The 72,089-nt window shown below is 44.5% G+C and overlaps 1 protein-coding gene across 7 annotated transcripts; it reads left to right on the top strand.

Annotated features, from left to right (window-relative positions):
* Positions 1-11,384: 11,384 nt before the first annotated feature.
* On the top strand, positions 11,385-45,101 carry LOC147623550 (pentatricopeptide repeat-containing protein At5g27110-like). Of its 7 annotated transcripts, none has more exons than XM_086820094.1 (4): positions 11,385-14,290; positions 14,669-14,777; positions 43,735-43,831; positions 43,916-45,101. In XM_086820094.1, exon 1 carries the CDS (start codon positions 11,513-11,515, stop codon positions 14,114-14,116), a length of 2,604 nt encoding a protein of 867 aa, XP_086676220.1. In that variant the 5' UTR covers positions 11,385-11,512; the 3' UTR covers positions 14,117-14,290; positions 14,669-14,777; positions 43,735-43,831; positions 43,916-45,101. The 7 variants fall into 7 exon arrangements, with proteins under 7 accessions (XP_086676220.1, XP_086676219.1, XP_086676214.1 ...); XM_086820093.1 differs by having other exon boundaries at positions 43,744-43,831; positions 43,927-45,101; XM_086820088.1 differs by lacking the exons at positions 43,735-43,831; positions 43,916-45,101 and adding exons at positions 15,007-15,466; positions 43,345-43,691.
* Positions 45,102-72,089: the final 26,988 nt, after the last annotated feature.

Genomic DNA, 72,089 nt, shown 5'->3' on the forward strand with positions numbered 1-72,089 from the left:
CTCTCTCTCTCTCTCTCTCTCTCTCTCTCTCTCTCTCTCTCTCTCTCATTGTTGCGATCAAATTTTCTTCTGTCTCTCTCTCTCTTAGCACTGCACTTGTCTGTCTTACCTAGGAGAACATACAAGTGAAGAAGCAAGCCTACAAGGGATGATTGAGGATATTTATGTCTTGTTGTGTGTGGTCTCATTACGTTTGAGCTTACAACATTAGATTTTGCTCTATCTAGAACTGATGCCTGATTGTCTCTCTACGCATTTCTTTCTCACTAAATCCATTTTCTCTTTTGCATGAGGGTGTTTTTTTTGTAAAAGAGGATCTTTCATGATGATGTTTGTCAGAGAGGACGTCAAGAGGGGAGGAGTATGCGAGTTGGAGGAGGTGCCTGGCTGCCGTATGGGAGGTGAGAGAAGGGCTACGAGGAAGGGGGGCCCAAAAAAACACAACAAAACCCAAAAAAAAGTTTGCAAAAGCTCCTCTCTCTCTCTCTCTCTCTCTCTCTCTCTCTCTCTCTTGATTGCAATCAAGAGAGAGAGAGAGAGAGAGAAGAAAATTTGATTGCAATCAAATTTTCTTCTCTCGCTCTCTTAGCACTACACATGCCTATCTTGCCTAGGAGAACACACGAGTGAAGAAGCACGCCTACAAGGGAAGATTAAGGATAGTCATGTCTTGCTATGTGTGGTCTCTCTACATTTGAGCTTACAACATTAGATTTTGCTCTATCTAGCACTAATGCTTGATTGTCTCTCTGTGCATTTCTTTCTCCCAGAATCCATTTTCTCTTTTGCATGAGGGTGCATTTTTTTGTAAGAGGGGCTCTTTCATGATGATCTTTGTCAGAGAGGACGTCAAGAGGGGAGGGGTGTGCGAGTTGGAGGAGGTTCATGGCTGTCGTATAAGGGAGGTGAGAGAAGGGCTGCGAGGAAGGGGGCCTCATGATTATGTGACACCATGTGTCAGGAGGGATCTATGGCTAGAAGGAGGTGTTGCAGATCGGCCTTGAATCTACACCGTCGGATCTGAAGTGAACTCGGGGTGAACTAAGGGTGAACTACGATGGAATTTATCCGACAAAAAAGTGAACTAGGGATTGCACAAACTTTTAGGAACATTGAATCTACACCGTCGGATCTGAAGTGAACTCGGGGTGAACTAAGGGTGAACTAAGGGTGAACTACGATGGAATTTATCTGACAAAAAAGTGAACTAGGGATTGCACAAACTTTTAGGAATATTTCAAGGGAATAATTGATTTGAGAGGAGATTTTTTAGAGGAGCCTTAAATTTTGTAACTAACATAGGGTCTTTATAAAAGGTTTGGGACATGCCTATGTTTCACACAATCAAGAGACACTAAGGTATGCACTTGGTCCCATGATAAACATTATAATAAACTTAGGGTAAACTACGTGACTAAGAGACTACAGGTAAACTAAGAGATTTATGGCAATCCATGCTTTTTAAGTAAACTAAGGGTAATCTAAGAGTAAACTAGGAGGTACCTGGCTATAAAGTAAACTAGGGGTAAACACAAAGTAATCTAGGATTCCATACTCCTTCAATATTCCCATACTCTTATTAGGGTCCTTACTTATCATATAGGTAGATTTATTCTTAGCTACATTTTGGAAAGGTTTTTTGTGTTCATGTCCTTGCCTTGCTTTCTCATCACCTCTAGTAATGTTCCTCTTGTTTGATGTTTTTTTTAATACAAGGGATAGAGTGCCTTGACAACTACATAAGTCACTTTGTGCAATCATAGGTTAATTCAAATGATGGTTCGAGCATCTATGAAACAAGTGACCATGAAAATGATGACTCAAGCTCCTATGAAACAAGCGACCCTAAAAGAGATGAAGATCACCCTCAAGTCGCCATTACGAGGTTAGAACAGCTAAGCAAACAAAGAATCTTCTCTCCACTTAATCCACATTAGTACTTTTCTCCCACATTCTACTCTTTCGATCAACAAAGTTACGACTTGATGAAGGTGTGGATCCAAAATAGCAGCTCAATAACCTTGGAGGCTTTGAAGTTGTGTGACTAGAGGCATGCTTGATTTAAAGAGATGGAGGAAAATGAAAGACAACCTGTGCCTAGAGAAAAATGAAGATGGTTCTTATTATCTTTGCTTAAGTTCACCACCACCAAAATTAAAGATCCCCTATATAGAGAAGTGGGAAAGCATTGTGCAAGAATGTCACACAATGGGAGATGGAACATGTCATCTAGGGATAAATGATACTCTTCAAATATTAAGTCCACATGGTGTGCAGACATTAAAAGGCAAGGAATTCCTATTGCATATGTGAAGGACCTTCTCAAAATGTTTGTGAATATGTAAGATGGACCAAAATTCAAAAAGTATCTCAACCACTTCCCAAAAACAACAGTACTCTACTTCTTAAGCAAGAAAGGAGTGTATATCACATGTGGATCAATATTTGATCGAGATTATGATTGAGCACAAAGTAAGGCTAGATATGGTTTGCTCCATTAAGAACCATGGCCAATGCTCTAAAGTCATTGATTATGCATGCCATAGAGGTAGGGAACCACATAGGAGAGGAACCCAAAAGAGACTTAGGAGGTCGAAGAGATGTGGTTGCCCGTTCAAGGTAAGAGTACAATATTTTAATGACACAAAAAATTCTTCCATTTCATTGCATCCTCTTCATGAAGGGCATATCCCTGGCACACGTGAGAATCTGTGTCATTTACCGGTACACCCAAATGTCATTGAGTGTGTTGGTTGTTGTTTGGCTGATTTGATTAGTCAAGTGCCATCTTTGTATATCAGTCTTTTTGGTAATATTTCAATGCCGATTCATCTTTTGGTAATTGTATTCATCTCTTGTGACTATATTTATGTTTTGTCTTCTACTCTTTTATGTGTATTTGTTCGGCATTACACTGGTGTATGCTGTGTGCATAATAAAAGAAAACTCCCCCTTCGTTTCTTCAAAAGTTTTTTTTAAAAAAAGCTTTGTAAAGATTTTAATTAAAGTTTTTTTAAAAAAATCATCATTTCATGATTTTATTCTTTTTTAAATTCCTTGAAACCTTTGGCCTTTTGGGTCTTTTTTTTTACCATTCAAATTATGGGAGTTACTTGTCTCCTCAGTTTTCATAACCCTTGGTTGTGTGCATTTCGAGGTGATCGTTTGAGTTTCGATTTTTTTTTACCATGCGTGTTCTCGTGCGCTCGAGGTACAATCAAAATTTTAAAAAATTTATCAAAAATTAGACAGTTTTTTTTCCAATTTTTGGAATATCCGGGTTTGTCGTCTAGCATGTGGCGTGACCGTTCAAGGGCCAGTGACCATTCATCAATTTCCTGTAAAAATCTATTTTTAACCCAAAAATTTAGAAATTCCATTAAAATTAAAGATTTTAATTGGATTTGAGAATTATTGAGCGGAATTAAAAAATTTTGTGATCAATGGTTCTCGGGGTAATTTTTTTAATAATTACCAAACTTAGAAAAATTTCTAAAAATTATTTTAGAAATCCTAAAAATTTATATTTTTTGTATACCAATTGTATTTTGGTGAATTTTACTGCTAATTTTTTTGGAAATTTTAGATTTGGAGTGCCATAAGATAAGATTTGGTGCAATTCAAAATTAGTAGATTTTTAGGTCCTAAAAAAATGGAAAAAATCATGATAATTCTTTTTTCTCGAGAATTTAGTATTTTCGAGGGTTATTTAGTGCTGAAGAACGTTTTCACATGCTTATTCGCATATAATTAATGCGAGTGTGCCTCATTTTAGTAGTTATTTCCTTTTAGATTAATTCTAGATGGCGTTTTCATGATTTTTTACTGTTGTTTAGCCACCAAAATGCTAATTAAAGCATTTTTTCTTATGTGCAGTCAGTTCTAGTGAATTAATTTGCTATATCATTTTGGTTAAGGGTGGTCAAGTAAAGTTGGTTCAAGTGAATCTGATTTTTTTGGAGAACCTTATTACCACAGCTCACATTGATTTCTCGATCAATGATAATGTCGATGAGATGTGTGATCATCCCGACTTAGGAAGAGAATATCTAAAATTCCAAATTGAAGAAGAGGAGGTTGTTGGAAAGAAAGAATTTATGAAAGTGACAGAGCGTCGAGAAGCATCTATTGCCAAATACTATGACAAGATGGAGTCACTGAAGGTGTAGATCTTAACTCTGTAAAAGGCTCTTTTGGCAGTGCCTTCTGCTCCTACCAAAGCAGTTGCTCTGTCTCGTCATTGGCACCAAAGGTGTACAATGGTGAGAAAAAGGAGAAGACTCAAGAATGTGTAGATGCCTAGCTCAATAGGTGGACTACATACTTTACCTTTCATCCATTTACTGATGCGCAAAAGCTGTAAGATGGCGCAGAGGTTATTGAAAGGGAAGGCATTAACTTGGTGGAAGGATGTCAAAGAAGATTCCATTTCTACCACTTGGCAGAATTTCAAAAAAGTTTTCAAAAAAGAGTTCATCCAATTAGAGGATGAATTCAAGATAGTTGCCAAGCTTGTTAAAAATAGCATGGAAAATTAGTCATTTGATAATTATGTACAAAAGTTTACACAATTGGCTGCCAAAGCCAAGTCAGATGATTATACCTTATGTGGATTTTCATCAATGATCTAGGTCGTGACTATCAATACAAGCTTAAAAAATGCAAAGTCAAAACGGCTAAGGATGCTATTCAGGCAGCTCAGGTTTTTCATAAGACAATGGTTGGCACCAACTCTTCTAAACCATCTTCTAATGAAAAGAAATCCACATTCACTTTTTCGAAGAGTGGACAAAAAAGAAAGATGGTTTTTTCACCAAAACAAAAAAATTCTGACAACGCCCAACAAGAGGCCGAAATTTGTGAGTAGGGACAATCTCACATGTTTCAAATGCAAAGGAAAGGGACACACAAAGAAATTATGTCCTTTGAATGGAGCTACAACACATTTGGCACCTGGGCAAAAGGCGGCATCGAAAAGTTTATACCAAAGAAATCTGTGAACATCACAGAACTTCAAGGTAAATTTTCTGAAGTCAATATTACGCATCTTGAAGGAAGCCAATGTCCAGATTGTACTTTCAGTAAAGATGTTTCTGGTCCAAACGAATTATTTTGTATTTATGGAGCAATAAATGGACATCTGGTTCATATATTTTTTATCCCGGTAGTACTCACAAATTTATTGACAACATCGTGGTACAAAGGATGAAGATGGAAACCACTGAGAATGATCACATGGATAAGGTCAGGATGGCTAGAGGACAAGTCCAATTTTAGGACAAGAAGGTGTCAAAGTTGCCGCGTTGTACTCCGAAAGACTTGATTTTCATGTCAAGAGCTTGAGTCATGTAGACATCATTTTAGGGATGGAATGGTTTCATTAAAAAAATAAAGATTTTTCTATTGATTGGGTCAAACATTTGATGTCTTTCCATCACAATGGAAACCTTGTTACTCTTAAGGGAAACGTTGTCGTACCCAAGGAAACTTTCATTAATGAGCTTGAGTTACTAGATGTTTGGGAATGTAAAGTGTTAAATTCCAATTAAGAGTGAATTTTAGGATGTATTTCCTAATGGGCTGCCTCACAGATTACCTCTTAAATGATAGGTGGACCATAAAATTGAGCTAGTACTGAGTGTAGTATCCCTTCGTATCGGCTTAGCCAGACTAAGGAAGAGGAGGTAGCCAAGCAACTAGTTGAATACTTGAGGATGGGTCAGATTAGACCAAGTAAGTCTCCTTGGGATGCACCAGTTCTCCCTGATTAAGAAAAAAGATGAAGGTACTTGGTGGATGTGTATTGATTACAAACCTCTTAATAACAAGGAAACAAATACCCATTACCTAGATCAGACGATCTTATTGATAGGTTGCAAGGAGCGAAGTATTTCACAAAGCTTGATTTGTGAACCAATTATCAGATCCGTATTACAGAGGAAGATGTTCCTAAAATTGCTTTTAGGACAAGTTACAACCATTATGAATTTTTAGTGTTACCCTTTGATCTTACTAATGCACCAACTTTCCAATAGATGATGAATGATTTATTTCGAGATCTATTAGGAAAATGCATGGTGGTTTTCTTAAATGACTTTTTGATATAAAACTTTGGCTGAGCATGAGGACCATCTTAAAGAGGTTCTAGGAAAGCTCAGGAAAGAGAAACTGTATTGTAAATTATCTAAGTGTGATTTCTTCAAGAAGGAATTGTTATACTTGAGTCATAACATCTCTCGAGATGGCTTAAGTATAGATTTGGATCAAATCCAAAAGGTTTTCGAATGGCCACTTGTGCGTACGGTCAAGCAGTTAAGATCTTAAGTTTCGTAGTGTTTCTTTGAAAATCTGTGAATGATTATTCAAAGTTGACAGTGCCTTTTACCAACCTTCTTAAGGGTAAAAATAAGAAGTCTAATTCTTCGATTGAGTGGAATGAGAAGCTACAAGAAACTTTCGATACTTTGAAAAATAAAGTTCAAGATGCTCCTGTGTTAGCCTTGCTAGATCCTAGCAGGCCTTACATCGTTGTTTGAGACTGATGCTAGTGATTTTTTGGTAGGCGCAACTTTGTTCCAGGATGGGAAGCCGATGCACATACTAGGTACCCAGTTCAGGATAAAGAGTTGTATGCGATCATTTATGCTTTAAAGGCATGGAGATAGTATCTCTACAGGTCTTAGTTTATGGTCTTGACAGATCACCAATCTTTGCAGTACATTTGAGATCAACTGGACTTAAAGGGTAGAAAGGCCAAATGGGCTGAGTTGATGCAACACTTTGATTTCATGATTGAATACAGGAAAGGTAGCTTGAATCATATTGCTGATGTGTTGAGTCAAATTGGTGAGGTTAATGAACTTAGCTTCACGAAAATTACTTCGAACTTGTATGATTAACTCAGGGAAAAATGCAATACATATATTTTGTTTGGAAAGTATTGGAATTTGGCATAATCATGGTCCAACTCTGAGGTAGATCAAAACCTAGTGCATCAAGGAAAAGCCAACCAACTTTTTATTCGGAATGGTCTCTTATTCCGAAATAATAAGGTTTGAATGCCTGATGTGCCGGAAATTAGACTCGGGATCCTCTTTGAGTGCCATGATGCACCATTGGCAGGACATCCTAGCATACAACAAACCTTGGCTTTGGTTAGAAGGACATTTTATTAGCAAAAAATGAAGGATTTTATTCAGAGTTATGTGGTCCGATGTCATCAATGTCAGATAAACAAGGCTGAACACCTTAAATCTGCTGGGTTATTGCATCCTTTGGATATTCCGTCTCGAAAGTGGGAAAGTATTTCCATGGATTTCATTATGGGACTTCCACGTACTAGCAGAGGTCACGATGCCATTTGGGTAGTCATGAATAGATTGACAAATATGGCTCGGTTTTTACCCACAAAGACAACAGTCAAAGTGTCGGAATTGGCTTACCAATTTGTCGAGCAGCTATTTAGACTATATGGTCTACCTTCTAATATTGTGAACGATCGAGAATCTAAGTTCACAGCTCATTTTTGGCAGGAAGTTTTCAAGAAATTGGAGACTACTTTGAGTATGAGTTTCTCTGATCACCCGCAGTTTGATGGGCAAATAGAGCATGTGAATCAGATTTTAGAGGATCTGTTTCATGCGTATATCTCTAGAAAGCCATCAATTTGGGAAAAGTATCTTCCAATGATAGAATTTACCTATAGCAGTTCTAAGCATACAGCTACTGGGTTATAGTCCGTTCATGCTTATGTATGGGTATCAACCCAGGGCACCTGTTGATGTCGGTCTTAAGGACATTAAGCTTGATGCATCGAGGGATTTCTTGTGTATATGCAGGAAACATTGACCCAAGCTTAGGATTCTATCAGGAGTGCTCAGGTAAAGCACGGTTTTATGATGATAGGGGATACTCATCTCGATCTTTTGAGCCAGGAGCATTGGTTTATTTGAAAGTTCTTAAAGATTCTTAGACTTTGTCAACAGGAAAGTGCTCAAAATTATCTCCTAGATATTGTGATTTTGAGTTATATGTCGGATTGACATGGTTGCGTATGAGCTAAAACTACCTCCACATGTCAGAGTTCATCTAGTCTTTCATGCTAGCAGACTGAAAGAGAAGTTGGGAGGTGAGAATAACATAGTTACTCCTCAAGAACTCGTTGAGGTCGAGGATTTATCCTATGATCCACATGAATATGAAAAGGTGCTTGAATTTAGGGAAAGCAAACTTCGTAATGGCTTAATCCCTAAGGTTAAAATTAAGTGGAAAGATAGGGAAATCGAGGATTCGACTTGGGAGTCAATTGAGAACGTTCAGCGCAGGTTTCCTTCTTTTCATTTGCAAGAGTGCACTGTTTTGAGAGAAGGGAAGTATGTTATGTGCACATTATATTATGTGCTTATACTAGGAGGCTAACCCACCCTAGGCATGTGAGTATAGGAGCATGGGAACATGCTCTAATGGGGAAAGGGTTAGACCTAATCTTGGGTTGAGGTTAGGGTTAGGCAACCAAGAGTTACACATGGAGATGGAGAGTCAAGAGTCACTTGAGAGCTCTCCTATATAATAGGGGCATGGGGCACTCTCAAGGGATTTTCTCTTGTGTAGAGCATAGTATCTACTCTCTTGCCATTTCATGCTAGAGCTATGTGTTGCTAGATTGAAGACATACTTCTTGGTGGTATGGGACACCAAGGTTAGGTATGTGGTTCTTCATTATGTTGATGTGTGCACCCTTGGGCTTGGGGGTGGTCGGGTGGATGAGTATATGCCTCGTTTATGTGTGTTTGTGCATAGTGATTAGCTAGAGAAATCTATGGGGTTTTAACAATGCTACTACCAATCTTACAATCCTCAAGCAGTAAATGATAAAGATAAACCATTCATTGTTATTATTCAAGATAAGTGGATGCTAGACATGGCAATGCGTTTTTCTATATGCATAATTCATGGGCTATTGATAGTACTTTCAAGACAAATGTATTTGGTCTTCCATTATATGCCACAGTCTTGCTAAACCAACATGGTATAGGTCTACCCATCTAGCTTATGCTGTACACTAATGATCTAGGCTCAGAACATGAAAGTATTGCCCTAAAGATAACCCTAAAGGCAGTTTTCTCTAGAATGAAAAATGTTCAACCTATAGCCCTTGTTATTGATAAATCCCAAACAGAGCTTCTAGCTTTTGATGAGGTGGTCAAAGATGACCCTTATTGTTGGAAGTACGATGGCTTGGGACTTCGCCAACAAGTATTCTGTCATATTATTATTTGTTGGTTTCATGCAAAGAAACATGGGTAGAGAACTTTTGCTCAAAGGTATGGCATGGTTTGAATATGTGTGACCTTTCTTTTTGTTTCAGAAGTATCATTTGATTCGAATATATGCGACCTTTCTTTTTGTTTCATAAGTATCATTTGATTCAAAAACCTTACATATGGAGGTTCCAAAGGAGTTGCAAGATCATCTCTACTCTTCAATGACGAGGCTTATGTACAGTGTCATTGAATTTGATTTTGAGCAAAACTATTAAAGGGCTTCTACAATACTATACTATGCTCCGTACAAGAATGCCCAAAGATATGTGACAAATGGGTGGTGTGGGCAAGATTGTCCTTGGCACAAGAGATGGCCCAAGTACGGTCGTCTATTCAGTCATGGAAACATGGTCACAACAAACTTGGTTGAGAGATTATGGTAATACTCTATTGGATGCACAAATCAATAGGTCTATCCTAAATCTTCTACACGCTATTATGGGTGATTCTACAAGTGGCACTCGCATGGGTGAGACTTTGTTGGAGTTTTTTAAGTAAAAACAAGGAATAGGTAATTAAATTTTTCAACGTGTCAATTATTTTGGGTTGATTCCTTCTTATAACATGTGATATTTCATGACATGAAGACCTTTCATTTCAACATGCAAATAGAAAAAAAGGAGTATTGTTAATGCAAAACTCACCTAACTCTTAGATCTCTTCCCATAAGCACCATCAATGAGATGCTTTATGTATGCCATGATATAGTAGCCATAATCGATGGCATTCGGTTGGTATGGTACCTAGAGAATCAACATTATATCCAAAATGAAAATGTGAGCTTACAAGACACCTAACAATATTGAATTTTCCTTTGACATACCTCCGGGATCTCCAATGGATCTAATGTCTTTCTTGGCCTCTCCATAAACTTTTTTAGATGGGTGTTTGAGCAATTTTGTGATATGACTTGAAGTGCTCTAAAGTAAAAGTGATGTAAAACATTAGAAAAACATACGATGTATTTTGCATATGCAAACTCTCAAGCACAAGTGCTTGTCTTATTGGTGCACAAGGAAGGTGATGTCGAGGGTCAGATCTAGATAATGAATTGAAGTACATAACGTCATGATCTTCCCATGGTAAATGTACAAGTTTTTTCATGTGCTACTGTAAGAGGGCGACAATCATGGTGGTGATGTACAAGTAGAGGTACGCTGAATCTGGGCATACATGCAAGGAGATTTTGCTTTGTTGACTCTACTTACTTGCTTACACCCTGTGGGCTACGTGCGCTGGTTTACTCGCTGTTGTGTCACATAGTAAGGGGGGCATATACTTATTTAGGCTTTAATGTTTGACATTACTTTATGCCACGTCAATGGCATAAATTAATGCAAAACAAATCGCCTGAATATGTGCGAAAACGATCTTTTCTCATTAATCAATAACAAGACAAGAAGCTCCTTAGCATTTATAATGTTTGACAAAATCTTCCATAAAAAGTATTAGCCTATGCGTCTCTGGAATCTCCTAGTAAGGGTAGACATGGAGACATCGTAGGGTGACGCGTGAGACAAACGAGCATCCATTGTTCCATTTGTTTGCCCTTCACCTTCGTGAAGTGAAGAGTTCGAAGGAAATGCACTGTAGCAGCCATGGCACCCCTAAAGAGGCCATGACCGCTTTGCATAGTTCTGTTTACTAGGAGGAGTCTGATACAGATTTCTTCGGAATTGCCTTGTCTGTTTGAGCTTTAGCGCTCCCTATCCTCCTCCTTTTGTGAGTAGTGTTCTTGAGATAGAACGAGGGAGAGAGGAAGAGAGAGAGAAAGCGAGAGCTGAGGGGAGCACGCAAGGAAAGATTGAGGAGCGCTGGAGGGAGGGCGTAGGGAAGGACAGCGAGAGAGTTGGGGAAGGGTGCTGGTGAGAGAGCTGGGGGAGGACGGAGCTGGGAGAGCTGGGCGCTTATTGCGTATTTTAGCCTTAGTTTTGCATTAATTGATGCCACGTCACTGGAATTAATGCACACTTAATGAAAGGTTGTGAATATATTATGCACACTGAATTAAATAAGGATGATCTATCTTTGTGAATATATTATGCACACTGAATTAAATAAGGATGATCTATCTTTGCACAGGTATAGTAATGCTGTCTGTAGGGGGCATCAACTGTTTATTCTAAGAGTCTAGCGGAGCACCAACAGCATCATCAGCATCAGTATCAGCATTTGTCGAATGGTCTGGTATGCACAAAGGCAAGGTGCAGGGGTCCCTGCGGCCCCTGCCTTGTGCTTGCCGATCATTGGCACCGGTCAAAACCTTGCAGCAGAAAAGCAATCTCATGGAACAGTTTGTATGCAAAAATGCGCGCCTGTTTGCCTCCTTTGCAGAAAACCAGCGATCACTCAAAAGGGACTTCTCCCTCGCAGGACACCCTCGTGGGAAGAACAGAAACACAGAAGATCATGCCCACTTGAAGGAAACCCTAGATCGGCTTGATCATCCGGGCTTCGAGGTGGACATCAGTACGTACACTTCACTCTTGCGTTACTGCAGAAAGACAGAAGCTTTGCTAGATGGCAAGCGTGTCCATAACCATATCATCAAAAGAGGACTGCAGCAAGACTTGTATCTTGGGAGCCTCCTTGTCCTAATGTACAGTGACTGTGGAGCTCTAGACCATGCCCATGATGTATTTAACAGCTTGCTTGTGCGTGATGAGTTTGCCTTTACCCTCATCATGCGCGCCTTCGCCCGACATGACTCCGCCCACCATGCATTACAAACTTTTGAACAGATGCATCAGGAAGGGGTTGTTCCCAATAAGCGTATCTTCATCAGCATCTTCTGTGCATGTACCAACCAGCTGGCTTTATCGGAAGGCAAACGGATGCATGCCCGCTTTCTAGGCACTACATTCTGTTCTGACATTGCCACCAACACGGCTTTAATCAATATGTACAACAAGTGTAGCAGTGCAGATTATGCAAGATGGATATTTGACAGCATGACTGAGCTGGATGCCGTAGCATGGAATGTCATGATAGCATCTTGTTTCCAGAACAGCCAAGGTAGGGATGCTCTCCAGCTGTTTCACCATATGCAACAACAAGGAGTCATGCCTAGCAAGGTCACCATCATACACATTCTCGACGTATGTGGCAGCGAGATGGCCTTGGCAGGAGGCACGCAGCTGCATGGCAGTATCATAGGCAGCGAGGTCGAGTTGGACATGATGGTTCAAACCGCTCTCATCAACATGTATGGCAAATGTGCTAGTGTGGAGTATGCAGGAAGGGTATTCAACAGAATGACACGCAGGGATGAGGTTGTATGGAGCGCTATGATTGCAGCTTATGCTCAGAATGCTCAGGTGCGGAGCGCTATTCAACTGTTTGAACAAATGCTGCAAGAAGGAATGGTGTCAAACAAGTACATACTTTCGAGTATTCTCTCTGGATGTGCCATTCAACTGGTGCTGGCAGAGGGCAAGCAGATGCATGCTCGCATATCCTGCAGCGGCTTTGCATTGGATGTTGCTGTGGGAAATGCCCTTGTCAATCTATATGGAAAGATTGGCTGTGTGGAGGATGCTTGGAAGACCTTTTACAAAATGTTTGAGCATGACATTGTCTCCTGGAATGCCATGATTGCAGCTTGTGCTGAGCACGGGCAGGTGGAAGGTGCTCTTCAAATTTTTTACCAAATGCAGCAGGAAGGTGTTATGACTGATAGGGCCACCTTTGTGAATGTTTTGTCGGCATGTGCAAATCAAGCAGCCTTAAGGGAAGGAAAGATGATTCATGCTTACATTGCAGGTACCGATGTCAAAGCAGATCTCCATATAGATAATGCACTCTTGAACATGTATGGCAAGTGTGGCAGCTTGGATTCTATGCATGCCATTTTTGAGGAAATGCCAGCAGTGAAGAACTCGGTGTCTTGGAATACTGTAATTGGCGTGTATGCACAGCATGGGAAAGACAAGGATGCTCTCCGACTTTTTGAAGAGATGCAAGGGGAAGGGATAGCTCCAGACAGGCTAACCTTCACGAGTGTCCTTTGTGTGTGTGCTAGCCAGGGTGCCCTGTCTGAAGGCAAGCGGCTGCATGAACTTTTTAAGAGCAGGGGATTTCAACCAGATCAGGTTGTGGGAAGTGCTCTCATAAGCTTATATGGTAAGTGTGGCAGTTTGACAGAGGCGAGGAGGGTATTTGACAGCATGCCTGAGCACGATGTGGTTATTTGGAATGCATTGATAACAGCCTTTTCCCAGAATGGTCAAGGCGAGGAAGCTCTGGAGCTCTTCAATCTCATGCGACAGCAAAGGATAAAGCCAACCGGTGTCACTTTTATCAGTGTTCTCTCTGCATGTAGCCATGTGGGTCTAGTGGATGAGGCTTGCCACCATTTCGATACGATGAAAAAGTGGTATGGCATCACCCCTGTTGTCGATCATTACAACTGTATGATCGACCTCCTTGGGAGAGCAGGGCGCTTGGAAGAGTCAGAGGAGATGCTCAATACCATGTTAGTCGAACCGACTGTGACTTCATTGATGACCTTGCTTGGAGCCTGCAGGAACCTACTTGATTTTGTGCGAGGGCAACGTATTGCAGAGAAGGTGTTTAAAATAGATCCTGGAAATCCATCACCTTATGTGATGCTTTCAAATATTTATGCCACAGTCGGGAGGGGGGATGATGCAATAAATGTGATGAGGATGATGAGGGAAAAGCATGTAAAGTCAGAGCCTGATGACAGCTTAGATGCATCGGTTGACGGGGCAATGCATGAAGATTTTTCTGGCTACCAATTGCATTCTGAAGAGGATGCATGTGTAGCATAGTGGCAAATCAATTGGAAGAGACACAGGTCCTGTTTTAGCAACAAAATTGGCTCCTTCATGTGCTTTACTTACACAGTGAAGGCAGACTTTGCTTTTGGTGTGACAACAATTTGGACTTCTGATTGTTCACGCATGGCTGTGTTCCAACTGTATTGATGTCCTATCAAAAATCAGGTAGGTTCAAGATTTTATTTCCTAATGAAGCTACACTTTTTCCCATTAAAACTAGAATCTTTTTCTAGTAAAGTGAAAAATATAAGGAAGACTTAGATTAAAGCCCTCATGTGGATGTAATGACTGAAGAGAAGGTGAGGGGCACTGGTCACTTTCAGAGGGAGAGTACATCTGAGCGGGAGAGAGGAGCCACACGGGGGGTTGATAGTGCCAAAAGTTTCCACCTTTGCCGCTAGACAAGAAGGGGCCAGGGATTTAAGTGGGAAGAAAAGTGCATCGCCTATCTGGCATGGCCCAGGAGCTGCCTTCAATGTGCTCCTTTTCTTGTTTGTATTGGATTCAGAAGCATAAGCATTGATCAACTTTATTGTATTGCAGAGTTCGGTCCCCTTAAAGCATTCGTCAAAGGAGGCATACTCATGGAGCATTTATCAAGTTGCAAGCGTATCTCAGAGGGATGCCTATGAAGCATTAAGTTATTGATCAGGTTTGGCTCCAGTCTTCAATTGGCTAACTATCATTTCATTTCATGTATTTTTGCACTATTGCCACAAGCATGCACTTCCATTGATCAGGTTTGGCTCCAGTCTTCAATTGGCTAACTATCATTTCATTTCATGTATTTTTGCACTATTGCCACAAGCATGCACTTCCACCTTTGTAACTGTAGCTTGGTAGGTGTGGTAGCCAACTTTGCTTTCTGTGGTTTTTAACAGTGGGACACATAGCAGGGGCAGCAGGATGCCCAAGGCAGGTTGTAGCTACATTGTGGCGCATGTGTGGATTTGCAGAGCCCAGGCTGGGCAGCCTCCATCAGGGATGGGCTGCCCATGGGCGCCGGATAGAGCAGCTGGGCACCGGACAGCAGCTGGTGGATGTTGGACGGCAGCAGCTGGGTGCTAAACAACAGACAATGGTGCCGGACCGGCGTAAACAGGTTGGACTGGTTGGGTTCGCAGTAGGTGGGGCATGTTGGCAGTAACTTGGGAAGTTAACTAACCAGCTGACTAGCAGATTTTGGTTTTGGAGGGGGGGTGGGGTTGCCCTTTAAATAGGCCCTTCTCCTCCCTCTTCTAGTCAAGCAGTTCAACAAGAGCTCTCAAGTGTGCATTACAAGGCAGGTAGCAGCAAAGTCAGTCAGCGTTTGGGAAAAGCATCTGCATTTCACCAACTTGGGTATTTTTCTGCAATTTCTTAGGTTTACAGTTTTAGTAATAAACAATCTTTTGTAAGTTGTAGCGTTTACTCACACAGTAATATAGATATTAGCAGGAGGTTATTGGATTTGCCCTTCTTTTTAGACTTATCACCTTCTTTCTTTGTATCCTTACCTAAGGATTGCACCTACTTTTAGGGCTGGGCCATGTGCCTATATAAAGGACCCTCATTGCCATGGGCCATGGGCCATCTCTCTCTCTCTCTCTCTCTCTCTCAACTCTAAACTTTCAAGCCACTCTCTCTCCCATAGGCCATCTCTCAAGCCTCTCTCTCTCTCTCTCAAGAGTCAAGACTCAAGCCTCAAGGACTCAAGCCTCACTCTCTCATTTTCTCAAGCCTCTCTCTCTCTCTCTCTCTCTCTCTCTCTCTCTCTCTATTGTATCCCCTCACTATATTCCACTCACCTCCATAGCGTACCCTCCCCTCACTATATTCCAATTCCAGTTTCATTTTCTAGGTGCCAGTAGTATCATCTTTATTTTTCTTTTTTTGGGTTTTTTTATCCAGACATTGTATCAGATCCACCATGATGTAACTTTTGGTCTCATAGGTCATTATGGCCTTTTGAAGACGTTAATATAACATTTCATTTCATTTCATTTCTCTCTCTCTCTCTCTCTCTCTCTCTCAAGCCTATCCATCTCTTAAATCTTCTAACTTCTCTCTCTCTATTACAATGACGAGGGAGAAGAATGAAGCCTTCAATGTGCATGCTATCCATGTAGAGAAAGCCGATGGAAAGTCCAAGTCATATAGGTGGACTTGTAAGTATTGTGGCAAACAATACACAAGTGGAGTTACTAGGCTTCTCCAACATCTTGGAAAGCTGGGGGGGGGGGGGGGGGCAAGTTGCGCCATGCAAGGAAGTCCCCCTTGCTATATCTGATGAGATCTTCAACAAGATCAAGGGTGGATTGGGTGCTCACCATGATAGTGGTAGAAGCTCAAGGACGGATGATGAGGTCATTTCCTTGCCCTCCCCCGCCGCCTCCATCGGTGCGGCTTCCGCCGGTGCCGCCTACGTCTCCTCAAAGAGACCAAGGCTTGAGTCTCCCATGAGGCAAGCCACTCTAGCCCAAGCCACCGGGGGGTTCTCTTCTTCTCTATCACATCTCCGAGAACGGCAACGGCTAGCGGATATGGAGATTGCACGCATCATTATTGAGTGCAATCTCTCATTCCATGTGCTCAAGGTAGATCAATGGAAGTCAATGGTGAAAGCCATTGCAAATGTGGGCCTGTGTGAAGGATGGACCGGCATCTCCTATCATGACATGCGCACGAAGTGGCTTGTGGATGAGAGAGAGAGAATCGATAGATCTCTCAATCTGGTGCGGGTGGCATGGTCCAAGTATGGGTGTAGCATCCTCTCCGACGGATGGAGTGACCGGAAGAAGAGAGGCATCATCAACATACTTGTCTTTTGCCCTCTTGGTACATACTTTGTGCGGGGCGTGGATTCTGGAAAGGCGGGGAGGAAAACATTGGGTGCATTCATATTTCGCCATATTAAGCAAGCCATCATGGAGGTAAGTTTCAAATTGCACTCAAGTCTTTAAAGTTTAAAGTTTAGGCTTTAGTATATATGATATGTGGCTATGTCATGACTAAGTCTCATACGGCATATGCTCATTGCATCCATTCATGTGCATTGTGACATGTAGGTTGGATCGGAGAACGTGGTGCAAGTCATCACCGATAACGCTTCAAATTGCTGTCAGATGGAAAAATTGCTCGAGGAAGACTATCCCTCCATAGTATGGACGCCTTGTGCCTCCCATTGCATTGACTTGCTCATGGAGGATATGGGCAAGTTAGTGTGGATGAAGGAAGTAATGACCGAAGCTATCTCTATTGTCACCTTCTTACCACAAAGGTGAAGGTGCTTGCCATGTTCCGTGAACATAGCAAGTTGGAATTGAAGAAGCCTTCATCTACACGCTTTGCCTACATGTGGCTCCTCTTGGAGCGCCTACACGATGTGAAATCCTTCCTTTGCCAAACAGTGGTCTCCACAATGTGGAATGAGTGGGATGAGTGAGAATCGGCAGAGGCCAAAGCCATGCAACGGCTTTGCCTAAAGGAGGAGTTTTGGCAGTCGGTCCGCATTGCGGTCATGCCCTTCTATAGGGTATTGTGGATGACGGACATGGAGGGAGCCACCATGGGCCTTCTCGTTCACTTCATGAGAGAGGCCATAGCAGAGTTGCGTGCTTCTCCTTCCATTGATGAGGAGAAGCGTGATGGTATGTTGGCCATTGTGGAGAAGAGATGGAAGTGGATGCGAAGACCTATCCATGGTCTTGCTGCATTATTGCATCCGGCTTACAAATCACCCGCCCTTCTCACCAACGTGTAGCTACTTGAAGCCCGAGATGCTTACTTGCCCAAAGCATTGCCGGAGGATCGCCATGGGAAGTTCCTTGAGGAGCTCATAAGCTACAATGACCAAAGGGGAGGAGCCGCGTTTGCATCTACTACCTGTTGCCGCCAACAGGGCCTGTCTGTACAGTCGTACACAGGGATAGTACAAGCCACACGTGTGAAGTGGAACCAGCCAGCATTGAGGGCAGATTTGGACCAGATTTTGAGGACAATTTTGACGGCTGTTTTTGAACTATCTTTGCACAGATCTTGGGAGATCTTTGTGGATTGTGGACTTGTCGAAGTACTGTGGCAGGCCGTACAGTGGTACAGTGGCGAGGCGGGACTCCTCTCTCTTTTTGGCTCAGGATGTACAATGGTACAACAGTTGGGCCAAATCAGGGACTGTTTTTGGAGAAACAAGATTGTGCTTTGATTCCTGTGCAAGGGTTTGTTGAGGAAGATTGTGGAAAGATTTGGTGTTGTTCACACCCGCACCTTGGTATTTTGTAAAGCTTCTCAATCAATAAAGTTGTTCCTACGGGGGTTGGCTGTTTCGGCTCAGTGTTGAGTTTCTTTTAGCATAGTTTATGGTCATTTCCGCTGCATTTGCACATCTTTGTTTGGCATCTGAAGTGTCTGTCCATCGATCCGAGCCCCCGTCCGGTTTCAGAAGGGCCCAAATGTTTGAAGATTTCATCAAGGATCGAGCCACCGAAGCCGAAGGAGTTGAAGCTACTAAAGCTTATCTTCGTGCTAAAGAAGTCACCATTGCAGAAGGATCTAGAGCTACCCGGTCTTTTCCTCGTGGAGGAGACAGGGAGGCTATCCCTAGGCCTGCCCTCTCGGATGTTGCATCTTCGGGTCAAGTAAGAGAAAGGAAGGCAAATGAGTCTTCAACAAGCGGCAAAGTGAACTTCAAGCTGGGAGAGAGGACCATCAAGTTCGATGCTTTTTACGGAAAGCGGGACACTCAAAAAGCCTTATCTTTTGTCAAGCAATTCGATCCCGCTTTTGGAGGCAAGGACTTCTCCGAAAAGTCCAAGTTTCGTATGGTTCGTATGCATTTGAAGGATGCCGCCTTGAATTGGTGGCTAAAAGTGTTACAAGAAGGGACTGAGCCAAGGACATGGTGTCATGACCTTGTGAATTTGTGCAGTATAAGTGTGAGCATGGTGGTCGGTGAGCAAGATATATGTTTAAGGTTCATACTTGGGGCAAAGGTTTTATTTAAACAACCCCATGTGTGGAGGGGACAAGGTATTTAAACAACCCCATGTGTGGAGGGGACAAGGAGACGAAGGGTTAAAAACCTTTTAAAATAAAAGAATACTCTTTTTAAAGAGAATCATGGCTTTTTTTTAAAAGAGCCCATGCAATTCTAGGGGGAGCGGGCTTTTTCGTGGAAAAGAGGATCTGTTCAGTTGGGCGCACAGGGCTGCAGCATACGGTGTTTTTCTCTCTCATGCTTTTGTGAAGGGCGGGGCAGCAGACAGGCGTATAGCTGTTTTCTCTCCTTGGGCACATAGTCGGCTGCACGTGGGAGCTCTCTCTCTCTCTCTTTGGCTGAAGTCGGTTGCACTGCAAAGAAGCGTGGACTGGACAGAACTCCCTTTGCTTTTTGGCTATTGGCTGGCTGCAAGCACAAGGACTGAACTGCTCTCTCTCTCTCTCTCTCTCTCTCTCTCTCCTCGATGCATGCAGGCGGGCAGTTTGCTGGTGGTCACAGAAGTGCACAACTGACAGGTTTCTCTCTCTTTCTTTCTCTAGGGGAAAGCAACACAAGGACAGTAAGTTTCTCTCTCTCTTTGCGAGCAAGTGGGTCTGCAGGAAGTGCCTAACCGAGTCTCTCTTTTCACTGGCTCGTGACTGTTTCGGAGTTGTTTCTCTAGCCCTTTGTGAGAGGAAGGGTTTGGCAGTTTTGGAGGGTGGAAACAGGGCAAGTTTTTCGACTGATTTGGAAGAGTTTACGGACTGTTTCATGGCTGAGTTTTTGGCTATGTGCATGGGCCAGGTAGATGCGTTTTCAAGGCCTCATGGATGCAATATCTTGGCTGATTAGAGGTGAATAATAGTGTGGTGTTTTTGGGGCACAAGGCTGTGTGTAACCTCTATGCTAAGAGGTCTAGAGGATTGGCAAATTGGACATGCAAACATACAAGCCATGAATGGCCATGATGTACTCATTTAAATTCTCCCATTGAATTTGAATAAAGAAATACCGAAAGGGACGTCAAGCTTTGAGGCCAACAGGTGTCGCTGTTCTTTTTGTGTAGGAGCACTCTAGCTCCCATACATTTGTCTTTATTGCTAGACTACAACTGTGTTTGGGTGACTGCTAGTCTACCGCACTTTGGTTTCTACTAGAGGCCGGTTTCAAGGTTCCGTTGCCGGGACCATCACCAACTTTTTTAAGGGGGTGAGCTCGTCGTTGTCTCGAGGAAAGTCGTTGCTGAAAATTTCAGCAAGATGTCAGACTGTGAGGATGACTATGACTATGATGATGAGGAAGAGCAGGAGACCACTCCTGAGAGGACCGAATCTGAGGATGTACTTACAGGAGAGCAGGTTGCAGAAGATGCACGTTATGAGGATGTAACGTAGCCAGAAGATATGCCAAGTAAAGAGGAAGATGATGCCCAATTCAAAGCCCATTTGGCAGGGGCAGTGGATGTGCTTATGAAACTCACACAAAGTGAGAAGTTTGCTGAATTTATGAGAGCCCCTTTTGAGCCTAAGAAGAAGAAGAAGAAGAAGGTGCGTTCTAGGAACCCACCTCAGGGCAATAGTGGTGCCTTCCCACACGATCCTGCTTTTGGACAGTTTTCTAACATGCAGAACACTTATGGTGCAAACTTAGAGAGTTCCTTTTCGGACAGCCACCTATTCCGCAGCAATCTATGCATCCAGGCTATTTTGGCGGTGGTTCCGTGTTCCAATCTATGGGGGTTACCTTTAGGGAGGCATGGGAATGCAAGGGGAATTTTGGAGCTAATTTTCAGCCTGGTATGCAAGGCAAACATGTATGGTGGTATGCAGCAGCCCAGAATGCAAGGGAATATGTATGGGGACATGTAGCCCAGATGCAAGGAAACATGTATGGGGACATGCAGCCCGGTATGCATAGTGGTATGTTTGGAAACATGGGAGGATCAGCAGGATTGCATGGTATACAAGGTGTGGGAACTGGCAATGTTGACCCTAGTATGTTTTTCAGTCTGCATACTTTCCCTTCATGACCATGTTCTGCAAAACCTATGGGCTGATGTACATAAACTTCCTCCTCGAGGTCCCATGTAGGAAAGCAGTCTTGATGTCCAACTGGTGAACAACCCAACCACGATGTGCAGCCAATGCAATGACACCTAAGTGTCGACATACGGGATGTAGGAGCAAATGTCTCCTCATAATCAATGCCCTTCTTCTGTGCATAGCCCTTTGCAACTAGACGGCTTTGTACCTGTCAATGGATCCATCTGCATGTCTTTTCAACTTATAGACCCACTTAGTACCAATGGCTTTCTTGCCTTTGGGCAGATCAACCAAATCCCATGTTTGATTCCTTTTAATAGAATCAAGCTCATCCTGCATGGCTTTATTCCAATGCACATTGTCTCGTGCATCCACAAATGAAGCCATCGTGCCCCCCCCCCCCCTTTCATCTCGCCTTCTCGCCCTCTCTCGCGCTGCCCGCCCCCCTTCAGCTCGCCATCGTGCCCCCCTCACCTCTTCAGCGCCCCGTCCCCCCCCCCCCCCTCCGCCAGCCCTCTCTCTCCCCCCGCCTCTCCTTTCGTGCTGCTCCCGCCCCCCCCCCCCCCCCCCCCCCCCCCAGGGGGTTTTTTTTCTTCGCCGCCTTACCCCCCCTCCCCTTCTTGCTGGTTTTTCTGCCCCCTGGGGGTTCTTCCTTTTTTTAATCCTTCCGCCTTCCCTCTCCGCCCTTCGTGTGCAGCTTGGTTCTTGCAGGTATCGCATTCGCTCCGCCTTCGCCACAGCTTCAGACTCTGATGGAGGCTCCTCCCGCCCCACCTCAGAGGGACTCTTCTGTAGCCTCCTCGACCGCCCTTGAGGATACCCCCATCAGGCTTTCTCTTTCGCCAGAAGAGGAAGCGAGCCTCGCCGCAGAGGTGGAACGCCTCCAGGCACATTCCACCATCTGCCGTATAGTCGGCACTTGCCCCAGCAGAGGGGAGATCCAGGATCTTCTTTAGGCTCGCCTTCTTGCAGACGTGGGCAAGATCCTAGACGTTCAGCTTCTGGGCCGTGGACACTACCAGATCGAGTTCGAGACTGCCCAGAGCGTGGCCCAGGTCCTTGCCATGAGTCCCCTTGACATCAGGGGCGCTCGGGCATTCTTCAGACCTTGGCAGCATGGCTTTGACTCCGTAGCGGCCGAGCAGGGAGAGCGCCTTTTCCATGTTACTGTTTGCTTCCCTGGACTCCGTCGTGAGTACCTTCCGCTCCTTTCGAGGGCTAGGAGCACTGGTGGGCTCGGTGCTCGAGACTGGCCCCACTGCAGCCTCAGTGGTGGCTAGAGCAGTTGGGCTACCTTCGGTCAGAGTCTTGGTTCCTGACATCTCCTCCCTTCCGAAGGTCATTCAGCTACCTAGGATAGGGGGGGGATGGATTGATCAGAGAGTGGAGTTTTCGGGGCTCCCGAACCAGTGCTTTATTTGCAGACAGGTCGGCCACCTGGCCAAGGCCTGCCCTCGCAGGAGACCCCGACCTGCACCGCAGCAGCAGGCTCCTGATGGCCCGCCTACAGATGCGGCTCGGCAGGCAGCCTCCGGGACACCTGCTCAGCCCACAGAGACCTCGGAGTGGCAGCCTGGACAGGGGCGCCGTCGAGGGAGACAACCCCAGCAGCACGCCCAGAGATCGATGCAGCAGCAACCACAGACTCGGCATCACTGGGTTCCCGTGAGGAACAGCTTTGCTCCCCTCCAGGAGGAGACCCCAGCGCCGATTGAGGACTAGGAGATGCCAGCACTCCCTCCTTCGCCCCCACCCCCACCCCCACCCCCCCCTCCCGCCTCGCTTCCTCCTTCGCCTCCTCCCGTCCCCGTTCCGGTTTCGGCAGCAGCTCCTTCCCCACCCCCTCCTCCCCCCCCTCCTCCCCCCCCCCGCTCGCCTCAGCTCCTCGGGAGGCCCTGGCAGTCCCCTGGCGTTCACCTGCAGTCCGGAGGGCTCTGAGCACCGACCTTGCTCGAGCACCGCAGAGGAGACTTACCATGCCGATTCGGGCTTCACGGGTATCCTCTATCCGCAGTCGGCTGAGTCGTCTCGACACTAGACAGCGCTCGGAGGCTTTTGATTACTCCTTCACATGGCTTTTTGGAGCAGAGGGCCCCCATGAGCCAGCACCCATCCGAGTTCATGTAGTGATACCTCCGGCTCGCGGGGAGGAGGCACTTGATTCAGCGGTGGCCTTCTCATTCCCTCTCTGTGGCCCTTGCGACCGGGAGTGGACACTGGAGCTCGCTCTTAGCACTTTGAAGACTCAGGCAGTTGAGTTTTCTCACCATGTGAGCGATCTGGAGGTGACAGATGTGATAGGCCGACTATGGGAGTTGGCTCATTTTTTCATTGATCCCGGGAGTGTGGATGCCTCAGGGATTCGACATTTGGTCGTTCGCATTGTGGCAGACTTAGCATGCGACCCTGGATATGTATGCATAGACGAGGGTGCTCTGTCTGAGTGGGAGGTAGTCGCCATGGGACACAGCCACTGGCGCCTGATCCGAGATTCTTGCAGTACACCGGGTGGGCAGATTCGTAGCCGCTCGGATGGGGACTATTCTCCATCCAAGCCGCTTGCGAAGGCCCGCCGTACGGCTGAGACAGCATCCACCTCAGTAGGTCATCCATGAGGATCATCTCATGGAATGTACAGGGCCTTGGTGGCGCACATTATATACGTTATCGTGGTTGCTTGAGGCAGGAGCTTCAGAGATGCCTGGTTGGGGGCAGTATTGATATTCTGTTGATGCAGGAGCACCATTTGGGTGAGAGCAGGATCCGGAGATATGGTTCGGTGATGCGTGGTAGATGGGACACCTTTTGGTCTGCAGGATTTGGCCCTTTGGGTGGGCAGGGAGGAGTATGTATGGTCATTGCGGATGTATGGCGGCAGGTCATTGTGGATCGCGGGATCATTGTGCCTGGTAGAGCACAGTATGTCATTCTAAGGACGCATGATGAGCTCTTTGGCGTGCTCAATGTCTATGCACCCAACCATGCTAGTGCCTGAGCAGAGTTCTGGACCTAGGTTACGGATGCATTGCCAGAGGCCGCACATTGGTGTGTCGGGGGAGACTTCAACATGCTTGAGGACCCGGCCGATAGGGTGGGAGGCAGTCATGTTACAGTGCACGGTACGGAGCTCGCAGCTTGGGAGCGATTTTGCATGACACTGAGGATCACTGATGCATGGCAGCATGAGACCTTCTTTCGTTCTCAGGACAGTCTTAGTTTCTCTCGGTCGGATCGCTGGCAGGGAGGGACTAATCTATCACGGATTGATCGCTTTTATGTGGGCGACAGGTTAGGGGAGCGAGGGGGCTCCGTTGGCATTCTCGCTGGCACCTCTTTTTCAGACCATGCGCCAGTTATTTTGACTCTAGAGGAGAGGACACGGGAGACCAGCTTGCAGTTGAGGATCCCAGAGAGGGTACTTACAGATCCTAGTCTCGCTGAGAACATTGAGAGGATATGGCATGATAGTCAGAGCTCTGACCAGGATGCAGCAGGCCAGTGTGCCCAGGGACTCATTGAGCTCAGCTCTTTTTTGCACGCTGCAGCCTTGACACGGCTGGGAGAGGCCCGCGAGAGGGAGCGTCGGCTGAGACGTAGCCTTGCTTCGCTTCAGCACCTTCAGGAGCAGCAGCCTACATGTGAGTGGGTGGCGTCCTAGCTGAGCCAGGCACGCCAGGAGGTTAGAGAGGCAGAGGAGCAGAGACATGAGTTTTACTATCGTCGCCAGGCCTCTCAGTGGACGCAGCTTGGTGATAGAGTGACTGGGGAGTTTTTTGAGATTACTGGGCCCCGCCATGCTCGAGCAGGAGTCCGCCAGCTTGGGAGGCCGGACGGATCGGTAGCTACTGAGCCCGAGGAGATCAGAGCCATAGCCACTCGGTTCTATAGAGACCTGCTTTCAGCGGAGCTAGCCACTGAGGCTCGGGATGCTTGCAGACAAAGTGTGTGGGCCCATGTGCAGAGGAGGGTCACAGATCGTATGCGTACAGTTCTGGGTGAGCCTTTCTCAGAGGTTGAGCTTGCTGAGGCCTTGAGGGTCCTTCCGCGCCATAGTTGCCCAGGGGAGGACGGATTGACGCCTGCCTTTTTTATGCGCTATTGGGACCTTTTGGGGCCAGGCCTCCGCAGGGGCTTTCAGTATGTTTTGGACACTGGGGTGATGCCACAGAGCTTTACAGAGGGCTTGATCTTTCTTATCCCCAAGGAGGAGGGAGTATCAGATGATATTCGGCATTGGAGACCTATTATGATCCTCAATACTGTCTACAAGGTCTTGGCAAAGGCCTACAACATTTTCACCTTCTGGGAGGCGACGGCCCGAGCTAGATTTCTTGGTGAGGACTTGGTCGTGATGCTTCTCGATTTTGAGAAGGCATACGATAGAGTCGATTGGGGTTTCTTAGAGGGCACTATGCTTCGCCTGGGCTTTGAGCCAGGTTGGATTCGAGGGGTGGCGGCTCTATATTCCACAGCTCGTAGCTAGGTCCTGATTGCAGGAGGAAGGGGGCCGAGTTTTGAGTTGACCAGATCAGTCCGTCAGGGGTGTCCTCTCGCCCCGTTTCTTTTTCTCTTCTTTGCGGAGGCTATGAGCATGTATCTGACGGCAGAGGAGGTTGGTTTGAGAGGACTCGAGCTCCCAGTCATGTATCAGGGGGGAGGACTAGCTCGATGCTGAGTTTGCTGTGAATGGGAGAATTAATTAGGGTTAGGTTTTATGTGGGAGACATACACAGAGAAACAAGGGAGAGAGAGAGAGAGAGAGAGAGAGAGAGAGAGAGAGAGAGTTGTGGGGATAAGTCAACTCAAGCATTGAGTGTGTGACTCCCCTATCACACATGTATATTGCACTAGTACACATAGTGCACTTAGTACATTAAAAGTACTAAGTGTACTATGTACTATAACTTATGGGCTTGCACACACTATAAGGGTGGGCATAATGCCTTTACCCCAACAACCTCCCACTTAAAGGCAAAGTGCCCTTAAGTAAAGGAAAAGAAAAAACAGCATGTACATGATAATATACAAGGCCATATCAAGGTTGAAACTGGCCTCATCCAATGCCCATCAAGTGTCTGCAATGAGCAAACCGCTCCGGAGGCAAACTCTTTGTCAACAGATCAGCCGGGTTGTCATCCGTATGAATCTTAACAAGCTGAATTTGCTTGTTCTCTATCACCTCTCTGATGAAGTGATACTTCACATCCACATGCTTCGTCTTTGCATGAAAGACAGGGTTCTTTGCCAACTGGATGGCACTCTGACTGTCACAATGCAACAATGGAATATCCCCTGTATAACCCAAATCAACCACTAACCGAGATAGCCATAATGCCTCTTTGCAAGCCTCTGTGGCTGCAATATACTCGGCCTCTGTAGTAGATAAGGCTGTGCACTTCTGCATCCTGGATATCCATGACACAGCACCTCCTGTGAATGTAAACACATAACCGGTAGTAGACTTCCGGTTATCTGGATGACCGGCATAATCCGAATCCGTGTAACCATGCACTAATGCATCCTGTTTGCCAAAGCATATGCACATATCCTGTGTGCCCTTCAGGTATCTCATGACACCTTTCACTGCTTCCCAATGCTTCTTGCCAGGGTTGGCCATGTATCTAGAAACCACTCCCACTGCAAATGCAATGTCCGGCCTTGTAGCAACCATGGCATACATGAGACTGCCACAAGCTGAAGCATACGGAATCTTGGCCATATCAGCCCTGCCACTATCTGACTGTGGGCTGTCCATAGCACTGAGTTTCACATATGGAGGCAAAGGAGTACTAGTCTTCTTCCCCCCGTCCATATTGAACCTCTGCAAAACTTTGCCAATGTATTCCTTCTGAGACAAATACAACACATGCTGATTTTTGTCCCGAAGTATCCGCATACCCAAAATGTGATTTGCATCACCCAAATCCTTCATATCAAAGGTCTGATGCAGTCTCTTCTTCAAGGCATCCATCTCCTTACGAGATTTCCCGGCAATCAACATATCATCAACATACAAGATGAGGATCAATAGACTGCCAGCCAAAGCTTTCTTGGTGTACAAGCAGTGATCTATGTCACTTCTCCTGAAATCCTGTGATTTCATGGATGTATCAAATTTATGATACCATTCCCTTGGTGCCTGTTTGAGCCCATAAAGACTCTTTTTCAGCTTGCATACAAGCTTCTTCTTTCCATTTACTGCGTAACCCTCTGGCTGTTGCATATATATCTCCTCATGGAGATCACCGTGAAGAAAAGCAGTCTTCACATCCATCTGAATCAAATCCAGATCATCATGAGCAACCAAAGCTAATACAGCTCTAAGTGTGGTCATTTTGACCACTGGAGAGAAGATCTCATCAAAGTCCACACCATATTCCTGCTTGAAGCCCTTAGCCACTAACCTGGCTTTGTATCTTGCTTTGTATCAGGTGCAACTTTGAGCCTGTAAACCCACTTGCATGGCAAAACCTTCTTGCCTGCAGGCAAATGCACCAACTTCCATGTACCATTTTTGTGCAGAGAATCCATCTCTGACTTCATGGCACGCTCCCAAAGAGCCTTGTCTGCCCTCTGTAAAGCCTCCTTATAACATGAGGGCTCCCCACAGTCAGTGAGCATGAAGTAGTCAACCCCTGGAACAAACCTGTCAGGGGCTCTGGAGGGTCTTGTGGACCTCCGTACCCAATGACCATCATTTGCAGGTTGCTGTCCAGCCTGCATATCACCCATTGGTGGCTCCTGTTCCATGCCATAAGGCTGAAAAATCATGCCCGGTATCTCCTCTAACTGTGGTATATCCATAGGGATATCTTCTGCCATATCTGGCTGTCCATTTGGACCATTTTCAGCACCATTTAAGGGCTGGTTTTGCTGCTGTAATGGCTGATTTACAGCCCTTGGTTGTTGTCCATGATGTCCATCATCATCAAAGATGACTCTGCCAGGCTCCTGTTGCCTTGCAGGCTCCTTATACATGCATGTTTCATCAAAAATGACATCATTGCTGCGTATAATCTTTCTATTCACGGGATCCCAAAGTCTATACCCCATTTCACCTTTGTCACCATATCCTAGGAATATGCATTTGTGAGACTTAGGATCAAGTTTGGTGCGCATTTCTCTGCGTATGTGCACGTACGCAACGCAACCAAACACTCTCAAGTGCTTGTATGACGGAGGCTTCCCTGTCCATACTTCTTCTGGCACTTTCCCACCAAGCCTCGTGTTAGGTGACCTCTTTATAAGATGAACGGCTGTCATAACAGCTTCAGCCCAAAAACCATGAGGTAACGCAGCATGTGACAACATAGAACAGACCTTCTCCTGAATGGTCCTGTTCATCCTCTCTGCTGTCCCATTTTGTGGAGGATCATAAGGAGTAGAGAGCTCCCTCTTGATGCCTTTAGCATCACAAAAGTCCTGAAACTGTTTGGACATATACTCTCCACCATTGTCGGAACGCAAAGCCTTCAGTGTGTTGCCAGTTTGATTCTCAACAAGAGCAACAAACTTCTGAAACACTGCGAATGTATCACTCTTCAAACGAAGAGGATAAACCCACACCTTGCGTGTGGCATCATCTATAAAAGACAAAGTTTTTTGCCCCTCCCAAAGAAAGCTGAGGCATCTCACATACATCTGTATGCACAAGCTCTAACTGAGCATCTTTCTGTCCAAGAGCTTTCTTGTGGGGGCACTGGAGTTGCCTGCCATATATACAATGCTCACAAAACTGAAAACTTGAAAACTTTAGAGAAGGCAAGTAACCCAAACGAGACAATTGCTCCATTCCCTTGACACTCATGTGTCCCAACCGGCTATGCCACAGAGATTTCCGGCAGCTCGGTTGCATTTACATTAGCATGGTGACAAACACCTGCATGCATTAAGTAAAGAGTGTCCACCTTAGAGCCTCTGGCAACAACCAGTGAGCCCTTACTAATCTTCCACTTTCCACGACCAAATGTGGTAACATAATCAGCATCATCAATCTGTCCAGTAGAAAGCAGGTTCTTCTTGATCTCAGGCACATGCTTGACATCATGGAGCATAAGCTGTGAGCCATCTGAAAACACAAGCCTCACATCACCTCTGCCAAGAATCTTGCATGCATGGGTATCACCCAAATAAACTACTCCTTCATTGCCAGTAGTATACCTGACAAACAAGTCTCTGCAACCTGTGACATGAAAGGAGGCACCTGAATCAATGATCCATGAGTGCATACCATGACCATCTCCTGCAAGAAGTGAATGGGCATCAAGTGAAGACGTGAATAGGACTTCATCCTCACTGTCACCTGCATGTGACACATTGACTTCTTCAATCTTGACTCCACTTTTGCCCTTTGGCTTTACATCTTTGGCTTCATCTTTGTCTTTGTCGTTGCCTTTTCCCTTTTCCTTTTGTTCATTCTTCCATTTGTAGCATTGCTTTTTGATGTGTCCCTTCTTGCCACAATAATGGCATTCCAAGTCCTTTTTGGAGCGAGACTTGCTCCTTCCCCGTTCTTGGCTTTTACCCCTTTGTTGGGATCTCCCACGTGCATTCATTGCATTGGACTTTCCAACAGAATTGTTCTTCCTGTTCATCTCTTCTTGAAGAAGAGCACCCTCAACATCTGCATATGACAGCATAGCATTCGAATTGCTAGTGGCTGTCCTGAATGTGTCCCAACTCTTTGGCAAAGTGCATAAGAGAAAAGTGGCTTTGAACTCATCGTCCATTGCCAACTTTTGATTAATAACTTGGCTTTGAACTCATCGTCCATTGCCAACTTTTGATTAATAACTTGGCTGACAATACCATTAAACTCATTCAGATGGGCTGCCATAGACGCCCCTTCCTTCATCTGAAGACCTATGAGTTTCTTCAACCAATACACTTTGCTTGAGGCACTTTGCTGGGCATACAAGTCCTGCAATCTTTGCCACATTCCCCAAGCTGTCTTCTCTTCACGAATGCTGAAAAGTAAAGAGTCTGACACAGACAACATGATAGTAGATCTTGCCAGCTCATCCATATCTTCCCATTCTTCAGCTGTAAGAGAAGCGGGCATTACACCCCTTTCTTTGATAGGCTTGTGTTGCTTCTTCTGGAGCAACACATTATAGCACTGGGTTTGCCAAATATCATAGTTATGTGAGCCTTCAAGCTTCTTGATGTGAAGCAATGAAGAGCTCTCACCTGTGGTTGCCATAGCAATATAATGCCTGACTCCTTGCAAAATGTGCAAACACTGCACCAAAAGCACACAAAGTGCTCACAGTTGTTCTCCCAAGCTTTATCTCCCACTGCGGAAGCACAAATGCAACTCTACTCCCACTGAATGTGATAAAATCACCAAAATCTGGTTGCTGCAGATTTAGGACAGCACCTTAAATGTGCTCTGTTCCCCTTCCAAAGTACTGTACAGCAGTACCAAGTGCTCACCAATGATGTACCAAACCTGTACCGGCAAGTATAGCAGCTGAAAATGAACCTTTTGCTCACTCAAATCAATGTGCAGCCATGCCAAAACTTGTACAAAGCTGTACCAAATCTGTACCAGCAGGTACAATAGCAATAAATGCTCTCTTGGCTGTCCAAATGAGTGAAAATCAGACTTTTACAGTCCCGAACACTGCATACAACAGTCCCGAACAGAAATTGGGCAAAAGCCCTTGGACTGCAAGCTGATTTCTGAGGATTCAAGGCATAAAAGTCTTGCCTGTTGCTTTGCCAAGCTCAACAAGCATAAAATCTTGAAAAGCCCCTTGATTTAAGATCAATTGCTGATCATACATGGTACATTGACGCACATGAAGGCATCCAGAGTCTTCACGATGCTACCCCCTGGCCACATATACATCCAGTACATAAAAGCCCCTTGATTTACAGGCACATTGAGTGCTTGACAGGCATCAACACATTGCCCAAAGCATCAAATGCGATTGCCTGCATGCAAATCAATCCAATCGGCACAAAAGCCCTTTGATCTGCACTGCAATTTGCTGCAATTTTGCCCGAATGTGCGATTTCTCACATCATACAGCATGTATGAATGCTTAATTGCACAGTTACATCAAAAGCCCCAAATTGTGACATCCAATTTCCTGCAAATTGATCCTGAATGTGACCAATGTCACCCAATTTTGCCAATTTTGTTCAAAAATTGAGCAATTTGGCACCTGTACCTGCTCAATTGATTGAATTGATAAGAAATTCCCAAAATTGAAGGCAAATACCTCTTAATTTTCTGATTTTCTACAATTTGCAGGCTGAATTTTGTTGTTGTTGCAGGGGAGGGGGGGGGCACGTCTGATGCTGATGCTGATGCTGATGCTGATGCTGATGCTGATGTACGGATGGCTGGGCAGCCCTCTGCGCTGCCTGGTTGGGCAACGTGGCTGCTGCTGGGCAGCAGCTGAGCAGCCCACGCTGCTGGCTGGGCAGCCCACATCTGCTGGCTGCCTACGCCCAGTTGCTGGGCAGCATACGTGTTCGCCAACAAGGAGAGCTCGCCTTGTTGCCGGGCTACCCGTCGCACGTCGCGTGTTTGTTGCTGCCTTGTTACCAGTTGAATGTTGCCGGGCTACCCGTCGCACGTCGCGTGCTTGTTGCCGCCGACTCAACCTTGTTTGTTGCCGCCGACTCAACGTTGCCGTGTTTGTTGACGCCAGTTGAACCTCCGCCTAGTGGCTTTACGCCTTGTGGCCAGGCGTCTAACGCCCAACGTTCACACAGCCTTACGCCTTGTGGACCAACGCCTGCTGTGCAAGCTGCTCACGCTGCCTACGACTTGGCTGAAGAAGCGAGGCAACCAGGGCTACCAAGTCTGCACAGTAGCACACAGGAGTCCGTACAGCACATGAGGTCGTTTTGCAGCTCTTCTACGCCGATTTCCAGCTCTGCACCCTTGAGAACAAAACCCTAAAACCAGGGCTCTGATACCAGTTGAATGGGAGAATTAATTAGGGTTAGGTTTTATGTGGGAGACATACACAGAGAAACAAGGGAGAGAGAGAGAGAGAGAGAGAGAGAGAGAGAGAGAGAGTTGTGGGGATAAGTCAACTCAAGCATTGAGTGCGTGACTCCCCTATCACACATGTATATTGCACTAGTACACATAGTGCACTTAGTACATTAAAAGTACTAAGTGTACTATGTACTATAACTTATGGGCTTGCACACACTATAAGGGTGGGCATAATGCCTTTACCCCAACATGCTGATGACACGGGTTTATTTTTGCATGGCCAGGAGGCCAATCTTCAGCGGGCAGAGCAGTCGCTCCAGGTTTTTAGTGTAGCTTCGGGAGCATTGATCAATTGGCGCAAGACAGTGGCCTTTTGGATCAGTAGCGCTCCCACTCCGGCATGGAGCCCAGACCCGCGTTTTAGATGGATTTCTCCTGGCACAGCAGTGCGATATTTGGGATGCTAGATTGGACAGATTTGTCACCTGAGCAGCAGATTGCCCCGCTTCTTCTGAGCATTCGGAAGAAGCTTTTGTATTGGAGTACATCTCGGCTATCCTTGGCTGGGAGGGTGGTGGTGGCAAATCAGGTGCTTTTAGCGACCATGTGGTACATTACGTCTTGCTGGATCTTCTCGAGCTCTTGTATCAGCCAGGTACAGAGGCTGATCAGGAACTTTCTTTGGTCTAGGCAAGATGGTCAGCCAGCCAGGGCAAAGGTTGCTTGGGCAGTTATTACACTTCCGTTGGCCCAGGGAGGCTTGGGCATTATAGATCCAGTTGATCAGAGTAGAGCCTTATTGGGGAAGCTTATTGTTCAGGGGCTGCTTCCAGGCGCAGAGCCTTGGAAAGAGCTTCTTTTGCAGCGGCTGCAAGCTCGAGCTCCCCTAGCAGGGGGCACTTGGGCACCAGAGATACGATGGATCTTCATAGAGGTGAGGAGGACAGGCCTTAGTAGAGGATGGGAGGACAGATTTGCCTTGAGCATCCTGAGAGCTTGGGAGTTGCTGAGACCGGGGCTCTCTCAGAGACCTCCTTCTTGTGATGAGGAGCGGGCCAGATAGCCGCTCATCTGGAGCCCAACGGTTCGCACAGAGCAGGGTCATATGCTGGGTTCTCGGCCTCGTCTAGCCTGGGGACCATTGGCGGCAGGCCCAGCATGCGGTTTTGGAGACTGGCAGGCCTTCTGCAGTCTCCCAGAGGAGATCCAGGTGGAGAGGCTGGGTCACTTCAGAGGGGGGTTGATTATGAGGGATGACATTCAGGAGGCACTCACAGAGGAGTGGTTCACGCCTCTCGAGCCCGTGGCCCCACGGTGGATGGGAGCCTTTACTCAGTTGGAGATCCTGATTGAGAGCTTGCATTGAGGATGGCAGATGCCTCTACTATGAGATCCAGGATGAGGGCAGCCTTCAGAGAGTGAAGGTGGAGTCGCCTTTGGTTGCAGAGTGCATCTTTCAGAGGATACGGGTGGTGGCCCGCTTCTCGGAAATGGCATATTGACCCAGACCCTGCAGATGTGGACTTTGATTGGCGTATATGGGCATATGCAGCGCGCCCCTTGGCCGGGCTCCAGTGGGACCCTGGCGAGTACGAGTGGCATGATCCTTATGCATCCCTTGAGGCCAGAGAGATCACCTTTTTCCAGTATACTGCTCGGTTGGGGCGACATATTTTGACGGCGAGGAGGATGGTCTCTCCAGCTGCATCGGGGCACTGGCTGCTTTAGGGACTCTCACCGGAGTTCCTGGAGGACTTTTGGACCAGGCTTTGGGCTAGTCGACAGGCACACAAGATCTCGACTTTCCAGTGGCTGGTCGCCCACAGGGGTTCTGCAGTTGGCACCTGGCTTGTCTACAGCGGTCTTCCGGCGGCCTGCGTCCGATGCGGCCACCCTATGGAGACACAGAGACATTGCCTATGGGACTGCCCTCAGACGCAGCAGATTTGGCTGCGGATGCTGCGCATTCTGGCCCCCCTCTCTCCAGAGGGGATGTATACGTGGGGTGCCGCTGCTTGGTCGACTTCGTCAGGGCCTGCTATGGGCTATGAGACGGAGTAGGACAGCCAGGCCATCAGATTCATTAGGGGCCAGCCTCGCCTTGTTCCTTCACCGGACTTCTCGTCCGCCGGCTGGACACAGGACAGGGATCTACGATGGGAGCTCCTCAGTAGCCTCACCATATGGTTCACCTGGAGGGCCCGGTGTTTCAGGGCCTTTGAGGGGAGACTGGAGCCACCAGCCGAGACTGTTCGGGGGATCTGGCAGGAGCTCATCCACACCCTGCGAGGACAGTACGACCGCATTCGGGGCGACTCGGATGAGGCGATCTTGCGGCGCCAGGCCTTTCACACCACTTGGCGCAGCGGCCCCTTCTATACCCTACACGTGGGGTCCCCCCGTTGGCACTACAGGCCACCTGTTTGGCTTTCCCTCCCTCCTATTGTATGATTTAGCCTCTCAGTTCTTTGTACTGATTCTTGTATTTTTCAGCACCTAGGGAGAGTCTCCCTGGCTACCTTGCTTTGTTCTCTGCTCTGTTTTCTTATGAGCAGAGAGGATCTTTTGTAGCCCTACGGGCGTTTTTTATATAACTAATGAAAGGATCTTTTCTCGGGGAAAAAAAAAACAGCTTCCACCCAAAAGATATGTGGTAGCTTCTTTGCCTTTAACATACATCTGGCCATCTCCATGAGTGACTGATTCTTCCTTTCTGCAACCCCATTCTGCTGTGGAGTATAAGGAGTAGTATACTGATGTTTGATACCTCTACTCTCAAGAAAGGAATTCAACATGTGTGACACATATTCCCCCCCTCGGTCAGAACGGAGAGTTTTAACCTTGCATCCTGACTCTGTTTCAGCAAGTGCTACAAAGGCCAAAAATGCATCATATACCTGTGATTTCTGTGTCAACGGATAGACCTAGCATATACGAGAGAAGTCATCAATAAATGTAGCAAAATAGAAGCAACCTCCTAATGACTTCGTCTGCATGGGACCACAAAGATCACTGTGTATAAGCTGCAACTTTGCAGTTGCTCGTAGAGCCTGATCACGTGGAAAGGAAAACCGATGCATTTTTCCCAAAATACATCCTTCACATATGTGATCTGGAGGCTTCTCCATAAGAGGTAGGTCTGTCAACATGTTATGTTGCTGCATAAGCATAAGACTACCAAAATTTACATGCCCCATGCGAGCATGCCATAACTCCGCATCAACCATCGCTGGAGTAAGAGTGAATGCATTATAAGCAGACTGATACACTGGTTGAAATGCATCCAACTGATAAAGTCCATGACATAATGTACCAGTAAGCATCAAGGTCAAAGCATTAGCTTTGTCTCTGACCATGCATTTGTCATCATCAAAGTGGACTTGCATACCACACTGTGCTAAAGAAGAAATGGACAACAAATTCTTCTTTATCCCTGGTACATATAGGGCATCTGTAAGGCGAAGAATAGAGCCATCAATGGCTGTGAGCTAAATCTCCCCAATGCCACGAACTGGATATGAAGCATTATTGGCACACTGAACAGTTTTGCCAACAGGGGCAGGGCCTACATGACAAAACAAATCCCTGCGAGATGTGATATGCTTTGAAGCACCACTATCAAAATACCAAGTACATGCATGCTCTGTCACACTGAGTGCCTGTGAAGACCAAGAGGCATCATAGCTGCATGTGTAGAAACAGTAATCCCTGTCCTCAACAAAAGAAGCAGTCTCCGGAGGAGCTTTAGAGGCATCATTTACAGACATCCCAGATTCCTTTGCCTTCTCTTTGGCAATCCTCTTCCTACACTCTGTGATGTAGTGACCTGGCTTCTTACAGTAATGGCACATGCCCGGCAGTCCATCACCTTTCTTGGTATCCTGAGATGAACCACCATCACCTGAATTCTGATTTGAACTCTTTGGCTGAGATTTGCCTTTCCCTTTTTGACCTGTAGTAAATGCTTGTTCAGCACTTGTGTTCATATTCATGTTCTTCCTGATTTGCTCTTCTTGTAGCAAGAGAGCAACAAGTTCGTGATACTTAAGGGGTTCAACAGCATTCCTCATGCTGAGGTTCAAAGAGGTATGAAAAGCCAAGTAAGATCTTGGCAAAGAGTTCAAGATGGTGGACACAAGCTGTGTCTCAGGAATAATCTCATCCACATTGATGAGTTGCTCTCTCAAATCCTGCAGCTTGTTCAAGTGGCTAGACATATTCCTTCATGCATTCTCTGATTTTCCAGCTCTCTTTTCAAAAATGAGATCCGAGCCTCATTACAAGCAGCATACATCTGCTCCAAAGTCACCCATGCATTCCGTGAAGAGCCAGCTGAATGAATATGAGGTATAATAGACCTCTGTACTGACAATGCAATAAGTGACAAGGCTTGTGCATCTCTGGCATCCCATGTCTTCTGAGCATTTGTTCTTTGAACAGGCAATGGCTGACGTGGTGCATGTACCTGTTGTCCTCGTCCACGAGCACCCCCTTGGGGAGGAGTCTCTGGAGCCAATGGACCTGGACGTGGTTCATCATCACTAACAAAATCCCAAAGACCTTTTGCCACGAGCACATTTCTTAGCATAAAACTCCACAAGGAGTAGTTCATGCCGTCCAACTTGTCTTCCTTAGACAAATACGTGAATACATCACTCTGCTGTTGATTTGCCATTATGCCAATGCACAATGTTGTACCTGTGTATCAAAAAACCCAATAGCAACAACCCTGAAAGCAACTGTACTCCACTGAATACAGCTGACCCAAATATGCCTGCACTCTCAATCCTCTGAATGTGCAACACAATGCACCACTGACTGAGTAGAGCAGCAAAAATGGCTTACACAGTGCCAAAATGCCCAAAAATGCCCAAAGTTACTGCACCCAAAACCTTGCAAAAAACCTGTAGAGATTTCTTTGAAAGAAAATCTGCCTGTATCTGCCAGAAAATTTTCACAGAGAAAATGCCCAAATTTCAAAACTTGTAAAGCTTACCACAAATGTGACTTTTGCAGATACAAGTCGACTATAAACTGTATGGAACTAGTGTACGGTACAGTGCAGGTACAGGTCGACTGCACGCTGTACGGAACAGCTGTATGGAAACAGGTCGGCTGTACGGCGACTGTACGGAGCAGGTACACGCAGCAGGTACTGTACGGAAACAGCAGTCGACAGGTTGGCAGCAGGTACTGTACGGAGCTGGGCGAGCAGCTGACGACGAGTGTAGGTCGCCTGCAGGTACTGTACGGGGGACTGTGCGACTGTGTACGGAGCAAAGCAGGCGCCTGGTTGTACGAACAGCTGAAGACGATAGCTGATAGCGAACCTGCACGGTGCTGTGTACGGAACAGTAGCTGGTCGACTAATGTACGGAACAGAGTACGGAACAAGGCAGGCGCCTGTACGGAGTGTACGGCTGAAGGCGACTACCTGTACGTTGCTGCAGCTGAAGGCGACTAACTGTACGGACATTGATGGCGTGGAACAGTACGGGCAGGGTGCGTGGAGCAGTACGGGTAGGGCAGGCCAACTTGGGAGCTCTGATACCAAATGAAGGAGCTCAGCTGTTAGGGTTAGGGTTTGGAGGGGTACTTCAGCAAGAAACGTGAGTGACAGAGAGAGGAACACGACTTCCCATGTATTCAGTAGTGATAAAATGAAGTACAATAGCCACATAAAGAAGTGACCTAAAAGGTGTGTTCACATGGTCCGGCCATAAAGTGTGCCAGGTGGACCAAATCACTTATAAACTATTATAAGTGGAACTAAGCTAAAACTGGGGGAAAAAACCTCCACTAACTGAAGTAAAAAGTGCCCCTGTAACCTACTGATGATCACTAGCACTCCTCTGGGTGCATACACAGCATAAAACCCAACAAAAAAGATGAAGGGTAAAGAGCACTTATTCCCTAAGTTGAGCATGTGGTATTATAGACCTTTTCAGGTATTGAAAAAGATTGGTGAGGTGGCCTATCGTTTGAAGCTACCAGATCACTGAAGGATTCACAATGCATTTCATGTGAGTCTACTTAGACCTTTCCATGGGGATGTGCCTGAGGATGTATTAGATGAGGCTCAGCCGGAAGTGGAGGAACTTGATGAGGTTCTTATTCCCGAGCAGATACTGGCACATAAGGAAAGAAAGGTACGAGGTAAAGTTTCCCGTCGCTATCTTGTGAAGTTCAAGAACTATTCACCGATGGATGCGAAGTGGATGGAGGAGGGTGACTTAGCAGATTCACCTCAGGTATTGCAGCTTTATCTTGATGCCTTTGAGTTGGAGCCGACTCTTGCTATGGCTCATTCAGATTCAGCAGAGCATAGGTCTGGAGCAATCCCTGATGCTCAAGAGGGGGGTAGCACCTCCGCTCCCTTGATATAGACAGCCTCAGATGTCATCTAGAGGTCGCTTGGTGCAGCTTTTGTCTCACCCGAAGGTACTGACAGCTGACAGTACATCTACTTATGGGACTTCTATGATATATGTGTACTAGTCACATTGGATGTTGTGGTTATGTATGGTTCACAGTTGTATACAACTTGGACTATTACTACACCATTGGTTTGTAGTGAATGTTGCTACATATGCATGGCTTAGAGAGATTGGGACGTTGATCTTGCCATATTGTACTTTTCACTTTTAGTTGGATCACATGGCTGATATCTAACTGTATTGGGAAGCCTTCGTTATCAGTGTGGTTCCACTTTGGATGCCTGCTGTATCACTAGAATGCAATCGAGGACGCTTGCCGTTTTTCAAGAGGGGGTTATGTCATGACCCTCTGAATTTGTGCAGCATAAGTGTGAGCATGGTGGTCGGTGAGCAAGATATATTTTTTAAACAACCCCATGTGTCGAGGGGACAAGGTATTTAAACAACCCCATGTGTGGAGGGGACAAGGGCACAAAGGGTTAAAAACCTTTTAAAATAAAAGAACACTCTTTTTAAAGAGAATTGTTGCTTTTTTTTAAAAGAGCCCACGCTATTCTAGGGGGAGCGGGCTTTTTTGTGGAAAAGAGGAGCTGTTCGGCTGGGCGCATAGGGCTGCAGCATACGGTGTTTTTCTCTCTCATGCTTTTGTGAAGGGTGGGGCAGCAGATAGCTGAATAGCTGTTTTCTCTCCTTGGGCACACAGTCGGCTGCACGTGGGAGCTCTCTCTCTTTGGCTGAAGTTGGCTGGACTGCAGAGAAGCGTGGATTGGACAGAACTCCCTTTGCTTTTTGGCTATTGGCTGGCTGCAAGCACAAGGACTGAACTGTTCTCTCTCTCTCTCTCTCTACTGGATGCATGCAGGCGGGCAGTTTGCTAGTGGCCACAGAAGTGCAGAGCTGACAGGTTTCTCTCTCTTTCTTTCTCTAGAGGAAAGCAACACAAGGACTGTAAGTTTCTCTCTCTCTTTGCGAGCAAGTGGGACGGCAGGAAGTGCCTAACCGAGTCTCTCTTTTCACTGGCTCGTGACTGTTTCGGAGTTGTTTCTCTGGCCCTTTGTGAGAGGAAGGGTTTGGCAGTTTTGGAGGGTGGAAACAGGGCAAGTTTTTGGACTGATTTGGAAGAGTTTACGGACTGTTTCATGGCTGAGTTTTTGGCTATGTGCATGGGCCAGTTAGATGCGAATTCAAGGCCTCATGGATGCAATATCTTGGCTGATTAGAGGTGAATAACAGTGTGGTGTTTTTGGGGCACAAGGCTGTGTGTAACCTCTATGCTAAGAGGTCCAGAGGATTGGTAGATTGGACATGCAAATGTACAAGCCATGAATGGCCATGATGTACTCATTTAAATTCTCCCATTGAATTTGAATAAAGAAATACCGAAAGGGGCGCCGAGCTTTGGGGCCAACAGCCGTCACTGTTCTTTTTATGTAGGAGCACTCTAGCTCCCATACATTTGTCTTATTTGCTGGATTACAACTGTGTTTGGGTGACTGCTAGTCTATCGCACTTTGGTTTCTACCAGAGGCCGGTTTCACATTGACCGACTCTAAGACTATATTCAACAAGAAGTTTCTACTTGCAAACTTTGAAGCAGATGTGCAAAAGGAATGGGATTAGGTAAAGTAGAAAGTTGGTGAGAATGTGCCATCATATCTTAACAGCTTTTCAACAGTTTCTTTGAAGTTTACTTCTTATACTCCTATTCCACCGCTAATGGAAATGTGTAAGTTTGTGAATGGATTGCAACCTAAGCTTATGCAAGTAGTGTATATGGCTGGTCCAAAAACTTTGAAAGAAGCTCAAGACAAAGCTTTGCAAGTCGAGGCCTTCTACATGCCTTGGATGGACGGCAAAACAAAGAACGACAATCGGGATCCACCTCAAAGGAAGAAGTTTGAAAACTGATCCCCATTAAGAATCGAGTCTCGAGAGAAGAAAGACGGGAGTGAGGACAAACCTCCACTCTTTCGAAGAAGATTGTCCCTCAAGCAACATGAAGAATATGCCAAAGAAGGGAAGTGTTTCCAATGTGGAAAGAAGGGACATATGGCTGCAAATTGTCTCGACAAGCCAATGCAAGAAGCCAAAGAGATCGGAAGATCAACAGATTGACATCATGCCAGGAAGTTCATCAAGAGGATTGCAGTGGATGCTATTCCTATTGCAAGTTTTGAAAAATAAAACCGTGGGAATTTTTGTGAAATAAAGTTGAAAAAGAAATCTTTGAAGCATTAAGATTTTATGCTAGCAAAGGATCAGTGTTGATTATTTCATATGTATTTGAAGTACAAGCATAGCGTCTTGCGAATAAGACATATTCAAGAGGGATTGATTTTATCTCTTCATTGTCTATATATATTCTAGAATGGGATTGATCATTATTTAACTCATATAATGGTTATTTGGACATGCTCTGTTTGGGTGCAAGAAGCAAGATTTATTATTGGGTGGCAACGATGCCAGAAAACCCAAGGAACAAGATTTGTATATGGGAGGCAATGATGCTAGATCACCCATTGGATAGGCCTTTGTTCTAGATATCTTGGACTTTCATGGTCAGGCAGTCATTGCGACTAGATAGCCGAGATGACTATTGATGAACAGTTGGGTGGTCATTGCGATCGATAGCCTAGATGACTATATTGGACTTCACAGTTGGGCAGTCATTGTGACCAGATAGCCCAGATGTCTGTATTGGATTTCACACTCGGGCGATCAATGTGACCAGATGGCCCATATGACTATTGATGAACTCTTGGGCGGTCCTAGTGACCAGATTGCCTTGAGGATAGTCTGAGCGGTTTTCCTCAGGCGCCAAATAGCTCAGCCCAGTTTTCGATGAAACCAGACAGAACAATCCATGAACAGGAGGATCTTTACTTGTGCATTGCATACTGATGTATGTTTGAATTTCTTTGACTTTGTGTGTTGTTTTTGATGTGTGAACAATGCTTGGATTTATGGCATGTGATAGATAGTCCACTGGGCTCCACACTACCTGGCCAGTACCTGGAATACCGAGTAGATACGAATGATGCATTCATGTTTGTGGACTAGCTTCTGTCTAGTTTTTGCAAGAGGTAAGTATGCATGTGAGAGGCCATGAAGAAGTACCATCAAGAACAAAGCCATCGGTCAAAGATAAGGCATAAAGATGTTGCCAGATGAGTAGATAACACCGGGAAAGACCAGATGCACAAGCTCACTAGACAAGGCTAGTAGTTGAAACATATGAATGTACTTGGAACATATGAAACATTTGTACTCCGCAATTGAGGACAATTGCGATATAAGAGGGAGGGAGTGTAACGATTTGGCCCTCCTAGCTCTATTCACATGATGGAATCCTTGCCCGGAGTCCGGACACTAGAAAGTTGCAAGAAGGCATGGGAACAGGCAGGGATCATAAAGTTTGCTCATGAAAAAGTGTCATAGTCAAAAGTAGAGAAAAGCAAAAAGTCAAACTGGGTTGACCATAAGCCAGGAGCACCACTGGCAAGAGGAGACTGAGCCGGATCGAAAAGCTAAAAGCCGCTTTTTCAAAAAGAAGCTTTAGGGCCAAAAAGCAAGGCCCTAAAGCGAGAAAAGCAAAACAAAAGAACTTTGAAGATGAGTAATGTTTTATTATAAAAAGCAAAAGAGGAAAGCCAAGTGAAAAAGGCAAAGCAAAAGCATGAAAGCTTTTGGCAAAAGCAGGACCGTATAAAATAGGGGTGAACCTCTCTCGAAGCACCATGAACGGGATCATGAAGTATGTGAAGATCATCTTCATCATTATCATCCTCATCATCAAGCTTTTGAGCATAGAGTTTCTACTACCACCTCTCTCCGCCTATCTACGCAAGTGCGCCACCGCCGCCAGCCACTTGCCACCTTGTCGCTGCGTGGTTTGAACAGTGCCACCTCCCTACCTGTCGACGCTGCCCCTCCTCCCTACCTGCCAGCGCTGCCTATTGTATTGGCCGCCGCCGCTGTGTTTCCAGCGCTTCCGCCACCAGAGCCACTGTCTGCAGCCAGCACTGCCTGCCTGCCGTCTAGAGCTACTGCCTGCACATGTCCAGCACCGCCTGAATTCACTACCTGGCTGCTGCTGGTGCTGCTCCTCCTGAACTGCTGGCTACCGTCAACCTTTACTCCACTTGCCACCTGGCTGCCACCACTTGAACTGCCTGCAGCCCGTACTGTTGCTGCATACCCTCCCTTGTGCACCAACTATAATTCCCAGAGCCGCCGCCACCTGTTTGAAAGCGCTGCATACATCTGTTGCGACTGGCTGCTGTGCATCACCAACTGAACTACAGCCAACTACACCGTACGTCAGTTTTGTACGAACTAGTGGCTGTCATATTGCTTCATAGACTTGTCCTGTGCAAGCCTTCTCGTGGGCTGTCTATTCCGGTTGGGCAACAGAATCTACACTTGATCAACGTATACTTCATCATCTACACACATCTCCTGTGTGCCTTGTGTACGAGCTTGGAGTTTCTGGACTTGGATTTGGATATTGGATCTAGTACTAGCCCGGTGAGAGATTCTTGTGGGTCATCCGCGTGGTGTGCTCGGCATGAGAAGTCTCGTGCCTCGACATCGCTACGACTTGGATATTCTACATAGGCATATTTGTTTGCTTTTGTATTCATTGGTTGTATTGATCCTGGTTTGCGAGCCCGTGGATTGTTCCTAATTAAATTTCAGAAAGGGGGCGAAGCCTATTGCCCGCTCAGTGTGTGTATTGTGCGAACTCCGTGAATCCTTCTCTCTCTCCCTCTCTTTCCTCTCTCTGTATTTCTATCTCTTGAATACGTGGTTAAATTTGTCAGGGCGTGCCCCGCTGGGCTTACATGTGCCGTTGGGAGTTATCAGGAGGCTACAGCCTGCAAACCGAACGGGTGATTTTCTTGGCTATTTGTGGTTTTCGGTTGGTGGCAAGCCCAAAACGCAAAAAGCCCGTGAGTGGTGGGCATTGTCTGACTGCGTTGCAAGCACGTCAGGCACACATCAATTTGCAAGCTGGTCGAGGTATCTTGGTTTCCGTGCATAAGTGTTCATTTGCAGCTTGTTTTTCCTCCTGCACATCCTTTTCATTGTGGGTTGCAAATACAAAGGTTCTGGCATTTTTTGTTGAGTTTTTTGGCACAAGTATTGGTTTAGGGTTGAGGATGGATCCAATGTGGAAAGTGAAGATCTGGAGTCTGTTGCTTGCTTGCAAGATGTGGAAGATTGTTGAAGGCAAGGAGTTGAAACTAGGAAAGCCGAAGAAGGGTCACACGTCCGGGCCGAGTCTTGCTATTGGTGATGATGAAGAAGGTATTGATGAGGAAGAAGGTGCTGACTCAAAGTTGATTGAAGATTGAGAGGATTGTGTGCTCAAGCCTTTTCCTTGATCATTAGGTCTATGTCAGATTCTGTGTTTCCGCTCATACGGCAGAGTCATCTGCTGAGGTATGGAAGATTTTGCAAGGACAGTTTGAGACCAAGAGCCTCACTAGGGTGATCAATTTGGAAAGTCAGTTGTATGGATTGTCTCTTAATGAAGGATATTCTGTCATTTCTTACATTACTCAAGTGAAGGACTTACAAGACAAGTTGGTGGCTGTTGACTGCAAAGTTAACAGTACATAGTTGGCACATATGCTATTGAACAAGTTCCCAGAATCTTATTGGGGTTTTGTGACTTCATTGACTATTGGACGCAGGGACAAGCCTCTTGATTTTTAGGTCTCGGTACTTTTGTTGGAAGAGGAGCAAACGAACCAAAGGTTTGGAAAGGCAAGTAGTGAGAATGCTTTTCCACATGAAGAAGGATGAGAAGGGGAAGTCGAAGTCAAAGGTGAAGTGTTGGTATTGTGATAAGAAGGGCCACACCATGAAAGTCTGTGAGGTGAAGAAGAAGGACAAGGCCAAGCATAAAGCAAAGAAGGCAACATCTAGTTCTTCACCAGATGATGATACCAAAGCTTTAGACATAGCGCTATTGTAGTGGCAGCTATTGTGCTGACTTCGGCGGATCACACGTGTCGATGCTGATTTGGCCTTCTAGTCTTTGTGTAGACCTTTTACATCTCTTTGGATCTAGAGGAGGGAGATGTGGAAGGAAGAGGGAGATTGATTCTCCTGTGTTATCTGGATGGGGTCTTCATCGGCAAAGTCAGAGTGCACGCTGGTGTTGAGGATATCTAGGGTGGCAACACTTGGATTGGTTATGGTTCACCCCCAAAGGACCGGTCATTGTCTTCTTTTAAAGGATTGGAGTTGTTCATCATGATCTAAGGAGTTGATTAGATCTCATCTGAGAGATGTAGTGCAATGAGGCATGAACTTCCAGAGCAGAGGGAAAAGGACTTCTTTGTCTATGGCATCAATGGTCGTGGAGTTGAGAGGGAGTATTGGATGTAGGTCATCTCCACTTATGTACCTCCTAGAGGGGACAGGGAGTGGATGCACATATGGGCATATGAATAGTCTCTTATGTGTGTAAAGGGCATCTACTTTTAGGGTTGGGCCATATGCCTATATAAAGGACCCTTGTGTAATATTTTATGTATGCAATCAATCTGAAGCAAGTTCTCTCTCTCTCTCTCTCTCTCGTGCAAGTTAATGTGTTGATGTAATCTTTTTGATTCTCTCTCTCTCCCCCTAGGGTTGTGGTTTTCCTACATATGTTATGTATTGTGATAACTAGTCATGACAAGATCAACAAAGTGGAACAGCTTGAATGGGGAACTGGAGGAAATCCTCCAGCAAAGGAGTTACCCCCCCCCTCCCCCCAAAAAAAAAAAGAAAAGGAAAAAGAAAAAGAAAAAAGAAAAAAGAAAAAGAAAAAGAGAGACTCCTTTAGTTAAAAAGGGTCTTGCGTAGAAGGCTACCTAGGTGAAGTATATACAATGCTGAATACAGATACTCAATAGTAGAAGTACTCCCGAGCTCTCAATGATTCAATGGTGATTGACTGATCAATGAATGAATATGACTAAGGCCTAGACTCCTATTTATAGTTTCTAATTGTTGGTGAGTTGGCTACCAATCCTACCAACTCTAATAATAATGTCCAACTAAGTATGTGCACACACAAGTCCAATAACTCTGTCCTCACTTGGTTGCTCATTGGGTGCGTGGATAATATTACAACGAAGTGGAACGATAGCCCTTACAAACACATGAATCTGGCCACGTACTCGACCTTTGAGTTGACCAACGGGTAGAATTCTTTCCACATCACACTCGGGAGAGTGTGCACATGACACTCTCACATGGCAATTACTAAGTGAAAACTACTAGCCATTTAACATAAGAAACTCATCAGTGAATCGATCTTGATAATATTCAAGACTTATGCTTCCCGTAGATTTGACTTATCGGAGTTCCCAAAATATCCATGAAACATGAAGCCACATTGAAACTTAAGCAATTGCTAGGAAATTTTGTTGGATATACTTATTTGAGGAATACATCCTGGCGATCCAAAAATTGTGCACTACGACAAAGGGATGTGTACAATCACCTCCATGGTCTACCCATACAACAAACAAGACCATGTGCTAAATAATTGTGGAACTAAGGTTATGTCGGTAATTCAAAAAATAGACAAAATCAATGTCTGAATAGAAAAGTAATAGTAACTAGGAATAGTTGTGCTCAAAATTTGTCACGTGCATCACTTTACTCGCAATCCTCGCTAGGGAGAAAAATGGATTGAGATTCTTTCATCTTCTCCTTCTTCTCCTCCTCCTTCTCTAGTCTTTTTTTGCATTCATTGATATAATCACGTGGCTTCTGACAATAGTTGCACTTGCCTTTCTTCTTAGGCTTATCACCCCTCTTCTCGGCATCCTTTCAAGAAGACTGGGTTGATTCTGCCTTTGGCTTGTAGTTGCCTTGAGAGAAGGCTTTGCCTTTACCTTTTTGACTGGCAACGAAACTCCCGCACGCTTACTAGTTCGGTTTTGCCTCCTTGTGAGAAACTCATCCATTGAGTCTTCGTCATTTATTTGCTCGGACTCTCAACTTGCGCAAGTAGGCCACATGTGCCTTGTTATGCACCTGGTAAAGTGCAACAAGGACATTCCTAGCTTGTTTGGTAGCCTTGTTATACACTTGGTAAAGAGCAGCAAACACATCCCAAGTGTTGGGTAGTTTTACACGAGCGAATATGATGAACAACGCTCCTTTTCACGGAAAGTGCCACCAATGCATGTGCTTACTATCCCACTTGGGGCTTGTTCCACTGTGAGAGGTGCAGAGGTGGATATTATAGTTACATATGAACTAGTATTACCATTCAAAGTATCTATACTATCTTGCATTGGTGAGATAGGGTATGCCTCAATGCCAATAACAACATTCCAAATCCCTTTCGCAACCAATATATGATGCACCAATTAGAACGACAATAGGGAGGCTTTATGGACCAAAGCCATGGCCCATGGAATGCCCCACATGGCCAAGTGTTGGGTACCATGGGTGAACCCATGGTCCCTGTGCTCTATGCAAATCTACATGCATCTACATGCTTCCTTAGGTGCCTTGCATATGGCTACAAGCCTACACTACGATATGTGAGGTCCACAGTGGATTATGGTCTCTTCTATGTGAGGTCCATAGTGGATTATGGTCTCTTCTATGAGGCTAGTATATAGTCGCAGGTGTATGGATACACTGATGAAGATTGGGCTGGTAGCATCTTGGATAGAAGATCTACTAGCAGGTTTATGTTTTCCTTTGGGAGTGGTGTTGTTACATGGAGCTTCAAGAAGAAGTTGACAACTAGCTTGTTGAGTACATAAGAAGAGTATAGGGGTGCTGTGATGGTAGCATGTGAGGTAGCTTGGTTACGTAAGCTACTTAGAGATTTAGGGCTTCATGTGGACAGACAGGTTGTCATTTATTGTGATTACCTTAGTAGCACAATATTTAGTGTTTCATGCACGGACGAATTACATAGAGGTCCATTATCACTTCATTAGAGAGAAGGTCTTAGCATGAGATGTTAATCTCGTGTACGTTAGAACAGAGAAGCATGTAGCTAACATTTTCACCAACGCCTTGGAAGCAGAGAACCTTCGCAAATTTCGCACTATACTTGGAGTCTTGGAGATGGACTTGGGCTTGAGGGGGAGTGTTAGATGCCAAGCTCAACACGAGCTAACATTCATGACGGGCCTAGGTGACCATTTCACATTTACACCACTGGCGTGTTTGGTAGTTGACATGATGAATCTTCGCCAATGATTCTACAGCTGGACTTCACCACCTAGTCCAACTGAGTTATGGCATATTTATCTTGTTAGCTCACCTATTTAGTGTGTTCACATTATGGACTACTTGTATATAGTACTCTAGTACTTATGTCGGTTTTTCACTTATATTTTATAGCCTTCTTTTGAGAGTAAGAAGAATAATATTTTTTTAGTCTTCTGTCTTTGTGTGTGTGTTATCTATTATTGTGTGAGTGTGTGTGTGTGTGCTTGCAAGAGCTCAAGCTCTCTCTCCTCTCTCGATATTTTTAGAGCCACATCGGAACAACCACATCGGATGGAGGAGGAGCTTCCTTCTTCTTCATGATGCAATAAGAAAATCACCAAAGCAACATAACCTTCACATGCAGCACGAGATTCTCCACATTCTGATGGAGGGAGTCCAAAGCATTTCCTATGGACATGGACTATGAAGATGTACAACAAGAGCATGATGTGCAAAAAAAACATAAGCCATTCCCTAATTGATACATGAAATTTTTGTATGGAGGAGAATCTCCGACCATTGAGAATGCGCCTTAAGATGTTTGCAAATCCACAAGGTTAGAGGAGTATAATAGGGCTAGGAAGTATCTTAGACGTATTGCAACACTTGCATACCTACTTTCCAATGATTCACTTGGGACTCGTTGGAGAACCTACACAAAACACCATGATTAAAATCTATGTGTGCTCTAGTGCTACATAAGAAGATAAGACTACCAACTAGTTCTCTCTATAAGGTCTCATCCATAAGGTTTGAGGTGTCTTCAATGGAGAATTTCATATCAACCTCTATTGGGGTACCAACTACCTTGCATCATGCCAAATTCTTTGAGTATCTCACTTGCATATTTTTTGCTTTTGAGAGATAAAAATGTTATCTGGCTTCTGTCTATGTAAGACCTCAATCCCTAAGGAATAATGCACAAGCTCAAGTCATCTCAAACTTTGTACTAAGCATCTATTGTGTTTGTGAGATGTGTTTTTGGTGATCCCTTATTAAGATGAGGTCAGCTATATAGTGAACAATGCCCATATACTTTCCTTGCTCATAAGATTCTCTTGAGCCTTGTTTTGCTCCTCTAACCTTGTGGATCTGCGAATATCTTTAGGTGTATCCTGCATGGCCGGAGGTTATGCTCTAACCAAAAGTTGTCTATACCACTTATTACCACTTAGGGAATGGCTTACTTTTTGTGGCACATCATGCTCTTATTCTTCATCTTCATAGTCCATGTCCATAGGAAATGCTTTGGGCTACCCTCTATCAGAACGTGGGGAAGCATGTGTTGCTTGTGAAGGTTGTGTTGCTTTGGTGATTTTCTTGTTGCATGATAAGGAAGCTCCTCCTCCATCAGACATGGTTTCTCGTGGAATACCACATCATGGCTCCGTATGATATTCTTTGCGTGATAGAGCTGATATTCCTTCAACTTCATGATATAACACAAGAAGATGCATTTCTGGATTTTGGCATCCAATTTAGTCCTCTGAGCATCTGGAACATGTACATAACATTTACACTTAAAAATTTTCTAGTGTACATGAACCTTTGATTGGGTACTTTGCATCGTTGCCCACTGCCACCATGATGTCATATTCCACAAGACTAGTTTGTGTAGTCGATGGGATGGGCAAGCAAACTTTAGTGGATAAATTTATTTGAGGTTTGTAATTTATTATAGTTTTTTTTAACTGAGAAGTAAGCCCAACAAAGAGCACCTTGTGCAAGGATGTTGAGTGCCCACTTACTATAGTTTCTTTTACCAGGAAGTAAGCCCAACAAAGAGTACCCTGTGCAAGGAGTTGTTGAGTGGCCACTTGTCTGGTACACCTTTGACGACATTGCCCACAACTACATGGGCATGCTTTGACAAGCACAAACCTTTTATATTGTGTCATAAGCATAATTAACTTGGGGAGCATATGTAGTTTGTAAAGGCCCTTATTTAGGTTTGCTACACAGTATATAAATTCCCATCAATGTTATTTTTTGCAACATTTTGATTGCACTCTGTGTGCACTTGCTCACAATTTAGAGTCCTTGCTCTCCTTGCATCTTGATTGAGAAAACCAAAAAAGTCAATGATTAAATAAAGCTTTGAAAAACTCATGCGTGTGTTTCCAAAATGCCAATGATTGCATAAAGCTTAAAAAACCATGCACTTCTTTTTTTAAGCTTCTCAATTTGATCTCTTGTATGAGTATTATGAGCATGTAAATATTTTGTAACTATTTTCTATGTTTAAAGGCATTATTATTCCAATGTAGATTACATCATAAATGTCTATACAAGCCAAGTTTGTAAAGTTGGTAAATCAAAGGTTCATGTCTTAAATTGTAACTCAGAGTGATGAGCTTCAAAAACCAAGGTATAAAGTTCTTTAAGCTCTATGGAAATGTTAGCAGAAGTGTTAGCATGCGTGCCAATAATGTGCCACCCTCCCACATTATTAGAAAGTGACAACCACATAGAGCTTGAAGAATCATACACTTTGGTTGAAGATTAAGTAGAGGTTGAAGAAACATATATTTTTGCCTTTTGAATCTCCTTAATTTGAGTTAGGATGTGAGAGGTAAGGGTCTTCAAAGATTGGATACAGACATGGGTAGATGGTTAAGGGATGTCTATTGAGAGGAGGAGGGAGAGGTGATAGATGTATACAATGATTATTTTTAACATCTTCGGGAGCCCAAATATGGCTTATCAAGTTAATCTAAAACATAGACCGTGAGGCATTCTTTATCTTGATTAAAAACATAAGGGGTCTTATTGTGTCCATTTTACATTGCTTGTGTGTGTGTGTGTGTGTGTGAGAGAGAGAGAGAGAGAGAGAGAGAGAGAGAGAGAGAGAGAGGAGAAGAAGAAGAAGAAGAAGAAGACTATGACTTTAGTGGAGGAGGAGGAGGAGGAGAAGTTAATAGTGATGAAGTAAATAAGCAAAAGGAAAAAATTATACTAACATTTGGGAAAGACTAAAATGGCCTACGAGATCCAATACATAAATAACATAATGACCATACCTGTCTTGAGCTAAATCTGTGCTCTAGCAAAATAAACTGTCCAAGAAAGTGTCCTACTAATTAACTAGTAGATATGCAATGCCAAGCATCAAGTACAATCAATCACTAATTAACTAGTAGATATGCAATGCTCTAGCAAAACAAAATATCCGAGTAAGAAAGTATCCTATTAATTAACTAGTAGATATGCAATGCCAAGCATCAAGTACAATTACTAATCGTCTAGTGTTAACCACATTGGCTAACATTACTCCACTTAACGGCGGCAACTCCTTCAAGCAATATTTTTGAACTACGTAATATGCTTCATTTAAAAGGATTATGGGAAATCTCTGAGCTTATGATTTGTGCAATGGTAGAAGATAATCAAACATCAACAAGCTGATAACTTGTGTAATGATGGTGATATACATTTAGGCTAGGAAATTAGCCTAGACCAGCTTATTGCCCCTCCCTCCCTTGAAAATTAGTTGAGCGGCTGAGCATTGTACAAACGAGTATTGTATATAACCCATTCTCACAATGGGGTTTGAGCCTTCTTGCTCTTTTGATTGAGTTGCTTGTATGATTTTCTCTTCTCCTTTGTTGCGTGCATGCGTAGGGATTGCTATGTAGGTGAGTGACGGTGTTGTGGTATAATCTCTCTCTCCTTCTCTTGTCTTCATTCTCATGCTTTCACTCACTGTGGTATAGAAGTAGAGGTTGAGCTTTCCACAGCTCTTGCTCTCTCTCTCTCTCTCTCTCTCTCTCTCTCTCTCTATACCCATTTTCAAAGCTCCTTTGTGGTGACAACAAAGGTTGAGAATCCTAGCTCTCCATAAGAGATAGTTACTCTACCAAGAGTGGCTTGAAGTACACACTGGTTCACCCTTGCATTCTCCTCTCCTTCTTTCTATCTTGCAAGGCTTGAGTGTTCTCACCCATGGGCATCTTTGGCACTGCTGCTAGGGAAGTGTCTTGGCTTAGGACTACCTTGCTATACTTTTCATTTAGAGTATTAACATACTCGGATCAAAGTGTAAATCCATCGGTTTTAACCTTGGTTTTGTTGATGTTTGTGCTTTATTTTGCTCACCTTAATGTAATGAAGCATATATAAACCCATGAGGCTCATGTTGCATGGCTACAAATAAGTTTCTAATCCTATTTCCTTTGATTTTGATTGATTCTTTGTTGCATTTATAATTTTTTGAGTTTTTGTTTATCATAGGACTTAATCTTACCATTAATCTTTGTATAAACACCATTAGGATGCATTGTGCACATCATTAGGTAGGATAAGTGAAGATAAAGCATGTTATTAAATTAAAAATGCAAATAATATACACCATTGAGAAGTAATTAGAGGGCAAAGTTTGGATTTCTAGGCTTAAACACAGAAAAGCGCTCTCTAGTTTTCCTTCGTATGTGCTTGACTTGGCTTGGGTATACATGTTTGCAAGTCCAAACACACGTTCACAAGTTTGACAGAGAAAATTTGCATGATATTATCATTAAGGAAGAGGTCAAAAATATTCTTCACATACATGCTCATAATGATAAATATGGTTGAAAATTGACCATCTCATGTGGCCTTGATTTCCAACACTGCGTATGTTCTCACTTACAAACATACATTCACCAGACTTTGGCCACACACGCTCTCACTTTCTTGACCATGCTTGTTCCTAACTCGAAATGCACGTTCATGGCTCCATAGATTTCACTTGGCCACACACGTTCTCTGTTTTCCATACACATTCCAAAAGTTGTGAATACACATTCACATCTTTGATTGGGACGTGGCCGTGCACCTTCCCAACACACAACCATGCACGTACCAACTCAAAATGCATGTACTTAACTTGTGAATGCACATCCACAAGTCCAACAAAGATAAAAACTTAAAACATAAAAAAAAAACAGCTAAATCAAGAATATCTTGGTCCACTTCTTGACTTATATCAATAGGAGGGGTATTCTTAGCTGATCACCCTTACATGACCATAAAGATCAAGCAATATTTTTGGACTCAATCCCATGCTTGAGGAGAGTGCCTCGAACAACGTTGGATCAAGAGAACCCTCTCAAGAGGAATTTGTACACACTTCACAATTCCACAGGAGCCAAACATCCCTAAAAGCCAAGCTTTCATGCGCGATAGTGAGGACACTAGCTTGAGTGAGGCCTATTCATGGGAACCTATTTCTTTAAAGAGGTGAATAGACCAAGAACTAGGAGTGCCTAACTCCCCTACAACTACTCAAAGGAGTTTTTTAGACATCATTAGAAGTATCATCACAGGCGATCGAACTGAGGAGTGGGAGTCTAAGACTCATCAAACTGACCAACAAGTGAGAGACCACCTGCTAGAAAGACCAAGCACGGAGGGCATCCGCCACCCGATATGGACCCTAACTAGTTTGGCTTGGGAACAAAAAGCATCAACCCTATAGAGGAATGAGTAATCCTTCCTAGAACCACAACAGGAATGGTTGCTAAGACATCAACTAATTTAGCATCTTTTGGCTCGACTAGCTCATAGAACACGAACCTTCGTGTGTTTGAAATAGCTTGGAGACCCACTGTCTCCTCTAGCTTTGCTACATCGGACCTTGGGACGACGAGAAGTGTAGGGGGATTTAGGTTCAACATGAATAGAGAGCCCACAGTAACCACTCAAGCCATTATAGGGCAAAGGATTCCATCCAAGCTATCGAATACACAACCACGGGAGCCATGTAAAGCGCCAGGCTAGATCCAACCCTAGAAGGAGCATACAACATGGCACGATACAAACTAGTGTTACATGGATATCCTCCATAGTATCCAAACTTATATTAAGAACAAGGGCAATACCTAGCATATACCATGCCTCCACCAACCTACCCATACCTATACTACCGCCCACAACCATTGTCACAACACCCTCTACTACCTACACCAACCACTAAGGATATCTTGAGGATAACAACCCAAATAGGAACGGGGGTATTAACACTACCTGCCATACCTCCACAGGCTATAGTAGTAGTAGGACCAAACCCTAGGCACCAAACTATTATTAAACCCATGTAAGTCAGGAAATTGATGTCCAAGTTTCATGGAATTGCAAACCCAATGGCACACCTAGAAGTGTTTGATCAGATGTGTGCCACATGTGGATGGCTTGATGACCTTGTATGGGTAAGTGCCTTCAGCCTTATGCTAGAAGGGAAGGCGGTCACTAAAACCAAAAGACGAGGCTGACTTTGACTTCTTGAAGACTGCCTTTACAATTGGGTAATCCCACCATAGGGAACCCAATGGAACTCGGTCAATCAACTTTACCACATTAAACAATAAGAGAAAGAATCCATCAGAGACTATATCAATAGAGTGAGATACCTTCACTCACAACGCTCAGATAGTGACAAGTTCTCTAACGAGCAGTTAATTGGGAGATTCTTGGAATGAATCCTTGATTCGACCTTACATAACACCCTATAATTAGAAAAGCATAAGAACTTTGAGCAATGTTGTAGAAGTTCCATAGACTTTAATGACAACTTCATGGGAACTTCTTCAAGGAATATCCTTGAGGGAACCCCTTTTGAAGCATTCTTTGGTACAATACTTTCCAAGGTAGGCAGTGGCAAAGGGAAAGAGCCATAGGCCACACCAGCCATAAAAGACTTAGCGGCAGTTGTACTCATGTAGCAAATGACTTAGCAATGGAAGGTCACGGCGGTAAGGAAGTCCAACCAACTCTATGCCCGAGATGTGTGTTAATGTGGTGTTTAATATGTTGTGTCAACCATATAAGCACAGAATGCCCCCACCTATAATAGAGCCAAAGAAGTATTTGGTGTGCATACTACATGAGGATGGGAAACCATGACACTATCCATTACTACAAAAGTCAACCTCAAAGGTAGCACAAGTGATGGTTGCACTAGTTGCACACCCGCACTTGGCCTTGCCAGCTCTACTGGCAAGACCCATGCTTGCCAACACACCTCACTTGGGGTAGTATGTGCCCTAAAGAGGAGTCCTAAAGAGTCCCAAAACTACCCCTACGTGTCTGCTCAAGAAGGCTATGGCATCTTCACCAATTAACCCATAGCCATTAGTACCACTCTGCAGAGGATGTGGCATTGGCCACATGTACAAGGATTTCACATCAAACCCATGAGCACAAACCAAATACGAGCCTTAATTTGCTAAGCATCAAGGATGGGCTGTTATAAACGGTTCCTCTCACTATTGTGACTAGAATGCAGCATAGGAGGGAGAACCACTGCTCATGAAGTTGGACAGGCTCTAAATCCCAATACAAAGGGTGCATATGCTAGCCCGAGTCCTTCCTATTGTTCACGAAGTTTTGGAACAGGCCAAAGTTGCCCTTAAGACCAGAAGATGAAGAACCAAAAAGATAGGACAAGGGGAAGACCGTGTGACAGTTCAAGAGGGATTAGGTGAAGAAATAGTTTCCAATATCTCTTCATCCTTTTTGGAGGAATAAGTGATTCCCCTACTTTCTAGAAACCTAGAAGAACTAGTCACCCTAGCAACCTACCTAAGAAGCTAGCATAGTATCTCAATCCTTTTCAAGAAAAAAGCAAACTTGAAGAAGCCCAAGAATTGGTAAGAGCATGCTAAACTCAAATGGAGGTTGAACCTCTAGTGGTCCCCACCATTAGAGAGGATGCCAATGTAAAAAACTAGTTTCACCCTACTCATGAAAAGATGAGGGAAAGAACCAATCCATCTCTCGACCCAAGAAAACTGGGAATGAGGACAAAAACTCTTAGAGGCCATGGATTTCAAACTCTTAGATGATGACCATATAGTACCACACTCAAAGGGGCATATACACACCCCATACACCATTACTCGACCCCAAAAGTTATGTGAGTGATAATAGATAGACACCTAGAGACATAGCTAGACTCTCCTCCTTCCTTTCCTCCCAAGTGCAAATTTCTATTGGCGTCTTACTTTAAGGAAGCCCAAGCTTATGGGAAGAATTAAAGGATTAGATGGATGGAAAGTTAAAAGAAGGAATGGAAGAACAACCAATTCAAGACTCCTTAGATGATGAGTTAGAAAATGATGAACTAGCTAAGGAAGAGGCCGTTCACCAAGCATTTCCAAAGGTATCGATAAATAAGTTGGGCCACTACTTTGAAAGAGATGACATGAATGCCATAGTCCCTGTGAAATTTGGCAACCAAGTCATCACCATCTTAGACAGAGGGGCTGGGTTTGGCATCATTACCAAGAAATGCTAGGAGAAGTGGGGCAAGCATCACTAGACACAACCAGCTTGATAGTCAAGCTCATTGATGGAGCCACAACAAAACCCATGGGGTTATTCCAAAACTTGATAATTAAAACTTTTGGCCTTAAGTTTCCGCCACTCTTTTGTGGTAATGAACTTTTCTCAACATCCTTATTCCTATGATTACATCCTAGGTTGACCCTTTATGAGAGAGACTCAAATGGTCCAGGATTAGGACACAGACCACATCTATGTTCGAAAGAGAAATGTAACCCTCAAATTGAACTTATGAATATGGAAAACTCATCTAATGAGTGGTGGATCTTTTGTTGAAGACTCTATATAACCACCAATAACACCACTGAGCTAAACATGCACCAAACTTGTCACAAAACATTGGATGAGAAATGTGAAAGCTCAAAGTTTACCTCACTTCCAGAGTCAAAAGACTCAAAAACTTGGATGCACATCCTTGCAACTATGGACGTCCTCCCAATGAGAACACGCACAAGATATGCCATGTCAGACGTTAAGGAAATCACTTCCATATATATATATATATATATATATATAAAGCATTGCAACAATGCAACGTGTGCTAGAATTTGAAGACAATCTCTATGACCAAGAAATGGTTGCTTGGGGCCCAAAAAGATAAAAAAGGGATGATCGATATGTTTTTCAGGGAGGAAAAGAAGACCATTAGCTTAAGTACGTTGAGTCCATAGACTCCCATGTAGACTTCTACCCCATCAATGGTAGAAAGAGCTTAGTCTTTCTAAAATTATAGCCAAGTTAATGGTTGTAGAAAGATATGAGCCGACATGATGGAGTGATTCAATAAAACTCTCTTGCTCTACATAAGGTAAAAGAATAAAGCCTTAGCAGAAGGTGAAAAAGAAGATAAGTGCACCTTACAAGAGAACACCTGTGTGGAAGACCTTAGGCAGGTGCTTGCGCATTTTAGAACATACAATGTGGGTGCCTGTTTTGTACACTTTGAAAAAACCACGATGACACACTTTATCCCACTGTAAATCATTCCTACCAAATCAAGCACCCATATGTACATAGGGTGAACTAAAATCAAGAAGCTCGGGACATCTTACGATGGACCAGCAAAGGTTAAAAACAGGTTAACCTACTAGGACCTATAGGGCCTACCAAATGAATCCAAAGCATTCCAAAATGATCAAGGACAAGATTGATAAACTCATCGAAGCTGGATTCATTTACGAGATAGAGCGCACAAAATGATTATCCCCAATAGTCATAGTACCTAAGAAAAATGGGAAGATCCGGGGCTGTGTTAAACCTCAAAAAGGTTAATGCAGCCACATGGTGAAGGATCATTACTCTTACCATTTACCGAGCATGTGTTGGAATGAGTAGCAATAGGCAAGGAGGCCTATAGCTTCCTTATGGGTTCTTGGGCTATAACCAAGTGGAAATAGACCCGAGTGATTAACATGAAGTTGTATTTACCATAGAGTGGGGCACTTATGCACCAAGTCCAAGCACCAGTATGGCCCATGCTGACCCATCCCACATCATCCTCAACAATGCCCAAAAAGAGCTATCAAGTTTGAAAGACAACTCTTTTTTACCTCCCCATGAGGGCACACAACATCACAGAGGCCCACTGCTAGATCTAGCAAGCTAGCCTAGCCTTGATGGAAAGCTTTTCACATGCATTGTTTCATTCACAGGGCCGCTTGCAAGACATCCTAGTTGCATTCTACTCCCTTCTCCAGAACTTGGCAAACAACATGATATCTTACATGGCTAGTTGTAGCCCTTAACGACCAAATATTGGTCCAAGACCTTGAAGCTGGATCCAAAAACGCTAGCCTATAATGCAAACTCTCCAAAGAAGGCCCTGCAGCATGTGATGCAGGTAGTCCCAGCATGCCTCCCTAGGTCCCTTCACCATTAGGCGGCTCATCTCCCAAGCTGGCCTAACCACCAACCTCCTCTCTTGGTGACGTCCTCAATGGACTCCCAAAGACCTCCACCTTGCATGTTGACCAACCCTTTTTCCCATTGCAAGTCTTGGAAGAGGGTGAGATCCCCAAAGCCCCCGTCAAAGAACATTAGCAAATACACCCACCTGACCACCCATTCAAGTGGTGTGATCCTCTCGAGAGACGAGATAGACATCAACTGTGCAATTAGAATATTGGACCAAAGGAAATGATTAGATCCTTCCCTTGACAATAACACGATCACTAATCTCCTGGACATTAACAACCTCAAGGTTTTTATGGGAGAAAAAGTTCTAGCAGGATCATTGATCACCTGGACATTAACAACCTCAAGGTTTTTATGGAGAAAAAGCTCTAGCAGGATCATTAATCACCTGGACATCATGTTTTATCTAGAGAAGAAGTTCTAGTAGTGGCCCAAATCTCATCGCAAGTGGCACAAGGGAGGCTACAAGCGACCATAGGAGGCTAGCGCAACCCCAATCACACATGATCTTATGGGTGAACAACATGTGTGGCAACACCCGTATCTTTTGAAGGCAAGATATATGGAAGGTGTACTGCTATGCCCCACGGTATGTCAGGATAAGCCCACCATACTTTTCAATCGAATGTAGATGGGAATGGGACCTTTTTGAGCACGAGCTGGAAAGAAATCCAAAACTTCAATTCAACTTTCTATGGATCCCTCTACCCCAACCACCACCCCTTATCCTTGTCATTGATGAATGGATGCTTTGCACTATGAACAAATTCATCCAGGATTACGAAGCAGTGTTGAACCCAGATATAGTGGCCACCATACGCTTTTTTAGGCTCAACATTGTACTTTTGGTGGAATTCCCAAAATGCCACACCTTCAATGAACGTCTATAGGGCATGGCCTTTGACATCAAACAAGGTCCCACAATTCGCCAAATACTTGGTTATTATAAGCGAGTACAGTGGATGCAAGGTTGGTGTATGCTCACTTTCAAAAACATGTTTGAAACCACCTTTTAGACATCCTCCTACAAAGCCTTCCATCACACCACCCAGTACAAAAAGTCCCACTTTGACTTTACTAAAACTTCAACGCCTTCTACCACTACCCTCCCATGAAGCTTTATTGTTGATTTCGAGGATGAAACCATGGTTAGGGAGGGGGTTATGTTAAACCACATTGGCTAACATTACTCCATATGTGGTAACTTCTTCAAGCCATATTTTTGTATCACACAATGTGCTTCATGTAAAACGATTATGGGAAATCTCTGAGCTTACAATTTGTGTAATGTTGAAAGATATTCAAACACTGATCTTACGACTTCTGTAATGCTGGTGATGTATATTTAGGCTTGGAAATTAGCTTGGACTAACTTATTGAGTCCTCAAACATTAGTTGAGCAGTCAGGCATTATACAAATGAGTATTGTATATAAGACATTTTGACTAATGGGAAAAGACATAGTCCCATTCTCACAATTAAGTTTGAGTCTTCTTGCCTTGTGATTGAGTTTCTTATATACTTTGCTCTTCTCCTTTGTTACATGCATGCTTAGGGATTGTGTGGGTGAGTGATGGTGTTGTGGTATGTTCTCATCTCCCTCTCTCCTTCTCTCGTCTTCATTATCATGCTTTCACTCACTGTGGCATAGAAGTAGAGGTTGATATTTCCATAGCTCTCTCTCTCTCTCTCTCTCTCTCTCTCTCTCTCTCTCTCTCTCTCTCCACTCATTTACAAAGCTTCTTTGTGGTAACAACAAAGGAGGCAAGGTTGAGGACCGTAGCTCTCCACGAAAGAGAGTTACTTTACCGAGAGTAGCTTGAGGTGCACACCAGTATGACCCTTTGTTCACCAAATTGAACATAATTTCTTGCACAAAAGAGAGGGTGAGGAGAAGAGAAACAAGACTATGCAAGGCAGTTCAGGAACCAGCAACAATTAGCCGACCCTAATGAGGCTTAACGCCCCTATATGAGGCCGCTACGGGCTCACTCCACCACCACTTGTGTCACTCAAGTGGAGCTGCCATAAGCTAGGTAATAAGCAAGGAGAGAGGAAGCTATGGAGAGCTCAACTCCTACTCCATGCCCTTATATGTATAAGAGTGAAGATGAGAGGGAAGACAAGAAGAGGGAAAAGAAGAAGAAATCCAAGAAACAATCACCTACATGCACACAACAACAATCAAGCACGTAAGCATAAACCTACACAAGCTTACCACCATAGCCACAAGAGAGTGAGAGAGGGAGAGAAGGAAAAGTCAATTTTGATGATGGGATTGTCCCTTTTCATATTTCATAAGTCACTTATATACATAAGTTCTCTTTTTACAATGGCCGGCTGCCCATTTAACAATTGGGGGCCCAAAACTAATTCCCTAGCTCTACGTACACCTAGGCTTATTCTTGTGGGCCGGTATTACACAAGTCGTAAGCTTGGTCATCCCATATATCTTTTACATGAAGCACTTAGTTTAATTACATCTAGATAAGTTACATGAAGCGTAACCACACTTAAAAACAATGTTAACCTATGGTCAACATACCCCCTCCCTAATTCGAATCCGTCCTTAGAGCAGGTAACTAAAATCAACACGTAGATGAAATATATTCTGATGAATTCATACCATGATTTTGAATACGGAAGGATTGGTGAAAAACTTTGTAGTTGTTCCAAAATGTTATCTCCATCATATCCTCAAAGGTTTGGAGTTGCCAGGCGAGCATCCATTAGATGCACTCATAGTAGCCGAACAGTTGCTTCAAGGTAAGGCCTTTGTTGAGGTCGAAAGTGAGGTCTTGAATACCCTCTTAGTAGTGGTCCCACTCAGGAAATGCTTCCACGAAGAGTGTGATGATGAGGTTGAAAAATCTGATTGTGGCCACTATGGCAGCGTTGGGAACTTGATTATATCGGCCAATGAAAGTGTGCATCTTTGCTAGCATCATTGCCTCTATACATAAGCTTTACTATGTCGGTGGGCTAAACCAGGGAAAGTTAAATTGCAATTTGGGGTTTGTTGTTTGCTGTTGTCGGAACACGTCCCAAGCCACGTCCCAAGCCCATCGTGTGTGGATGGGTAGGTATGTGGGATTGATCCGAACAAGTGGCCGGGTGCCTTGTAGTATTCCACCCAAACATAATCTTTTAGCAGAAATGGTCGACGCCGCCAGATGGGTTGCTCACCCATAAGGTCAAAAGTGATGGGCCGAGCATCGAAGGGGTGGCCACAGGTAACCTCTGCATTGCCGGTGTGGATGTTGGTGCTTCCATGCTTCGTGTTGGCATCAAGGTACAGCCGGAGGACATTTATGTCCAGTCGGTCTATAAGCTTAGTGACGGGTGCTCATTGGAGTTGTCAGCTAAGCAGGATATTGATGGCCTGCTCGAAGTCCATGAGATCCAAGGGGTCACGCCAATTAAACGGGTTAAATGGCGGATCCACTTCTTCATGTTCCTATGCGGGGAATCTCACCATCCTCCAAGGGTGTGGGGGAAGGGAGGTTAGTAGGGAATTGTGATGAAGGTGTAGGAGCAGCCGAAGTAGAGGTAGCAGTGTGGCGTTACTGATGTTGAGGGTATATCAGTGATGTGTGTGGGGAGGCCCAGGTGGAGATGATGGGTTGGAGGGGTAAGGGAGATGGAGACAGAATGAGAGGTGGTGTGATGGATGGTGAGGGGAAAAGTAGGAGGGTGGAAATTGAAGAGGTGAGGGGTGTCACTGATAAGAAGTGGTGGGTCACCAATGTGGGATGGGGATTGAGATCTAGGTCCTAGTTGGGATTGGTGATGTGGCAGGGATAGAGGGTGATGTGGAGGAGATTGGGAGGTAGGGGGATCCTTTGGGGGCATGTTGGTGCCATCCCCACCATCATCATTTTTGTCACTATCATCATCGGAGTCGCAAACTAGGGTGTTTGGAGTAGAAGAATACTCGGGCTTCTTCTGCCTCGTGGGGAGATATGTTGAAAGGATATGCCATATGGGAATCATCGAATTACATAATCTCGATGGAGATTAGGACTTGTAGCAGCTGAAGGTAGCATCTGCGGGGCGGGCGGTGGTAAAGGACTAAAAGCCCTTACGGAGAATAAGGTGGGAGAATCCATTGGCGAAGAGATTTGTACGCCTAGTAGATTGTTTCCCAACCTTCGTGTTTGAGGAAGTTGAGGGCTTCTACGGATTTGGAGGCTAGATAAGGGTATGGGCAGAGTCTGTGGTGGGGAACAAAAAGGTGAATTGTAGCATCATCATTATTGGCATGCCCACACTGTATAAGATTTTCGTTGTTGATGAGGTTTGTGGTAATAAAAGGAGGTGGATGGGAAGCGTGAAGAGGGATGTGGGGTTACAAAAGGAAATTCGAGTTTGGAAGAAAAGAGTGACTAGAACGGGTATGGAGTGGGAGGGGAGTTTGTTGTAAGGAGATAAGAGAGTATGGTGGGGGAGATGGGGTCATTGAGGAAAATATTGTGTTGGAGCATATTGAGGCGGAGGGCGCAATATTGGAGGTCGAGGAGCTGGTGGGGGTTTTGCGGGGGGTGGTGAGGTGTGGCAACTCAGTGTGGTCGAGTCCATGAGTGCATCCACCTCGACTACGCCTAGTACTGGCCCAGAGGGTGGGGTCGAAGTTGGAGTGCTCGGGCTTTTGTGGCTTGTAGAGCAACGGGGCATCCTTCTGGGAGTAATGTCGTTTCGACCACCTATTGGTATTTGTTAAAGGAAAGCTGAAGGAGGTTGCATTCATCCTCTGCATTTGCAGTTGTCCGCCGAAGCTCTTGGCTTTCGTTGTGGGTGAGGGAAAGGGCTTGTGTGGCATTGTGGGTAGCCTCTTGAGATGCCTAAAGTTGTTGTTGGAGCTATGTTACAGTGGTGAGGGCGGTGGTGAGGGTTGATTCTCGATCCTCCATGGTCGCATGTAGACTTTGGTTGGTGAGGGTGGCTTCGTATAGGGTTTCTTGGGTTTGCAGTTGGTTTGCTTTGGCCAAGAGCATTTGTTGTTGGCCAGCTGTCACCTATTCCTACTGACATTGCATATAATCTGTCATAGAGGTGACTAGCTCGCTGCTGGCCAAGTTGGAAAAGCTTTGTGCAAAATCAGGAATGGCGCCATGGGTTAATGTGATGCCCTCAGAGTAGGCGGCTTGGGAGAGGAAATTGCCAACCAGGACCTAGCGCAAGGTATCATCCATGGTGTGCCATGGAGAGGAGGAGGGTGATGAGGGTCCTTTCTCTAGAAAAATGGGGTGTGGAGAGGGGAAGTATTGGCCTCCGCGATGCTAGGAGTTTTGATGAGTTTTTTATAAAAAAACTAGGTTGTACAACATATGTCTCCCTCTTCTTGTCTTCTCCCTCATCTTCACTCTTGCACACATGAAGACATGGAGTAGGAGTTGAGCTCTCCATAGCTCCCTCTCTCCTTGCTCATTACCTAGATTGTGGAATCTCCACTTGAGTGACACAAGTGGCGGTGGAGTGAGCCCCTAGCAACCTCACATAGGGGAGTTAACCCTCATTAGGGTTGGCTAATTACTAGTTCCCGAACCGACCCTTGCATAGTCTTCTTTCTCTTCTCCTCATCCTCTCTTTTGTGCAAGGAAGCATGTTCAATTTGGTGAACATCCTCCTCTGCAGCTTTGAGTCAAGTTTCTTTTGTTGTGGTACCATGTTGGTGGGCTTCCTCCTATTGTTGGGACGGGTTGCGGTAGCTCCTCCTAGCCCGCAACATGATAGATGACTTTGGTTAAGAGAGGGAGGATGCAGTGGCAAGCTTGGGGGTTCGAGCAGACCAAGTGAAGCTCTTTATGTACATATTTAGCCTGATTGACTTGGACACCTTGATGGAAACGGGCTAATGTGGACAGGCTACATATGTCAAACTTGTCGGTCTAGCGGGTGTTGAGGAGGAAAGTTAGGGCCCTAGCCGGAATCACAAGTTTTGGGGCGAGAGATATGTTGCCACTTCACTGCATCTTTAATCTTTGACCCCTGGTAGGCATCATGCACGTAGTGCATGACATTATGGTACTTGACGTATGGTTGCTTGATGCGGGGAAGATGGAGGGCATCTCAAACGAGGTCCAGGCTTAGGTGGACTATTTGGGTATTGCCTTCATTATTGATGACCTATCTGGTGGCATGGTTGGCATCATAAGTCTCCATGAAGTATAAGCAATTCAGGGGATCGACGGGCCCCAGGGCTACAGGTTGGGCGTCATCGAGCCCTATTTGCTCTAGGCGGCGGGCCACAATGGTTGGGTCTACTATGGACTGATAACAAGGTTTGGTGTAGTAGAGCAATTTGTGCTCAACCTTGTGGGTATTCTTCATGAGGCGATGAATCATGTGGCCCATGACTTGCTTCATGAGAGTCTCACCCAAGTGGGAAATCTGAGTTGGATGCTTCCCATATTCCTCAAAGTGGGCTGATAGGCCTCTTCTTCATTTGGGGGGTGTGAGGAAAGACTTCATAAGAGGAGTCTAACGGCACAGGGGATTTTATGAGGTTGAGGATAAGAAAGCTAGCAAGAAGGTGTCAAAGCTCAAGAGGAGAAATCGCAAGAGTTTGGCTAGAGTGGAAGGAGAAAAGTGGGCAAAATGAAGTGGGTGGGCCCTTTATATAGATTTCCCAAGAAGGTACAGGAGTGGCTTCCCAGAGGTATGACCATGGATTTCGAGAGGTATGGCCATGGAAAGGGTACGGCTATGGGTTTTGAAAGGGTACGGCCATGGGTTAGGAAAGTGAGAATGAACAGCCGTGGCCTATCGGAGTGAACGACGTGGCTTTTTTGCATGAACGACCATGGCTTTTATAAGTGAATAGCCATGGCTTAGCAGATTGAAAGTGAACAATCATGGATGTTAAGATGGAATTTCCATGGATGCTTTGAAGTGAACGGCCGTGGATTCAAAAAGGTATGGCCATGGGTTAGTAGATGGGCGAGTGAACGACCGTGGGTTCTTAGAGTGAACGGTTGTGGATTTTTGGAGAGTAAACGGTTATTCCTTTTGAGTTGAATTATTATTATTTTTTGTGTAGCACCCTATAAATAGATTTTGTACCCCAAGGCTAGATAGCTAGCCACCCATTGTCGTGGGTTTTGAACCCATTGTCGTGGGTTTTGTACTGGGCTCCTTGCAAGAGTGAGATAATGGGGGGTTGGAGAAGCAAGTGGTTGAGTGGGGGTGCAACAAGGGATTCGGATGATAAGGGCAGGTGGAGTAGCCAAGGTTGAAGCTACTCCACTGGTGGAGATAGTGGACGGGGGTTGTGTGGCTGTGGATTCCTCCTCAATCTGTGCTTTCCCTTTATCCTACATAGTGGTATTGATGTCAACAACGGAGGCTATCTTTGGCCCGCCATTCAAACTATTACAGTGTTGGGAACTTGGGAGCAGGAATGGTGCACACCGGTCATCATGATAACCTAATGTGACGATTGCCCTCAAAGAATTTTTGAGTTATTAGGAGAGGTATAGGGACCCACCTATAGGTAGTTGTAGTGTGAGGATGAGGTGGGTGGCAATTATGGTTTTACTACATTAAAAGTCTTTGCCTGAGGTTCTCTTGTACTCTATGGGCATGTGGCTGTCTTATTGGAGGTTGACACGAGATACGAGTGTTGGGTTTTGCTGGGGTTTGGGGGGGATTTGGACCTTTGGGGAATCCATAGAGTCATAGCACCCTCATAATAACCTTGGGCTATAAGGATCTTCTTGGGCACCCAACAGTGAGGATTATTGGGTTAGGTGCAACGGGGCCGAGTGATTACCTGCAGGCCATTAATTGTGTTTAGTGAAGTTAGCATTGTTAGTTGACTCTTTTTTTTGTGCTTGAGTTGTTGTGGAGCTTGGTGCAAATGAGGCTTATTGAGGCGATGGGATATTCAGGTTAGGGAGAGGCCTCTTTTTGAGTGGCATAGTTTTATGTTGGTCGGGGAGGAGCAGGGTGATAGGAAGTGAGTGCAAATGAGGCTTATTGAGGTGATTGGGTATTCAGGGTGAGGGAGAGGCCTCTTTTTGGGTGGCATAGTTTAATGTTGGTCTTCAGGGAGAAGGGTGATTGGGGTTGGTGGAAAAGAGTGGTTAACTTGGGGAGGGTGATTGGGTGACTTGGGCTCTTCGTCTATTATCAGGATTGTAACTTGCCATGAGGCTAGTTGTTGTCCTTGCATCCTAATCAATCTAACACTGGTTGTGTCCCATCCATCTACGTCTCAAAAAGATCACTTCACGCATTATCCAGCAGGAGTAACATAAGAATTTCCTTCCAAGGGGTTATTTCCAATGTGAAATAGAATTGTAACAGTACCTAAATATTGGACCAAATGCAAAGCAACAATATTGACCTTGGCTGGGGTGTTCACTATGTTGGCCTCCCAAGAGAGTGTCATGTGTCATAGGACATCAGATTATGATTAGCTCATGTTTCAACAAGTGCTAGTTTTTGTGTGAAACTCGTCGGGGTGGTAATTCCTAACCACAACTGTGTGGGTTTCACTTCCCAGTCCTCTTCTTCAAGGTTAACTACTTAGGCCTACGATTTGTTTGCCCTTAAGTTTCGCTTGTCGCCCCTTGGCTTTGGGCTGTTTTGACTCTTTCATTTTCTGTGTTGATTTTTTTTACTGTTTTTTGAGGTGAATGGCGCTTACTGTATTTTGTGTGAGTGGGCCATAGTAGCATTGAAGTTTGTTACTATTGAAATAACCTACCATCTCGACACCGTCGAGGGTTTCGATGCACATTGCGCCTTGTGGGGTTATTTCAATTATTAGGAAAGGTCCTAGTCCTTTGTATTTGAGTTTCTTTTTGTGATTTTTAGTGTTATAGAGGAAGACGATATCTCCCTCATCCATTTCCTTGTCTTTAAGTCAGTCTTCATTAAACCACTGTTTATGCCTTAGTCTTTCCATAATCATGCCGCACACAGCTGTGAAGCGTGTTTCATCAAGCTTTTCAAGCTCCAAAAGTCAGTTGCTCAGGACATTGTTATGGGCTACCACACCTCCCAAGAAGGAACTTTAAACATTCACCATTGGAAGGAGCAATAGATCACAACTGTCATAGGGTACTTACCAATGCTTTGAGCTTGTGTCCCTTGAGGTCTCCAAGCTCACTTCAAGAAGCTCCAATCCTCCAAGCTCCACCTACACGCTGCCACCGTAGAGTTGCTCGCACCACCACACAAGGCAATCTCTCTCTCTCAGTACTCTACACAAGCATACAAGCATAGAGAAGACACATGCACTAGAGTACACTCTCACACTCTCTCTCAAGACAAGGCAAGAGCTCTCTTAGTACAAAGGGGGATTGTGTCCATTCATTAGAAAATACCTTATATACAACTGGCCCTTATTCACACTTGGACGCCCCAAACTTACTAACTAAGGCCTTGGGTGGCCAGTGTCTCATAATCTACAACTTTTATAGTGCCTTTGAATGACCTCAAATGGGGGAGCATATTTGTTAATCTAACATGGGACACCCCCCCTACCTGATGTAGGTTCTGTCCCCAGAACCTGTTTACCGAGGTCTAAACACACGAGGCAATGGTAGTACATCATCATGCCTCGCTCATTGGGTCCTTTGTTCATGTCAAAGAGGAGTTGAGCTGCTTCAAAGCCATCATATCTTTCTTTTGGTTGGTCAATGAGAGCACCATGATCTTCTTTAGGAATCTGACACTCGCCAAGATAGTTGGATCTAGGATACGATGCGAGGCACATATCCATGTTAGCATGTGTTGTCTTTGTTGCGCTATATCTAAAAAAGCTACTGGGACAGATAATGGAAAGTTGTAGGAAACATGTGAATCCCGTTGCTTTGCATCATGGAATTCGAGTGGCGTCATCCTTCTTTTGATGGGCATATATAGTGGATCCACTCTCTGTGTGGGTGGTGCACACTGGTATTGTTGACTATATTCTGGAATGGTTAAGTACACCCTTAGCCATTCTAGCTATACACCAAAATCTTCTATTCTCGGATTTACATCATCCGTGACAATTGTGGTAAAGTCCCCTCATGTAATTACAAGATGTGCTTTCCGCCACCCACTAGAAACAATAGCTGATCATAAAGGTAATAATTCTGATCTCAAGTAGATCTACCAAATGAGGGTTGGCCAGTTTGGTATGCTTTGCCACATTCTCCCATAAAGTTTCTTCTCCCGCTATTGGCAATAATTCCTCCAGTTCTGTCATTGGTGCTGCGCGGAGAGGATACAATACATACAGCTACCGTGTAGATGTGACTTCAAAGTAAGCTTCCGGCATTATGCATCTGGTGGGTTCAAATGGTGTGATTTACATCAACACCTTGAACATCAGCTTTGGCTTTAGCAATGGATTTTAGGTTTTCATTAATCCTTCATACTCTGCACCAGATAAAGACTCAAGAACACGATCATCAGTAAACGGATATATATCATCTTTAGGTGGAATTGGATATACCTCTTAAATTGGCCGTGGTGGAGACGGGTGGGGTGCCGGCAACTCCTCGGGGGTGAGAGTGTACGTGGGAAATTGTAAAGGGATAAAAGGAAGACGAGAGAAAATATAATCCGCCTCAAACTTGTTAGAGTAGGAGTAACACTAGGGTATGGATGTAGTAGTTTACATGATATAGAGGAAAACACAGGATAAGTAGTAAGATTTAAAGAACTTTGTGTTTCCTCTTGACCCTCTCTGGAGCTAGGGGGTGGCTGGGTGGGCTTGTTAACTTTCATAAACTCCTGGAGCTTTATGATTTCTTCAGGAGTTATATCACGATATTCAGTGTGTACCTTATCAAAGTTATAGATTACTGTAGTCATCATGGGTTCTAGATGTTTATGTATATAACAATAAAGTTTGAGAATGCCATAAGGGTGATAGAGGGTAGATTCACACTGATATTTAAGTGTTGGTGTGTGTTATAGGCCTCTAGCCACCCATGACTAATTATCCATTGATAGCTCCGAGCTACAACCTTGTAATTGGCCGGTGTATTCGGAATATCATTTGGTACAAATAGGTCAAGTTTGTCGACATTGTTATCCAAGATGTCTGAATTTTACAACACCTGACACCAACTACGTAGGTTTAGCACAATGGGATGCAATGGGTAGAAGAATATACCTTTTGGGTCAGTTTAGTATTAAATCTCGTCGAAAAATACCCATAATTATGGTTGGTTCAGTATCCCTTTCTATATTTTGCTTAATAAGTGTTAAATCCCTGAGGCTTAGGTCTTTGGATAAGTTAATTTCATATTGAAGTAATGAGAGTGTTAGTGTAGATAAAAATAGAGTGAGAGTTTGAGGAGGGGCCCGAGGAGTTATTGGCAACAACGAACCTATCTCTGAGGCTCATTCAAGAAGCAATCGCAATTCATTTGTCAGCTCCTGTCTTTTGCTTCTTTCTCGTACAGCTAGCTGGTGCACCAGTTCCTGTATTCGTGAGTCTTTAGCTGATAGAAGATCTGATATTGCCATTTCTTGAACCATTCTATCCGCATCCAAGTCCTCAAACCTACTTGTGGGTGGCAGCTTCTTGTGCTCTTCTTACTGATGCTTCCTAACCTTGAGCCTCTTCAATCCTCTTAAGCCTTTCCGCTTCCAATTCTTGGTTGTCCTTAAGTTGCTGGGTGATTTGTTCTATTTTTTGTTTGTGGCTTTTGGACATATGTTCCATCTCCATGGACTTGGCCTTGAGCATCTCATTTAATGTCTTAACTTTTTCTACATGTGCTTTGTTTGCTTGTTCCCTTTCAACCTAAAGATGAAGTATCTTTTGGTCAGCAGATGTGCAAGGGCTTTATTTATTGTAGCTATGGTCTTTGTGAATTCCTCTACCTTTTTGTTAGCCTCTTGAAGATATTGGGCATGTTGCTATGCTTGTTACCTTGTGTTTGCAACTTCTCTTTGAAGTTGTTCCTTTAGTTCTGTATTCTCCTTAGTCCTCTACACAATTGTTTGGCTAAGGACTTGATTGTTTCTCTCTAAGACCTGGTATCTTGCTTCATGCTCTTCTGCATCCTTTAAGCCTTTGAGCTTGACATCTTTATGTGTAGTTATAGTTGCTGCCATTTGTTCTTAGAGCATTTGCACCTGGTCAGTTGCTTCTTGGACTTGCCTCCACAATGTAGCATTTCTATCACTAAGCATGTGAGTGGTTAATAAGTGGCAACGCCATACCCTCTATTCATGTTCTCAGATGGAAGCACTTGTTGCAGCTACGCCTTCTAATTCACAGTGTGGTAATTGTAGCTAGGCCCTCAACAGTCTCTTTAAGGAAGCTCCTGTAATCCAGATTATGTAAGAAAGAAGTGATCAAGATTTTTTCTGCATCATCCAGCCTTTGTCGCTTGCTTGGGCTAGTTGCTTCTTCGGTTCTCTTTCTTTTATCTGCTTCCTGTCTTTTGTGAGGGACCTCCAGAGGTGCTGAATTTGCCTCTTCATTTTTGTGGCGCTCATCCTCTTGCAGCACTTCTTTTCTCAGGGCCTTCTGTGCACCAATCTCTACTGATGCATTCTGATATGATATAATATATAAACACATGGGCAAGGATTTAGGATTGTGTAGGTCTATCATGAAGATTTGAGTGGATCCCGTGAAATAGCAAACTGTTTCATGGGAAAAATCCATCAAAAGTGAAACATTCTATGCACAGACATATGATGGGTTACAAACAACATAGTGCAATGAGAGCACATGCAATAAAGTTTGCCATTTCATGGGAAAAATCCATCAAAAGTGAAACATTCTATGCACAGACATATGATGGGTTACAAAAAACATAGTGCAATGAGAGCACACGCAATAAAGTTTCTTTCATTGCTTTCAAAATTTTCATGACATGGAATCGTGTGCTAACGATTTACAAAGGAAAAGAAAGAAAGAAAATGAGGTTAAAGCACAAGCTCCCACCTCAATCAAAGTTGCAAACAATGCAAGGCAGAAGATCACTTGGAAATCTGAGAGCGATGAGTAGCAATTCGTGTTGAGCTGCATTGAAGAAGTCACACACAAGAAGAATGCATAAAAGAGGAAAGAAATCAATTTGTGAAATAGTTGTCGGCCATGGCGGCTATCTTAATGAAGTATGCCATGTGGCATTCTATGATTGGCTGAGGGAAAGTGACCATTTCACGCCATGAGGCAGTAAGTCAATTCATGTCGTGAACCATTTCGGACTAATTCACGGCGTGAAGTGCTAAGGGTCTCATGATGTGAACTATTTTTTACCATTTTACAGTGTGAAGGACTAAGACATTTCACGACATGAACTGTTTCTGATCCTGTGCGTGCAAGGTTGATGTTCTATGATCCTTACATGCTCAAACACCTGATTCCCCACATCATGCATTTAGAAAATGATTGAATACACATGAAACGAATGATCATGTTTCATGGCATGAAACTCAACATTTTTACCTTGTACCCATTGTTGAGAAATGGATACCTCTTGTACTTGATCTTTGTTTATTGCCACAGAAACCAATTAGGTACCTTGGCACTTGTGGGAATTTGTTGTTGCAACCGCATTAATTCAATGTGGGAGTGCTTAATCTTTCCCTCCATCCAATTCAAGAGTGCCTCCACTGAATCCTGTTGATTGGGTTCTATTTCATTTACATGTGGTTGCACACGTTCTCTTCTTTTCTCCTTAACTTTGTCCAGTTCTTTAATCTTGGTGGGTGCAATTGGCGATATTTCTATCTTCTAATCGCTATGTTGAATGGGCTTCTTCCTTCAAACCAATTTTTGTACCTTCTTAGTATTTGCTTTAGGTGGGAATTGGTCCTGTTTGCTTTTATCGTCCTTCCCTATATTTCTGAAAGTATTTGCAGTATTGAACCTTGGGTAGGACTTTGGCACCCATATTGTTGTATTGCCCTGGTAATAACCCTATGTAGCTAGCAAGTCCTTTCGAACCTATTGCTTTTGAGTGCTTTGTGGATGGTGGCTTGATTTGGAATATTGCTGGTTAACTTTGGATGGCCTTCTCTTTCCCTTGTTTGAATCTTGAACTTTTTGCTTTGATCCCCTAGTTACTCCTTTTGCATCATAGTATCCCTGGCCTCGAAGTTGGTTCTTAGGAACCCATTGTTG

This window comes from Cibotium barometz, chromosome 26 (genome assembly GCF_041138505.1).
Source record: "Cibotium barometz isolate CiBa-2024 chromosome 26, ASM4113850v1, whole genome shotgun sequence".
In the NCBI taxonomy this organism is placed as follows: domain Eukaryota; kingdom Viridiplantae; phylum Streptophyta; class Polypodiopsida; order Cyatheales; family Cibotiaceae; genus Cibotium; species Cibotium barometz.

What these genes read in the sequence shown, in the direction of transcription:
- LOC147623550 (XM_086820090.1), top strand. Translation starts at nt 11,513, where the DNA reads ATGCACAAAGGCAAGGTGCAGGGGTCCCTGCGGCCCCTGCCTTGTGCT.